Genomic DNA, 72,089 nt, shown 5'->3' on the forward strand with positions numbered 1-72,089 from the left:
CAAAAAAAAATAATTTTTTCTTATTTTTTACCAACTAAATCTCGTACCCAATAGACTATGCTTTTGAGAGAGACAGGAGTATTAGTTACTCATTCCGTCCCACATAATTTGTCCCTATTTTTTATTTTTCGTCCCACATAACTTATCCTTTCTATTTTTGGAAATATAATTATGTACTTTAATCGCATTTTAAATTTTAAATTTTATAATTTTTTTAATTTTAATTAAACTATTTACTTATCTTAATCTTAATTTATAATTATTTTTACTAAATAATTATTATTTTTACTAATACACTTTTTAATTACTTACTAATTATATTTTATCTAAATTCTCGTGTGTATAATAATACACCCATATTATATGAGACGGAGGGAGTAATTATTAAAAAGAAAAAAAAAAGAAAAAGAAAAAACGGACGTAGGGTAGGATGCTGTGACCTAAGCCCTGTCCCGCAAATTCCTAAAATAGCCCCAACATGTGGCCAAAGTGCATTAATTGTGACACACGTGTTAGGTTCTTTGCCCTTTTTGCTTCCTAATAAATACTACTAACTTCTAATTTGCATACCAATATTGGATAATTTATTTTTTATTTTTTATTTTTTTTTTGTTATAAGTCGAAATGCATGTCGATGGTTTGATTTTTATTTAAATTTTAATTTAAGTAATATTTATATGTATATATTATTTTATTAAAAAATATGTTTTTTTTTAATTATTAGAAACCATACGATTAACTAAGTTAATTGAGTTTAAAAGTCAAACTAAATACACATAGTTTAATTATTTTTTAAAAAACATTTGAAGTGTAAATCATTTATAATTGTTTATTCTAAATAAAGAAATATATATATTTCTTATATTCTATAAATTAAATTATTTTTGTTTATGTCAATTGTATATAAATATATATTAGTAAATATATTTGAATAAAAATTAAAAGTTTAAAGTGCAATATCTTAAATAGAAAATAGAGTTTTATATAATATATTTTTAAATTATATGGAGTTTGAATATAAATTAAAAAAAAAACTTATTAAAAGGATATATTTTAATAATGTCTATTAGAAAAATGAAGTTTAGTCTCAAACTTTTTATTATTATTATTATTATTATGAAATTATTGTGATCCTCTATAACAATAAATTGTTATATCTTACAAAATATTACTTGCAAATTATTATTAAAGAAAAGAAGACTAAACTAAATTTCGTTTGGTGAGATTGTTGGAAATTTTTTTTTAAAGTAAAATATAGAAAATTATGTAGAAAATAAAAAAAATAATAAATATGCATAGTGTATTATTTTTTTTGGAAAAACGTAAAAAAAAAAAAAATCAAAAAGAACAAACTAGTTTTTTATAATACTATTCCATCCCAATTTATTTGTTAGGTTATGTTTGGGTACCAATATAATTTTAATACTACTACTACTACTACTAATAATAATAATAATAATAATAATAACAACAACGGGGTGTTTGACAAATAAATTTTTGAAGAGCTTTTAGTTTATTGAACAGCTTTTAGCTGTTTGATCAGTCAAAAAGCTAATTTAGGTGTTTGGTAAATTAGCTTTTTGAAATAGTTTTTTGGACCCAAAAAGCTAATTTCTGAAAAGCTAATTTACCCAGCGTTTTGAAATAGTTTTTTCTGTAAAATTTTTTTTATTCTTTATATACCCTTAAAAATCTATTATACATTTTACACAAATAAATATATTTTGATTATTTATTAATTATATTAAAATATTTTATTATATTATAGTTTTACTTTTATAAATTTAAAATAATTATTTCTTATATAAAAATTATTTTAATTGTAAAATATATAAATTTATTAAAATCAATATAAAATAAAAAATATAAGTATTAATAATTTATTTTTTTATTAAAATTAAATTATATAAATTTTATACTAAAAATAAATTAAATTATAAATATAATAAACCAATCGATAACTAACATAATAAATATATACACGAAAAATTTATTATTTTATATTTTACATCATTTTCAATAAAAAAACTAGTTATATATTTTAATAAAAATATATTATTTTTTAAATATAACTGTAATAAAAATAAATACTTTTATAACACTTTTACAATTTTCAATAACTAATAACAAAAAATTTTAAACATTCTAAACACAAAAAAATATAATTGAATATATTAGAAATAAGAATAAAATAGAAACGTCCTCAATTGTCATTTTACGTATAAACAGCTAATATCAAACAGTTGTTTTACCAAACATTTTAATACAAACAGCTAATCAAATCAGCTAGTCAAACCGGCTAATTGAATCAGCTAACAGCTAACAGCTATCAGCTAATGATCAAACACGCCCTAAATATTATTATTATTTTTACCATTTGTCTTTACTTTTCTTTGTGATAATTTGATATTATTATTTATTATTATTATTATTATTATTATTATTTTTTACCATTTGTCTTTACTTTTGTTTGTAATAATTTGATAAATTATAGTACTACGAAAATAAAAGGAAAAAAAAAAAAACTAAGTATAAACAAAAAATAATATAAATATTTTAAAATATATAAAAATTAAATTAATAACAAATAAATAAATTGAGAAGAAAGGACTATTACTTTAGTAAAAAAAAAAAAAAAAATCCCTTTTTCTCAGTCATGTGAAACTTCAACTGCACCAAGAAAAGTATAAATAATAATAATTGCTTTGTGTGAATAACCAACCAAATATATTCAACACTTTGCCACTTTATTTGAACATCTTCTAGTACTATTTACCTTAATAAAAATAAATAGTATTCGCTTTTTCATTTATATTTATCTAATATATTTCATTATATTTTTAAAAGGAATTATATACTTTAATTTTATTTAAAAAAATTAATTTATAATTTTTTAATTTTAATATTACTAATTAGTTATCTTAATTTTAATATAAAATCAATTTTATTATACGATAATTATTTTTATTAATACATTCTAATTATTTACTAATTATACATTTTTTAAATTCTAGCGTTCACCGTAAAAGAGACGCCGTAGCCGACACAGAAAAAGTACAACAAATTTATTTATTAGAATAAAAATGTAAATTAAATAAATGCAAGATTCTCCAATATATATATTTCTTTCGTCTCATAACAAAGTATTCATTTTTTCATTTTAGTCCGTCCCATAACAAAATATTTATTTTCTTTTTTAAGTAACTGTATTATCTACCTAACATTACAAATACCCTTATAATTTACAATATATTACACAAATGTCATTACATTTATATCACATATACTAACAAGGTTATTTTAATCATTTCTAATTTATTCCTACTATATCCTAATATAATACTAATATTTTTAAAATTTACGTAAAATAAAGCAAATGAATACTTTGGAGGAAAGGGAGTATATGGAAATTAAAATCATTAATTATGATGAGATAGGTGTGGGGTGAGTATCTCTATATGGTGATTCATGTGATTCGGATATCATGTCAGTTCAAATTACACAATTTACCTTTTTACGTTATTTCTTTTCCAATGTTTTAGGTAAAAATGGATAAAATATCGTGATACTAAAATATTTTATATATTCAATTAAAAAATGTGTTTCGTTAGTTCCATATAAAGATTACCGTTTATTTTTTTGCACGTAAAATTTTTAATATTAGTATTATATTATCTTGTAGTGAAAAAAAATAATTTTATTATAGTACTGTGTAATATAAAAGTAATGCCATTTGTGTAAAATAGTATAAGTTAGAAGGGTTTTATTATTTTAGGTAGATAGTACAATTACTTAAAATAGTATAAGTTAGAAGGGTTTTATTATGTTAGGTAGGTAGTACAATTACTAAATTAAGAAATTGTAATCTTGTTTTAGAGTAGACAAAAATGAAAAATGACAAACTTTTTAATATTACGGAGAGAATATAAAGCATTGATATTTCAGTATATAAAAAATATCAATATAATATAATATTGTACCAAGCTTTTTTGGTACTATCCCAAAATACAATATATTATTTTGATATTTTGGTATTCAATATATCAGTATGTACAGATGATTCAATATATTGTATACGGTATACGGTACGATATATATATATATGTCATACTAAATTTTTGGCACAATATTAATATAAAAATTTATTATATCAATAATTTCGGTATGATATATGATATGCGGTATAAAGTTCGATACAATGGACAAACCTGCATCTAGTTTTAGGGAATAACATACAATCTCTTTTTTTCCTTACATTAATTATTTATAATAATTTTTTTTAAAAAATAATTGTTTTATATAGTAAAACAATATTGTCGTGCGTTTGTTTGGGGAATTGAATTTTGAGTTGAGATTTGAATAATAAAAATTTGAATTAGAATAATTGTATAATGTGATATAAATAGGTGTTGATGTGATGCTTTGAATAAAATTGATTTTTAGTAGTATAATATAAAAAGTAAAAAATAAAAAATAAATATTTAATTTGATATTTCTTAGGAAAAAAAATTGATGAATAGTAAATTATGAGAAAAATCCCCAAACAAATACGTTTTTAATATTAAAAATGATAAAACTATATATATTGAGGATGATCGAATCATAAAAATGAACAAAGCTATAGGAGTATAGGACTATGTTCTTCTATATATGTTCTTTTAAATAATAATAATTATACATTATGATATTTTATTTGAAAAATAAACCTGAATATAAATATTTTTCAATATAAAGAAACATATTTTATATTTTTTCAGTTTTCTTGTCTGTTAAAATTGTGTAAGTATTGTTTGTCTTTTAAGTTTATACATAATTCATTATAATAAAAAATATTTAATTATTTATAATTTTATAGTATTACTTTAATACATTATAATTATTTTGTCATTATTTTTTATTTACCTATTATTTTTTATCAACCCTTTATTATTTAATGGAAAAAAAAATAAAAAAATTAAAATTTATCCTATTACTTGACTTAAGAATTAGCATTAACGTTATGTCATACATAATAATAATAATTTTTTTTTTTTTTTTTTTTAACGTAGGAACTCGCGAAAGTATGTACTGCATAAATTTCCAATCGAACTTAATACCCTACAACTAGGTCCAACAAGACAAGTCACATTATCTTTTTAAATAACTAGGGTTGTTGATTTAATTGCTTGTCGTACTATAGTTAAATTAGTTGACAAATAAATAAGACTCTAAAAAAAGATTATTCATGAGATATTAGTGAAAGAAAAAAATTTAGTATTATTTCTTACAAATGTCAAAATAATAGATCTATACGAAGATCATAAAATTTCAATAATTCTTGAAAACCTTTCATAGCCAGAGGTCAAGCAAACATAGAGATTGTTGAAGGTGAATTGAATTTTCTATGAAAAATATGATGTTATAACCATAAGATGATAATTATGATTTTTTAATGAGATAAATGACCTTAAGCGCAGCTAAAATACTAAAAATTATATAAAAAAATTCAAACAAAGAAATACTAAAATTAGGAGAACGATCGGAGCGAACACTCTCAAAGGGAAATACAAAGAGTGAACAAAAACCAAGTGAGCAATGTAGTAAATTCAAATCAAAAAGTGAGCTCAAGAAGTTTATATATCACTTGAAATATATATTAATCGAACAAGAACAAATTTTTTCATTGATTGTATCAATTTGCTTAAAACAAATAAAGAAGCTTAACTTATTAAAATGTTAAGAATGCATAGAGGAGTCTTTTCATAGAGCATCGGCAATATAGAAGGAATAAGTCTAGTGGTTTGCATGCACAATACCAATCTAGATGACACTATAAAGCCCTACAAGTAATCCTAAAGACGACTTAATGAAAATACACAATTAAACTTTTTAATATAGATATAATCTTCTTGATAAATGACAGTAAATGGCTGATCCCGAGTTAAGTGGCTTTAAAAAACGAAATTTTGAAAAGAAAAATGAAAAAATGTGATGTATATTCATGATGCGGCGTATAATTGGTCTAAAAAACTGCATCAACTATTGAAGATTGAATGTATCTATCGATAAAAATCACTTTCTTTTATTGGATCACTGATTTTAAAATTAGCCAGACACGAGTTCTTCTGTTTCTTGGATGGATACACAAGTTACTATTAAATTCCTATCAACCCTAGGGACTTGAAAAAGACCATGTTTAAATGTCCACATGGTACGTTCACTTATCATATAATACCGTTTGAGCTTTGCAATGCCTCCAATGACCTTCTAGTGTTGTATATACCATATTAAAATATCTTTTTGACTCTTATATTAAGGTTTTTAGGGGCAATTTTCAAAATTTGGTAAAACTCTCCGATGCATTGAATTTTATCTTGTGTTCAACTGGGCAAAGTGTCATCTAATAGTAAATGAAGCAATCGTCTTTGGTCACAAAATCTCATTGAAATGAATAGAAGTAGATAAAGAAAAATGAGTGTAATTGAAATAACGCCACCCTTAGTGAATGAGAAGGTTGCACAAAGTTTTTCTAAAACATAATGAATTTCATCACATATTCATAAAAGGCTTCAACAAGAATCCAATTCCATCTATGTTCTTTTGTTTAAATATGCTAAATTTGATTTGGTCGAAGGAGTGTGATAATTCTTTCCAAAACCTCATGAAAAAACTCATCAGTTCACCTATTATTTCTCCATTGACGAAGCAAATCGTTCAAGCTTATGAATGACGCAAACAATTATGATGTGAGTGCTATCTTAGGCAAGAAAATGGAATTCAAACATAATGTAATAGATTAAGCAAGAGAGATTTTGGACCCCATACAAAAAATTTACACTACAATTGAGAATGAGCTACTAGAATTTGTCTTTACTTTTGAGAAGTTTAGACCATATTTTATCGCATTGATGACCATAGTTTACAATGAGCATGCATTGATCAAGTACCTAATGAAGAAGCAAAATTGAAAGCCCTATCTCATTTTTCGGGTGTGTTACTCTAAAAATTTGGCATTTAGATTAAGAACCGCAAGAGCAAAGAAAATTACAGAGTCAATCATCTCAATATATTGCAAAAATTGAAGGAGCCAATAATAGGTATAAATAAAATTTTACCCAGTAAAGAATTGTTCATATACAAACACCAACAACCTTGGATTTTTTGACATAGCGAATTACGGCCACAACAATTTTCAATTAGAATCCAGCTTCAAAGAGCGAAAGCGTCTATTCAATCTTTCAAAGGATTATTTTTTAGAAGATTTCTCATTGTGCAATATTAGTTCACATGAAACCGTACAAAAATGTATTATAGAGTTAGAAATTCTCTAAAATGTAAAAGAGTGCTACGGTTCCTATATAAGCGGCCACTTCATTAGGCAAAATACCACAACAATGGTATGATAATTTGGATTATATTGGTCTAGCCTACATTAGGAATTCTTCGAGAAATCATGCCCTCGATGTCAAAGATTATGAACCATATCAAAGTGAGATGAGATGCCCTATCGCAAAATCTGATAATTGACATCTTTGATATATATGAAATAAATTTCATTGGACACTTCTAAAATTATTTTATAAAATCTACATTTTAGTTGTTGCAGACTATATAAGTAAGTGAATTGAAACCATCACTATATATACCAATGATGCTAAAACAATCATTAAGTTCCTCATGCACACAATAAGAAAGATCATTTTAGATGAAGATAGGCATTGAACTCATTTTGATATAGGAGAATCCACGCATATATAATTGAATCAAAATTTTTGTCTCAAACCTAGTTATTTCGTATCGAATTGTTGTGTCATGTTAATTTTTATCAACTCTACGTTGAGTTTAAAGTACATTTGTTGTGTCATTTTAATTTTTATAAACTCTACTTGAGTCTAAAGTGCATAATATAAAGTGATATTTTGATAGATTAATATAAAAGTAATACTCTCTATGTCTCACTTCTCATGTTCACATTTCCATTTCCGTCCGTTCCATTTATTTTGTCACTTTCTTTTTTGGATAAGAATTACACACTTTAATATTATTTTAAAAATTTTAATTTATAATTTTTTTTAATTTTAATTATACTAATCAGTTATCTTAATCTTAATCTATAATTATTTTTATTATACGATAATTATTTTCACTAATACATTTTTAACTATTTACTAATTATACTCCTCTTAAATTCTCATGTCTGCAGTAAAACGGACAACATATCCGAGACAGAGAGAGTAGTAAATTAGTAATTACATGAACATTACATGAATTATAAATAAAAAGAGTTTTTCTTAGTGATATAATTTTAAATGATAAATGAGAAAATACAAATAAAATGAAATAAATATATATAAGGTTTGTTTACCCGACCAATTTTTAGTAGACATAAGAACTCATTTATATTTTTAGTAAATTTATTCATTTTTAAATATATTTAACAAATATAAATTAATTTATTAAATTTCTATACCTCTCACTCAAAAAAAATTTATTTCTATTTTTTCTCATAAATAAATAAATATTTTTATCTATATTTAAAACTTCTCGTTTTTCATAAAAATGATTTAAGTTAATAATAAATAAATAAGTATATATATATTTTATTAGTATTATGTAAAATTTTATTATCTACAAAATAATATTTATATTATATACTCCCTCCGTCCCAGATATTTTGGGCTTATTACTGTAGATACGAGAAAATTTAGGTAAAATATAATTAGTAAGTAATTAATAAGTGTATTAGTAAAAAAATTGTTATTTAGTAAAAATAATTATGGATTAAGATTAAGATAAGTAAATAATTTGATTAAAATTAAGAAAATTATAAAATTTAAAATTTAAAATGTGATTAAAATGTATAATTATATTTAAAAAAATAGAAAATATAAACAAATTATGTGGGACGTATGAAGTATATTTTATTAAAATATAATACTAAAAATATTTATTCACATGTTCTAATTTTTTTAAATCATGGACTGTATTAATTCATATTTTTAAAATACTAACAATACTATTCATATAAAAATAATAAAATAATATCGTAACTTATTATTAATAATTTACTAATCTATATTACTTAACAATCATGCCCGGAACAAAGATGTCATTTATTCCGAGAAATAGAGAATATATATACTCCCTCCGTCTCATTGAAAGGTTACCATTTTTCATTTTCGTCAATTCCAAAACAAGGTTATCATTTCCTAATTTAGTAATTGTACTATCTACCTAACATAATAAATACCATTTCAACTTACAATATATTACACAAATATCATTACTTTTATATTACACCATACTAACAGGGGTATTGTCATTTTTACTACAATCCAATATAATACTAATATTAAAAAATTTACGTGCAAAAAGCAAACACTACTCTTCCAACGGAACGGAGGGAGTACTTTATTTATTCACAAAAGTCAATAATTCAATACAAAATTTTATTTTTTACATTAGCGACAATTCTTCATACATAATATAAAAAAACACATTTATTTAAAAAAAGACAAAATAAACATATTTTTAAATAAGTGGGTCCACATAATTATTATTTTTAAAAATAGGAAAAATCCAAACGAATCGAGATCATTCAATGCTAAATGTATATAGCGTATATATGATGTTTCCATACATTTTTTATTTTATGAACATTTAAATCTATTTGAAATATGATATTTATTATTATTATCAAAGCTAGAGAATTATGTAATAAAAAGGATTGCAAAACATATATATATATATATAGATATTTTTAAATTTGTATTTTATAGTCCTTCCATCTCGGATTAAGGTAAATATTTTTTTTTTTAATGCCAAATTTAAAAAATAATAATATTCTAGTTATAATGGATAGTTAAAAATGTTGTAAAAATAATTATATATATATATGTACATATAAAAGTACTCATAAGCTGTCATTAACATGTAGAGTACTTAAGAGTATGTTTATTTAGCAATTTTTTTTTTTTCAAAATTTACTATTTGGATTTTGTATTTTTCAGAAATTCTTTTTTTTTTTTTTTTTTTTTTTTTTTTTTCACAAAATAGCATATTCCCTCCGTCCCATATCTATATATTCATTTTTTTTTGCACGTAGTTTTAAAAATATTAGTATTATATTAAAATAAAGTAGAAATAAAGATAAAACAACTAAATTAATCATATTAGTATTGTATGATATAAATATAATGACATTTGTGTAATATCTTGTAAATTAGAATGATATTTATAATGTTAGGTATGTAGTACAATTAATAGATACTTTGTTTATTTTCATATCAAATTAAAACAAATTTTTTTCCAAATTTATCAAAAGAAACACACCCTAAAATTTTGTAGTATTAAACTTTGACAAAAAAAAAAAAAAAAAAGAAAAAAATATAAAAACCTCTCAATAGTAGATAGTATGTTTCTTTTTGTCCAAAATTCAAATTTTTATTATTTGTACTCTGCATTTTTTTAAAAAAAAATACATATTTTTTTTTCCTAGAAAACATCGTATCATACATTATTTTAATACCAAATTTAAATCAAAATTTTTTTAATACCATCTAAAGAACCATAAACACATAATCCATTCGAATTAACTTAAGTGGATAATTTATAGAAGATATTTTAAATTAAATTCATAAGAAGTTTAATGCAAGAGATGTGATGGTATGCTGGACTGTCACCCAGTCCCTGGACCTCCAGATCAATGGAATGAGAACCGTAGATATCTACGAGATGCGCGTCCATCCAACGGTGAAAAAGTAAAGAGACGGAACAGGACCTGAGATCACAGGAGCTTCTAGCAATTTTCCAAATGTGACAGGGTTTTATTGAGCCGTTAGATTTTTCTCGAGATTCCCTCCAACCAATAGTATTAAATGAGGGAAATGTACTACGTTTGACAACGACTAATTTTGCCTTTTTATTTTTATTTTAATTACGAAATCATTTAATAATTGCTCTGCCCCCAATAATTCCCCTATCTACCTTTCCCTTTTCACGATTTATTAAGTCCAATAATAAAATAAAAATGGGTTTAATTCTCAAGATATATAAATTTCTAAATATGTTCAGAGGAATATTTTATTTTATACGTGGCATCTTATTTATTTATTTTCTTTATCTCGTATCGCGATTAAATGAGGCAAAATCTCGGTGGCATTTTCGTAGTTTCCTCCAACTTTATGACCAAATATTTCTAGACCTCAAAATGCGTCGTCCTTTTTAAAGATGTCCGTATCCTTCTCATTTCACAAATATATAATATTTTATTTAATATATATATTTTTTCATTTTAATGATGGTGGGGTCCACTGGACCAAACCTAATTAAATCGAACGGCTGTGGGAAAAGTAAGAAAACACTTACTCCAACAAAAAAGAGTCCCGGGACCTGAACGCCAGAAAATCCAAAACGTTTACTATCCGTGGTCCCTTACAACGAAAGGCACCGATTGAATTGGCTCTCAGGTCCCGGGAGCGTGCAAGAAAAAGTAAAATTGCGTTAAACTGTATGGGAACAGAGATGGAGCCGAAGACCAGCTGTCAGCTGAAGATTCCGAGCCGATTACTCCGGACAAGAGCGTAGCCGGCTTAGTGGGTCCCACGTTGACTGTGCACATGATAAGCCGATTTGGCATAACGATAAGCACGCTTACTTATCAATTGTCCTAAGGATAAGTGAATTCACTTATCACCTCCCAAGTCGCCCCCCTCCTTATATAAACCCTTTCTTTATTTCTCTGCAAGTAGTGTCGTAGTTCAATTTTTTTTCCCCTTCCTCTAAAGATAGGGTTGAGCAAGAGAGAGAGAAAAAATTAGAAAGAGAAAGTAGAGAGAGAGGGAGAGAGAGTAAAAGTAGAGAGAGAAAACCCCATGTGTGGTGTGTGTATATATATATATATATAGCTGTCGCAATCTCTCACCTCCATAGGCACTGAAGAAGAAAGATATATTTTTAGAGAGAGAAAGGGAAGAGAGCGAGAAAAGAGAGAGAGAGAGAAATCAAGCCCCATTTTTTTCTTCCCTTGGAGCTCGTCGCCTTCTCTGCTTCTCCTCCACCGGTCGATCTCTCGTAAGTAAATCCCTTTTGTCTTGTTTCTATCTCCTTCGTTCTCTCTCTCTCTCTCTCTCTCTCTATATATGTGTATGTATATCTGTATTCAGACGTGGTGGAGGAATATTTACTTTTAAAAGCTGTTTATAATTTTTTTTTTTTTTTTAAATTTTTTTCTTGGGATGTATGGGTTTTCTTGAGCTCTACTTTTCTTCTTCTTCTTCGACTCAGTATTAATAATTATTGCATAAAATAATTAATCCACAAATAAAAAAAAATAATACTATATAGTATTATTGACTTTTACTACTTTGTTGTTGTTGTTGTAGTATTTCTGTGGTTCTCCTCTTTTTATTGCATCTCAGATTCCTTTTAAAGCCTCTTCCATTTTCGAATTCAATTCGATTTCTGAGGGTTTTTAGAACCCTAATTTTGTCGGCACGCCGCCTCCCTGCCTTTTTCATTTGGTTCAAACTTCTCTTCCATTCTATATGTATGTAATATGTATGATCTAGGTTTGTAATTTATTTATTTATTTATTTTTTGAAAATTAGCTTTAGATTGGAGCACTCCCATGCTGTATATCTGTATGCAATATAAAGAGGTTGTAGTTATTAAATAATTATTTATTTATATCATTAAAGCTTACGTTTCTTGAAGGTTGTGTAAAGCAATAATTAAATGGAGGCACAATTTGGTAATTAAATTTAAATAGTGGTCTAATTTCTTGGGGATCTTTTATTATTCATTTCTATTAAATGCCCTTTTGCTTTGTTGTGGCAATTTTTTTTTTTTTTTTGCAGATCTGATGCTGTATTTGTATTTGGCATAGAGAGAGAGAGAGAGAGAGAGAGAGAGGATTGGCGGTATTGTAGGAATAATGTCGTCACTGAGTAGAGAATTGGTGTTCTTGATCCTACAGTTTCTTGATGAAGAAAAGTTTAAAGAGACGGTTCACAAGTAGGTTCAACCTTGTCTTTTTTGATTTGATTTTATTTATTTATGAATTAATGTTAATTTTCTTAATAATAGTAATATGCTCTGTTTTGTTCTGTTTTTTATTCTCTCTGTAATAACCTTACATTACATTGCATACTCATACATAGGCTTGAGCAAGAATCTGGATTCTTCTTCAACATGAAGTATTTTGAAGACGAAGTGCATAATGGGAATTGGGAGGAGGTCGAAAGATACCTCTCCGGCTTCACCAAAGTCGACGACAATCGCTATTCGATGAAAATATTCTTCGAGATTAGGAAGCAAAAGTATCTCGAAGCATTGGATAAGTGAGACGAGTCGTTATTATTATTAGGCAAAATTGCCCTTAACATAATCGCTTAAATTTCCTGTATTTTGAAAATTCCATGCGCTACGAAACCGTTTTTTACATTTTCTGTGATGTGGAGATGATTTTACATCTACATTTTTTGCATAGCGGAAAAAGGGTGTCATACAATTTTTAAAATAAAAAGTTATGAATAATTTTGTTATTATTATTATTCATTTCCACACATTGCAATGTACATTTTGAAAAATGGTGTGTTTGAAAAGTCTGCACTATTCTATTTACAATTTTAGAATGCCTCGAAAACATTACACAAAATCCCTTTAAAACTTCACGAGAGTTATAATCAATTTTGCCTAACGATGGCTTAGTTTTTAATTACGACATTTTTGTGATGTAATGTAATGTAATGTAATGACAATGCAATGGGCAGGCACGATCGCTCCAAGGCCGTCGACATCCTCGTAAAGGATCTCAAAGTGTTTGCATCTTTTAATGAAGAGCTTTTCAAAGAGATTACTCAGCTGCTGACATTAGAGAATTTCAGGTACCTAAAAATGTCTTAGGAACTGTTTTCCTTTTGTTAATAAAATTTGCTCATTCGACGTCATCATTTTTCAGGGAAAACGAGCAGCTATCGAAATACGGCGACGCGAAATCCGCACGAGCCATTATGTTGGTCGAGCTTAAAAAGCTAATCGAAGCAAATCCCTTGTTCCGCGACAAGCTGCAGTTCCCCAATCTTAAAAATTCGCGACTCCGTACGCTCATCAATCAAAGGTACGTACATCGTACGAATGTACATTCTCGATTCGCGCATTTATTTGTTCGAATATACGAAAACTTGATGGCGCCGTCGCCGCGTATCTACACAGCTTAAATTGGCAGCATCAGCTTTGCAAGAATCCGAGGCCGAATCCCGACATTAAAACACTTTTCGTCGATCATTCGTGCGGACAACCGAACGGGGCACGTGCGCCGTCTCCGGCGAGCAATCCCCTGCTCGGAGGGGCAGTGCCGAAACCGGGAGGATTCCCGCCGTTGGGAGCACACGTGGTTCGTTTCGATCGATTACATCTATTGACTTTGATTGCGCTGATTTGTCGCACTTATGCTCTTTTCGATTATGTGGCCAGCCGTTTCAGCCGAATTCGACGCCAGTTCCGATGCCTCTTGCCGGTTGGATGTCTAACCCTCCCGCCGGAGCTCATCCTGCCGTTTCCGGTGGGCCAATAGGTCTCGGAGCTCCACCAATGCCGGGTATGGATTTTGTGATTTTCCGTCGATGTTCTTTTACGGTCGCCTAACATTTTGTTGAAATGATTGATTTTTCGCAGCTGGTCTTAAGCATCCGAGAACTCCGCCGACAAATTCTTCCGTGGATTTCCCATCTGCCGACTCCGAACATGCTAGTAAAAGAACTCGACCGTTGGGAATTTCCGAGGAGGTACTAACAATCTTCAAGTTTCGACTTGGATTTTTTTTTATCGATATACATATTTATATATATATATATATATGCTCGATGTGTAGGTAAGCCTTCCGGTGAATGTCCTACCCGTCGCGTTTCCGGGGCACGCCCATAATCAGCTATTAGCTACGCCGGAGGACTTGCCGAAAATGGTAGCTCGGACTTTAAACCAAGGATCGTCGCCTATGAGCATGGATTTTCACCCGATCAAACAAACTCTTCTTCTCGGTTAGTAACTTCTACCGTTTACGGTTGTTTTTTGCGTTCCCAAAAATTGAAAGCGTTGCCTTTTGTGTCATGGTTTTACAGTCGGTACCAATGTGGGAGATATCGGCTTGTGGGAAGTCGGCTCCCGGGAGAGACTGGTTCAGAAAAACTTCAAGGTGTGGGAACTCAGTGCGTGCACAATGCCCCTACAGGTGCCGATTACTTCGACATCTTTTCGACGCGAATTCACGTAGATTTTTAGATTGACTCGATATTGAATCAGGCGAGCTTGGTGAAGGATCCCGGTGTCTCGGTGAATCGCGTGATCTGGAGCCCCGACGGATCTTTGTTCGGTAAATGTGGCTTCATTTAAACACAATCGAATGCCGTTACCAATGAGAAAGATCGTTTGATTTGTGTCGCTCGTTTGTCTCTTGTTCTGATTAGGTGTTGCGTATTCGAGGCATCTCGTGCAAATCTATTCATATCATGGAAATGATGATGTTCGCCAACATTTGGAGGTGCGTTTCACTAATTCAAAGATTCGATTTTTTTCGTCGAGCATAGGTAGAAAATAAATTTTTATCACCCCAACTACAGATCGATGCTCATGTCGGCGGAGTAAACGACATTGCGTTCTCGCACCCGAATAAGCAGTTGTCTGTGATAACCTGCGGCGACGACAAGCTTATCAAGGTTTGTCCTAAAGATGCAAGTTTCGATAGCGTTTTATGTTTCTACGATGAAGTCGTAAGTATTTACCGTGATTTTTTAGGTTTGGGATGCAACAACGGGTACGAAGCAATATACTTTTGAAGGGCACGAGGCTCCCGTATATTCGGTTTGTCCTCACCACAAGGAGAATATTCAGGTACCCGAACTACCGACGTCGATAAACACTAAAATTGTAATATCTCGAGCTCATTCTCCACCGTTTTCCAGTTCATTTTTTCGACGGCGTTGGATGGAAAGATCAAGGCTTGGCTTTACGACAATTTGGGATCCCGAGTCGACTACGACGCCCCGGGTCGATGGTGCACGACAATGGCATACAGCGCAGATGGCACGAGGTAGAGCGACGATGACGACATTATTTGCATTTTTCGCTACATACGACTCTCCTAATTCAGACAACATTCTCCGCAGGCTTTTCTCTTGCGGGACGAGTAAAGACGGCGAGTCCCACATCGTCGAGTGGAACGAAAGTGAAGGAGCTGTTAAGCGAACCTACGTAGGGTTCCGAAAACGGTCATATGGGGTCGTACAGTTCGACACGACTAAAAATCGGTATTTAGCTGCTGGCGACGAATTCACGGTCAAGTTTTGGGAGATGGACAGTACGCAACTCTTGACGAGCACTGATGCCGACGGAGGTCTTCCTGTGAGTGTTTCGTAGACATTACGCGCGTATATAGTTCGAGACGATGGTTCTGATTTTGATTTTTTCGAAACATTAGGCGAGCCCTCGTATCCGTTTCAACAAAGATGGGACGCTCTTGGCTGTTTCAGCCAACGAAAACGGAATCAAAGTATTAGCTAACACCGACGGGCTTCGCTTGTTACGCACGTTCGAATCTCTCACCTTCGATGCTTCGAGAGCGTCGGAAGCTGCAAAGGTATTCATTTATCGCGTAATAGTTTTAAACTTGGATTCGATTTTGATCGTTACTGAACATGGCTGAAGTTTTATATGTTTGTCGTTGTTGGCAGCCTACCGTAAATTTGATACCGTCGTCGTCGGTTGTGAGTAGTGTGGCGCTTTCGGATAGGGTGGCTCCGACGATGGTTTGTTCCGATTAATTGAGTATGTTGGCTTTATTCCTTTTTTTTCGTTCGTGGGTCGAGTAATTTGTTCGATTTTGTAGAATGGGGATTCGAGAAATCTTGTCGATGTTAAGCCTAGAGTCGCGGAAGAAGCGAATGAGAAGTCGAAGATTTGGAAGCTTACTGAAATTAGCGAGCCATCGCAGTGTCGATCGATGAAGTTACCGGAAAATATGAGAGTCACAAAGGTGCCGTTTTTAGGGTTCGTTTAATGTTAAGGTATTTATCGGTGTAACGATGTTTTCTTTATGTTGATCGACAGATATCGAGATTGATATACACGAATTCGGGCAATGCTATACTGGCGTTGGCTTCGAACGCGATCCATTTGCTGTGGAAGTGGCAGCGTAACGAGCGCAATTCGAGCGGAAAGGTAAGTTCCGTAACAATATAAGTCTTTGTGTTTGGTATTAAATTCGAATGAGTACCGTGATGTTGAAAAAAAAAAAATGTCGAATCTGTAGGCGACTGCTGGCGTTTCGCCTCAGCTGTGGCAACCGTCGAGCGGGATTTGGATGACCAACGACACAACCGACGCCAACCCGGAGGAATCCGTCTCTTGCTTTGCTTTGTCGAAGAATGACTCGTATGTAATGTCTGCGTCGGGAGGGAAGATCGCATTGTTCAATATGATGACGTTCAAGGTAAACCCGGCTGAAAAAATTATGCCTTTGTGTTCGCTTGCGCGCGCACATTTTTCCTCGACGATAATGTTAGTTTCGTATAAATTGATCCGCAGACGATGACGACTTTCATGCCTCCGCCGCCGGCAGCCACATTTTTGGCCTTCCATCCTCAGGACAACAACATAATCGCGATCGGCATGGATGATTCTTCGATTCAGATATACAATGTCCGAGTCGACGAGGTATGGCTCACTACCCATCTTCAATTATCGTCGCCTAAAGATTCGACTAGGAATTGAAAAGTAAAATTTTTGAATTAGAATAGTTGTATGATGTGCTAAACAGCTGATGTGATGATGTGATGATTTGAATGTAAAATTGATTTTCAGTATATTATAAAAAATGAAAAATAAATATTTGATACGCTTTCCATTGTAGGTCAAAAGCAAGCTTAAAGGACACTCGAAAAGAATTACGGGCCTCGCGTTTTCGCACGTGTTGAACGTGCTTGTCTCGTCGGGAGCGGATGCTCAGGTACGCGCCGTGATGGAACTTAAACTTTTATTATCGATTGAATCCGATTCTGATTCGAATTTTTTTCCCTAGCTCTGTGTATGGGGTTCGGACGGATGGGAGAAACAAAAGTCGAGATTCTTACAGCTCCCTTCGGGGAGAATTCCGGCGACACAATCAGACACACGGGTGCAGTTCCATCAGGACCAAACCCACCTTCTCGTCGTGCACGAAACCCAGCTTGCGATCTACGATGCAACGAAGCTAGAAAGCGTAAAACAGGTAAGTCGTAAAACCGAGCACATTTTTTCGATCGATATCGATCCCGACGTAACTAATTATTTACGTCGATATCTCAGTGGGTTCCCCGCGAATCGGCTGCCCCGATATCCCACGCGACGTTATCGTGCGACAGCCAGCTGGTCTACGCGAGCTTTCTTGACTCGACTGTGTGCATATTCACAGCTTCACACCTTCGCCTGCGCTGCCGGATAAATCCGTCGGCGTACCTTCCGTCAAGTGTCAGGCAAGTTTTAGTATCGTATCTTTCTCGGCGTTAATTTTTGGTTTCGATACAAAATTCGACTAAACGTTATTTTATTTTTTTTTTGGCGGGCAGCAGCAACCCGACTGCGCATCCCCTGGTGATTGCGGCTCATCCACAGGAGTCGAACCAGTTTGCGATCGGGCTGTCGGATGGTTCGGTTCATGTGTTCGAACCCCTCGAATCGGAAGGGAAATGGGGGGTGGCGCCGCCGTCAGAGAATGGGTCTGCGAGCGGCGTCGGTGTCGGTGTCGGCGGCAGTGGCGCGGCGGCGACGCCTTTGGTAGGTTCGACGTCGGATCAGCAACAACGATGAGCTCTGCATTGCATGAAGTGTTGCTTTTGTGTAATGGATATATATATATATATATTATATTATGTTTAGATTTGATTTATTTTCTTCTGGTTTTCGACTAACTTACGACTTTTAAAGAAGAATATATATATATTTGTTAGGGTGTCTTTTATTACTATCTTTGTAGAAAATTATTACGTATTCCCCTGTACATTATTATTATTATATTAGGAGGTTATGGCAGCGGTTGCCAAGCTGTAATAGTTTATTTTTTGTTTTTATCTATCCCATTTATTATTAGTTTTTATATTTGAAAAAAATTAATACACTTCAAATATAATTTTAAGTTTTAATCTAAAACCTGGTTATATTTACTTTCACCCACCTATTATCCACCCAATGTATCTCATTATCCACCCACCTCTACGACGTCTCCCTCTACCCATTCTCTCTCTCTATTTCCAAAAATCCTAATCTTCCCGCGCCGTCGCCATCACTTCGTCCAGCGTTGTTGTCCGTCCCTCTGACTCCATGTGTTCTCACGCTGTCAGAACTGTAACTATTTTTATTTCAACGTCCCTAAATCGAGCAAAATCCGATCATCAACTTCTCAAACGGTTTTCGACGAAGCCGATTTGTTGTGTTTTTCGGGGAAGCAGCTAGGAAGGGATTTTGGATTGAATATCGACTTCGGTGGCCGGTTTTGTGACCAATGCTTGCAACTGCTCATCGTCGTCAATCTTTGCCGGAAAAGGATGCGGGGTTGATGGCAGTGCTGGATTTGCTATTGATGCTGCAGATATTTAGTCTGTGTTTGGATACGTTCCTGACTCAGAGGACGAGTATGATGTGGAGGAACGCACTTACCTTTTCCGATCACCCTGACGAACATGTCCCTTATGAGGATATTGGTGAGATCTAAACCAACTTTACTCATCACTCAATGTTGTGTGTTTAATTTTGAATATATTGCAATTCATGCCATGTTTAAATGTAATGGCTTGATTTTGCTTTACTTCGACTATGATGAATAAATGTTATTGTGCCTAACTTGCATATGTGGATGTTATATCCTAATTGCTTTATATGTCCTCTGTTGACAGTTAATGAACGATCGTCATAGTTTGTCATTATTAGATTGGATTGATGTTTATTTTCTTGCCTCCGATCTTATTAAATATACTCAACGCAATCACGTTTTTCAGTTGTATACTCAATTTCTTGAGTTAAAAAAACTGTAAAAACAAACATTTGAAACATTGCATTTCATTACAGATATTACTCCTATGCCGCTACATATGTAATATATTGTGCTGTCTAAAATAAAGTTTTCAGAATATTTACAAAACAAAAACTACAACAATCTGTTTTCATAGGTTTCAAAAACGAAAATACAACAATAGTTTTTCAAACATGTTTTTCTACCTTTATTACCATAGATCACTCATAATCCTTTCAAGTCCCTCCACCTCACCTTTTTCAATTAGGTATTGAATGCATTCATGCACTAATTCCATAGGGACAGTTAGGTGATTTGGAAGATTGTCTGCTCTCAACAAGCTGTCTTTTTTCATATGTAGGATTTTGTATGAGTTGTCCTCCTTTGCCCTAAACTTGAAAATACCTTATTTAAACATTGTGGTGTCGATTCTTTGAAGCTTGCATCGACTGCGTCCAGTAGTTCATTCACATTCTTGTATAATTTTTCTGTTTGTAAGCTCTAGATTGCTCGAAACCATCTTAAGTCATTCACATTCATTTCAGGAGAATTAGACGGTTGTTGAATAAGAAAAATGTTAAAACCATCGCTAGTTGCGGCATGAACAAAGTCTGCATCATTCCTTTTTATATGTTGCTTAGCATTGTCCTGATGTATGAATATACGTGTTGTTAGATTGGCCAGCCACTTTTCTTTTATTATTGAGATAACCTGCATGTAGATAAACGCACATTCATTGCATACTTAGGCTTAGGTGCACACATAGATTGAAAAGCAACAACTAATTAGAGAAAACCATTCATTTTCTATTCTAGATAAGAGAATAGAAGATATTAATACTATGTTTCTTACATTTTATAGCTTTTAACAAGGAAAATCGAGATAACTTGATTAATCAAATAATTTTTTAGTAACATCTTTTATTACAGATTGAATAAATTTAGTTTCTAATGTGCCGGTTATTCGATTTTTACTTGACCTTCTTGTTGGGACTCGTTCTATGAATGGAAAATTTTCCATTTTCCCATCAAATAATAAAGTCCCATCTTCATCCCATATAGGTCGGGATACTGCACACATGAACATAATCCTTACGGTGAACTTTTTGTTTTTGCAACCTCTATGTGGATCATTCTCCGTGGGGGTTAAGTAGAATCGATGTGTGGCCTTTATCATTTGAAACTATTTTTTATCAATTTGTATTGTAAAAGAGGTCTTTTCAATACACCTATAAACATCAAGAGCTTGTATTGAAAAACATAACTTTTCTAGTTCGTTAGTATCTGTGAGTCAGGCCGGATTGCACTTGCATGGGATATGATTTTCCTTAATAAACTTGTGTACCGTTGATTTTGAACATTGTAGCTCATTTGCTAGATTTCTTATGGAAGACCTTTGAATCAAGGATAACTTTCTATCGCATTCATATTTGATGATTCATATCTTTCTTTAATCACACGTTTCTTTCTAAATATGCTTACAACCTCACCATTTTTTATTTGCTCTTTTGCAGTTTTTCAATGCCTTTGAACTGTCTGTAATGATCAATTGAACAATTTCGCTATTTTTGAGAACCTTTCTTTGGCCGACTCTAATCCTTCTCCGTAGGTTCCAAGTAAGTGTTGCACCATGTTGTTTGATTGTACTTAGGAGGAGTTTTTTTTAGAATTGAGGACACTGTGATTCCTACAACTAAAAAGACTTAAGTTAAATTGTGTTTATGATTTGGATTATTTGACTTAAATATATTTGGCAAAAAGTGGGATTGACTTGTATTTATTGCTGATTTATATATATATTTCTTTTTTTTTATATATAATGAATCTAATAAAATTTTTGCTGAGCATTATTCTCATATATATATATATATAAGGAAATATAAGTCCCTCAATCCTTTATATATATATAGATATATTTTCTTTTTTAATATGTAATGAATCTAATGAAATTTTTGCTGAGCAGTATTCTCATATGTAGATCAATTTAGATTGAACCAAGTATCTAAATTTTTTTGAATTATATATGTATATATTGTGAAGTGGGAGTTGACATAATCATCAATGGAAAATTTCTCATTAGAAAATCGATGGAGTAGGCCACACATTCTGGAAGGTGCAGATCGAAAATTATCTTTACTTAATGAATTTGCACAAACTTTTGGAGAAATTTTTTTGAATATATGAAATAAGATGAATGAAAAATTTTGGATAGAAAAGTCATTATTGTAATCCGTTTGTCGGTTTCGTTTAATGAGGTGTTCCATACGACAAAAGTGAAATCGACCAAAGAAGCATTGAAGATAGATATGTATAAAAAGCCATCTACAACCAATAAAGTTCATCATATGCGGTTAAAATGTTGAAGTAGTACACCTCAATGAATTTAATTTATCACATTGCAATTGACATTTGTTAATATTAAATTTGACGACAAGGTAAAATTCCTAATTTTACTATCGAGTATTTTAGAAAGTTGAAAAGATATTGTAACAAGAATGCCTCGTTAGGTAAGAAATGTTAAAATCAATGTAGATCACTGAAAAATGATAAAATTTAAATAATAATAAAAAAAAACAATAATTTAGCTAATACAACGATAGAAAACACAATACTCATTGAGAGCGCAAACACTCCATTGGAATTATAAGTTTAGGACTTTATGACTTCGAGATGAGTACAACAAAATAGTACAATAGACTTTACAATTGGAATTATAAGTTTAGGACTTTATGACTTCGAGATGAGTACGACAAAATAGTACAATAGACTTTACAATTATTCCGCTAGTGTGTAAATACAACCCGGTGAGCAGTTGTATTTATGCATAAATTGCAATCGTAATTAAATATTAACAAAGAAAATTTTGCTACAGTGTACAAATACAAACTGAAGAGCAGTTGTATTTTAGTGCATGAATTGAATTGCAATCCTGAGTATCAACAAAGTGAATTTTTCATACAATATTTTTAAAACCACCAGTGGATAATATAAAATTTTAAAACTAAAAGAGGTTTTAGTCAGAATTTCATGTTATTATCTATGCATATTTTCAAACAACTTCGATAACGAAAATGAAATAGTTTAGTGCCACAAGTGCTTCCACTTCCATCCGCATAAATATATATATATATATATATATATACACGATATTATTATTTAGAAGGTGTACATAAAGTTCTTGTTCTTGTTCAGAAACAATATATACATATATATATATGTATACACAGAAAGAAACCGAAATTTAGAGGCATGCCATAACACATTTTATATATACATTTGTTCCCAGTAAGAAAGTAAGGAAGCTTATGCAGATAGATGGATAGATAGATAGAGATGGCGGGATTCAACATTATACTAAAATCCACGTCCCATCATATACTTACTTACAGAGGTGAACTCGGCGCCGTTATGCGATTCTGCCGTCATTATGTACAGGAGGAAAGAGGAAGAGTTCGTTCACCATCCGCAGCTTCATTCAGGTCTGAAGTTCACGAGACTGGGGAGATGCGTCGCCTGAAGCTTCCTTATGTCGCTCGCGGTCACTTTGCACGACTCCAGCATCAGCGACTTTAGATTCTTTAGGGACTTCAGATGCTGTAGCCCCACGCTCGTCACCCGAGAATTCGAGATGTTCAGAGACACCAGTCGGGTAAGCCCTGCATTTGCGTGCACACGTCACACTGGATCGAATCAAAGCTTGAACGGATGATTTATAGCAAAATGTTTTGTCGAGCATTACCTGAGATCGATTCCAGACTCCTGTCCGTCAGGTGGTGATTCTGTGACAGGTTCAGCAGGTTTAAGGATGTAAGCTCTTTGATGTTCTTTACTCCCGCGTCGGTCAATCCACCGCCACAGATTTCGAGAGACCGCAGGTTCTTGAAAGCTGAAGGAAAATAAATTCGTCGTCAAGAGAATAAAGGGTAAGGTTAGGTTAGGTTAGTCGACTTACATTTCAAGAAATTGGTTCCAAAGTCGGTAATCCGAGCACCAAAGAGATCCAGGTGTCTCAGCCCGGTCAAATCTACAGAAGATGAGATTTCATTTCACGGAACAAATACTCATCGTCGTGTATTTCATCTCAAAAATGAATTAAAGAAAACAAATGAAATTACTCGTAAGAGCAGCAAGGCCGGCATCGGTGATCTGGCGAGCATCCAAATTGAGGGACTTGAGAGACGATAAGCCGGACAGCTTTCGCAAGCCTCCATCGGTAACACTTGTGAAGGAGAGATTCAAAATCTCAAGACCGAGCAGCCCTGAAATTCCACAATGGAAAAATTAAATCAAAATCAGTGGCAGCATATAACATAATATATGATTGTGGCATCCCCGTAAATTTATAGGATTAAATCTAACCAGAAATATGGCGTAATCCATTGTCCCCGACTTCAGTATCGGAAAGCTCCAAGGATTTCAGGTTAGACAAACCTGGTTACGATACAAGACGGGGGAAAATAGGTAATTAAACTCGAGATAAACATATTGTTTTAACCGATATTAATTTAACCTGCAAGATGAACCATTCCGTCATCATTAATCCCACATGAGTCCAGGTTCAAGCTCTCCAGATTCTTAAGCCCTACGGAAAGAAAATTCTCCGATACATGAACACACATACAGACACAAGTCGATGCAATTACTTCAGACCTTAACAACTGGAGAGGTCTTTATTTAATTGTGCAGTGAATATAAAGCTTACCTTTGACATGCACTAAAATGGCACTCGTGATTTCGTTGAATCCCAAATTCAGAACTTTCAGGGAATGCAACTCTGTTAAAAGAGAAACAATTACGGATTAACTTCAACTGCACAGCAAAGATCGTGCGCGCACATACCCACACACACACACACATATATATATATATATATAAGTTGTCTGCTTTTGCATAGAAACAGATGTCGAGGTCTTACGAGCAAGTTTTTCACAACCATCATCAGTCAAACGACATCTGCTAAAATTCAAATACATCAATGCGGTAAGAGCTGCAACAAAGAGAGCCAATCAAAATAGAATAAGAAATTGGATATGCAAATGATACGTAGCAAATTAAACTTATGGAAAAAGCAGAGACTTGCTATGACAAGTTTGATGATAGATTGATAAACTTGTTTCGAGCCTCGAACTTTTTTCCCGTCAGATTCCAATGTCATTAGCTTAAAAAAACAGTAAAAAAGAAATGGACAATATATACCTGTAAGTGACTCCAGGCATGCAGCTGTCACGCGGCAGCCCTCCATATTTAAAAGTGTAAGATTTCTTAAACCTATGAGACGAAATTTAAGAAACAACAAATTTATTCAACAAGAAATGAATAACCAAGAAAGATTTACATATTCAAGAAATTGGTATACAAATGGATTACCTTTAAGAAATGCAATGCCGAGATCAGTGACCCCAGTGGAAGCAATCTGCAATGACGTCAAGCTTGTAAGCCCTGCGCAAGCGACAAACATTGTGTTTGATTTCAATAAAACATGTTATGTTAGACGCCAAATGAATCATTTGCATAAACCTTTACAACGTGAAAAAGACAAACTTAAAATGGCTACAATGGCTCCATCAGGAGATTGGGGTGGGTATTGGGTAAGCACGACCTACCGGAAAGTGCCTTCATATCAGTATCAGTGATGCAGTTGCAACAATTGAGATTGAGAGAATCGAGCTTTGAAAGTCCTGCAAGGAGGGATCAAGGCGGATTGGATAAAGAAAAACAGGTCCGATATGTCAGCAAAGAGCTAGTCCAATCGAACCTTTCAGGTGATATAGACCGCCATGGATATTCGGGCATCTTTCCAAGTCCAGTTTAACCAAATTGACTAATCCGGACAAGAAACCGAGCCCTCGTGCAGTGATCAAGCAATTTCTTCTAAAGCTTAGAGTGTCTAGTTTTGACAGACCTACAACATTCGAGAAGCAACGACCAGAATTCATTACGCTTCAATGAATATACTGAAACTTGAAACGAAAAGGCCTTGTAACTAACATCTTGTGAAGAATCATCATCGACAAACATAAAAGCCTAACACTAATTTAGCAAGATTGTGGATGAAAATTCGTTGCATTCTCAAGGGTAAATCCTCACCGCTTAATTGCTCCAGACCTTTATCCGAAATCTGATCACAGTAATTAAGATTCACCGTCTGAAGATTTTCGCAGTCTCTGAGATAAGCCAGCCCCAAGTCAGTAATATCTGAAGCCGAGAGATCTACAGACAGTAGAGATTGACCCTGTGAAGATACAATATCCATCCAGCTGTCATTTACTCCCGGGTATTCTCCCATGTTAAGATCCTGCAAGAAGCGACAATATCCATCTCAAAAGGAACTCACATCAGCCCATTCGACATCCATAGCTATTATCATTCAAAGTTCAAGCATACCTGCAGAGCACAATCGCGAAAAGCTTCTAGTACCGAATCAGTTAGGCATTGAGAACTGATCAAATCATCCAAAATCTGCTGGCTTATATCTCTTGGCAGCATGGAGAAGGAAACATATTTATCCACGTCCTTCAAAACAACACCATTCCTCATCAATTCAACAGTTCTAAACTCGTAAATCGACTAAGAAAGACAGCAAGCAATCAAGACAGCGATCATCATACGTACTTCACGAATTTTATGTATACACAAATCTATAAGAGAAGGGCAACTTTGGTTTCCTTGATTGGCGTCTGTAGATGATCTAGACATGGATGCCCCCAGCCATTTGGAGCTCCCACTTTTCATGTATCTCCCTGAAACTCTTCCACTCAGACCATCCTCATTGACGAGATGGTCACGCTTCCTCGAACAAGCTCCCCCCATTCGATTCCTTTTCTCTACTTTACGTGCATCGAATTATCAACAGTGGTTGGGATACAAATGCACACTGCAAATTATGGAAGTAGGATTGAATTAAGCCATTAGAAAGATGGATAGCAGAGTAATCTTCATTCCTTCAAATTAATCACACAGATTCCTTCCAGATATTCACAAATGGAATTAATACATAAAACAGAAACTATCAAACCTAACCCTCCTAAGCCGCAGAGCGTGTTTGAGCTTAAAATAGCAAAATTAATGATAATTCTCAAAAACCCTCGAATCACACAAAAATTTCGCTCCAGAAGCTTCAATTAACGGATTTAATAAACCACACCAAAATCAACAACAGGAAGACGAACTGAGCATCGAATTTTGCCCTACACAGACATAAAGGAACAATGAAAATTGAACAGCGAAACAAGAAAATTATCAAATTAATTAAAAACACAAATTATTAGCTCACAATTTTCCGTCATCGGCGCATAATCACAATCACAACAGCGTGCTTGTGTATCGTGCAGTGTGTATGAAAAGTAGAAGAGTTGCAGAATGAGAGAGAGAGGAAGAGGATAGAGAAGAAATAGAAGCGTACAAGAAATGGATAGTCGAAGCAAGCAGGCAGGCAGGCTCCGAGCCAACAGATGGGCGCCACGTTAGGGGGCAAAGGAGGCCCGATTGCTGGTTCGGGAGGAGAATAATGGCGCGGATGATGATGGCGATAAGGAAGAAGATTGTGGGCGCCACTGAGCCCTGTCCTGCTGATATTTTTTTATTGCAATAAGCACTCCACTGCGGAGACGAATTGGGGATTTGCTCTTTTGGGGCCACTTTCTTCCGGTGGCAGATTTCTTACGCTAATGTCCCTCCGATTTGTATAATACAATTGGAAGTGGGGATTCTTTCTTTCTTTCGTCGGTAGTCGCATTGACGATGATGATGATAATCGTGGATTTGGAAGCCATTGCAATCAATCTATTCTGTGCTTCAGTGTAAAACGTACAAGTTAGAAATCCTTTACATTAGTATTTATTTATATACAGTAACAAAACCCAATTACTCGAAAAATTGATATGACCTCAAATTTCGAAAAATTTCGGACAGTGGCTAAATCAATATCTATCTTTATATATGTTATTTTCTCAATTTTTATTATAACTAGGGGTGTATTTGTTTGGGGGGCGTGGATTTTGATTTGAAATTTGAATACGAAAAATTTTGAATTTGAATAAGTTATATGACGTGATATAAATAGGTGTTCACGTACTGTTTATGTAAAATTGATTTTTTAGTATAATATAAAAAATAAAAAATAAGTATTTAATTTGATGTTTTAAAAAAAAATGGAATGAAAAGTGGATTGAAAATCCAATTCCCAAACAAACGCACCCTAAAGTATTACTTTTATGAAATAATACAGTTAATTCGCAAATATTACATTTGTAAAGAACTCATTACATCTGATAAAAATCATAAAAAATAATTATTTATTATCCAAAATTTAAAATTTAGCAATGATTTATGTAGAGAAATAAAAAATAAAATTTATTTCAAAAATCACTACCCACTTACATAATTTTAATAATATTTTTTATACATTCAATTTCTAACATTTATGTTTTTAAAAAAAAATTTATACACAATTTTTATTTAACTAGTCCTTTAACAAAATTATTGAAAATGAAAAATATTGAGATAATGTATTAATTCGAGTTTATTTCAATCATTTAAATTTTTAAATATAAGTACTATCACTAATTTGGATAATTTTAATATATCATAATATAAAAAATTATTTAATATTTTACAATTTATATAAATTAATATTTTTCAAATTAAAATATAATAAATATTTATTTATATCCCCTTGTTTCTTTAACTGTTGCGAAAAAACGGGTTAGCCCCACACAATCGGCGAAATATCGTACTCAATTAATACCGAAGAAAATTCCCAGGTAATTGGAGGAGACACGAGGCTCACTTAAAACCCAATTTTCTTAGATTTATAGTCTTTTTGATAGAATTTCCCCAGCAAAATTAAAGCACAATAAATAACTGCAAAATAACCAAACACACCAGAACAAAATAAAGAACACCAGATTTAACGAGGTTCGGCAAAATTTTGTCTACGTCCTCGGACCCCAACCAAAATTATATTATGAGAGAAGATAAAAAATACAACACAATTAGAATATAAAAAGATTGTGCTGTGGGATAATAAAACCAAAAGGAGAGCGGGTGAATTCACCCCCAACGCATTTGCGCAAACGATGTGAGATTTGGAGATGAGCCAACATTGTTGACTTTTCTACAAATCTCCACCTTTGGCGATCTCTAAATCCCATCCAAAGATCTTCTTCAAAACTCTCACGACATAAAATATGGCAGAGCCTCCAAATGCGTTTTTCATCGTCAATCTTCAAACTCTTAGAACATTTATCAAATTCAAACAATGTTCAAACTTGATACACGTTACACCTTTTGTCAACATATCTGCAGTAATCCTTGTAACCAGATTGCCTCCTTAACAGCCTCAGTGATGGCCATGTATTCTGCCTCTGTTGTTGACAGAGCAACGGTAGACTGTAAAGTCGACTTCCAACTAACTGGTGCGTTTGGAAGAGTAAACACATAACCCGTAGTTGATCGTCGTTTATCCAAATATTCTGCATAGACTAAATCACAGTACCTAACTATATGTTGGCCAGTATCATTATTTCTTTGAAACATCAATCCAAAATCTAAGGTTTTCAAGACATACCTTAGAATCCATTTCACGGTTTGCCAATGTTCTCTGCCTGGATCATGCATATATCTGCTCACGATCCCAACTGCATGTGAAATGTCAAGCCTTGTACACACCATCGCATACATCAAGCTACCAACCGCATTTGAATAAGGAACCTTTGACATGTAATCACGTTCCTCTTTCGTTTTTAGACACTGTGAAACACTAAGTTTGAAATGAGAGGCAAGTGGTGTACTCACAGGTTTGGTTTTGTCAGTCATGCCAAATCGCTCTACTACTTTCTTCAAATATTGTTTCTGGGTCAAGCACAATGTGCCTCTCTTTCTGTCTCTCGTTATTTCCATGCCGAGAATCTTCTTTGCTTCACCGAGATCTTTCATTTCGAACTCCTTGCTGAGTTGAAACTTCAATCTGCTTATCTCTCTTCTATCTTTCGAAACAATTAACATGTCATCTACATAAAGAAGAAGATAAATAAATGATCCATCAGGTAGTTTACAAAAATACACACAGTGATCGAAACTGCTCCTGGTGTACTTTTGGCTGGTCATGAATTGATCAAATCGTCTATACCACTGTCTTGGAGATTGTTTCAATCCATACAACAATTTGTTCAACTTGCATACCCAATCTTCTTTCCCAACAACATTAAATCCTTCGGGCTGAGTCATGTAGATTTCCTCCTCCAAATCACCGTGTAAGAACGCCGTCTTTACATCCATTTGAACTAGTTCTAAATCGTACTGCGCTACCAAGGCCAACAAAATACGAATAGAGGAATGTTTTACAACAGGAGAAAATACTTCATTGTAATTAATTCTTTCCTTTTGAGCATAGCCTTTGAGTATAGACCCACTTGCAACCAATTGCCTTCTTTTCCTTCGGTAGCTCAGCTAGCTTCCATGTGTGATTTGCTTCAAGGGAATGCATTTCCTCGTCCATGACTTTCTTCCACTTCTCTTTCTCAGAAAAATGTACTGCATCAAGAAAAGTTTGTGGTATACCTTCTTCAATAACATGAAGTTCATAGGCCACCATACTTTGGAATCGAGCAGGTTTCTGAATTTATCTTCTTGGCCTCCTAACTGCAATTGGTAAATCTTGTTGCTGTTGAGGTTCTTGGGTTAAAACCTCTCTTTCTCTGAGCTCTTTATTGGTACAAAAAACATCATCGTCAGTTGGTTGATCATCTTCAAGTTTAGTCATAGATGTCTGGAACTCCACCTCATTGGAAGAACATTCCACCTGTTGGGGGGTATTCTCTATCTACTGCTTCGTTACTTTCTTCAACATTTCTGATTCGTTGAAAGTAACATCCCTGCTAAAGATCATCTTTTTCATCTCCGGGCACCATAAGCGATATCCTTTTACTCCAGATGATATCCCTATGAAGATAGTTTTTCTTGTCTTTGGATCTAGCTTTGATTCTCTTACGTGATAATATGCAATAGATCCAAACACACGTAAAGAATCATAATCATTAGCAGGTTTGCCAAACCATACCCCAAAGGTGTCTTGCCTTTAAGCGCATCTGATGGTAGTCGATTGATCAGATGGCTTGCATATGTGACTGCTTCAGCGCAGAATTGTTTGCCCAAATTAGCATTGGACATCATACACCGAACTTTCTACAGCAAAGTCCGATTTATGCGCTCGGCCACTCCATTTTGTTGTGGCGTATCCCGAACTGTGAAATGTCAGGAGATTCCTTCCCTTTTGTAAATATCGAAAAAAGGGTCATTTCGATATTCTGTACCATTATCAGAGCGAAGCACTTTACTCTTCCTCCCGGTTTGATTCTCCATCGTATTCTTCCAATCGAGGAATTTGCTGAAAGCTTCGTCTTTAGTTCGCATAGGTTATACCCATATTCTCCTGAAAAAATCATCACCAAATGTTATAAAATAATGATTTCCTCCCAGAGAAGCTGTCTTGGTTGGTCCCCACACGTCTGAGTGAATGTAATCCATAATGCCTTTAGTGTTATGGATTAATGTTCCAAACTTCACTCGTATTTTCTTTCCCATAAAGTGCTCGCAAAAATCAAGTTTGCATGTCTTTGCACCCTTTAATAATCCTTGTTTTGCTAGAGTCTGCAAGGATTTTTCCCCAGCATGCCCAAGCCTCATGTGCCAAAGCTTGGTCATTTCCTCTTCTTTATCTGGTGCTGATATTGTTGCTGCTACGCCACGTACTGTGCTGCCCTAAAAGTGATACAAATTATTTTTCCTTATACCTTTCATGATGACAAGTGCTCCCGAGATCACTTTTAGAATCCCATTCTGAATGCTAATAGAATGACCTTTAGACTCCAAGACTCCCACTGATATGAGATTTTTGGCAAATTTCGGTATGTACCGAACCTTTGTCAGCACTTTAACTGTTCCATCGTGGTTCTTCAGATAGACTGAACCAACTCCAGTTATCTAGCAAGGTTGGTTGTCAGCTAGGTAGAAAACTCCGCCATCAACGTTTTCAAACTTGACAAACCACTCCTTTATGGAGCACATGTGGAATGAGCATCCTGAGTCTCGCAGCCAGTCGTCACTGCATGTCACCGATGAGGCACATGCTAATGAATAATCTGATTCATTATTATCAACAACACATGCTTCGGCTACTGTTTTCCCTTTTTTCTTTTATAGCTTGAGACAGTCTTTCTTCCAGTGTCCTTTCTCGTGGCAAAAGGCACATTTATCTTTTGCTACTCTGCCTCTTGACTGGGATCTGCTTCTTCTCGCCAGTTTGTATTTTTTGTTACGACCCCGAACAAAGTGAGTTTCACCAGTCGAACTCCTGTGTTCTAACTTATCTTTCTTCCTGATCTCGTTAGAATACAAAGCAGTAGTAACTTCCTTAAAGGAAATTGTTTTTTTCCCAGTCAGCATTCTAACAATTATATGTTCATATTCATCAGGAAGTGAAGCTAGCAGTATCAATGCCTTATCAATATCATTTATCTTCTAATCCAGATTTAACAAATCAGTAACTAGAAAATCAAATCTAGTTATGTGTTCGTTCATGGTGGTACCTGACAAATACTAGAAGCGATACAACTTCGTCTTCATGTAGAGCTTATTTTCTGTGCTCTTTTTCATGAATTTGTCCTCCAATTTTTTCTATAATTTGTGCGCCATCGTCTCTCTTATAAATGGATATTTTTGCTCTTTGGAGAGACATAGCCGGATTGTACCACACGTCAGGCGGTTAATCCTCGTCCAGTCTTTATTATCAACATCCTCTGGTTTGTTTTCTGCGAGTGCTCCATTCAGCTCTTGTTGGAACAAGATGTCCAACACCTTGCATTGCCGCATACCAAAATTATTGGTACCGTTGAATTTTTTGAAGTCGAACTTGGCATTCGTGACCATCGTTCTTGATGACGGCGTCACCAATGACTTTGAATCTGAAGTTGATTTTTTCACCGGATTTTTCCACCATTCCTGCTCCAGAGTTTGATTAACACAATAAAGGCAGCTTAACCGAGACGCTTTTCTGATGTGGAAGATCAGATTAACTGCGACCACAGAGCATACTAAGCAACCAAGGCTCTGATACCAATTGTTGCGAAAAAACGGGTTAGCCCCACACAATCGGCGAAATATCGTACTCAATTAATACCAAAGAAAATTCCCAGGTAATTGGAGGAGACACGAGGCTCACTTAAAATCCAATTTCCTTAGACCTTTTATAGTCTTTTTGACAGAATTTCCCCAGCAAAATTAAAGCACAATAAATAACCGCAAAATAACCAACACACCAGAACAAAATAAAGAACACCAAATTTAACGAGGTTCAGCAAAATTTTGCCTATGTCCTCGGAACCCAACCAAAATTATATTATGAGAAAAGATAAGAAATACAACACAATTAGAATATAAGAAGATTGTGTTGTGGGATAATAAAACCAAAGGAAGAGCGGGTGTATTTATATAAAGAATTCACCCCCAACTCATTTGCGCAAACGATGTGGGATTTGGAGATGAGCCAACATTGTTGACTTTTCTACATTAACCAATTATCCATTTTTCCATTTTTGTTCGTCACATAATAAAGTATCAATTTCTTTTCTAGTAAATGTACTATCTACCTAAGATTACAAATACCTTTCCAATTTATAATATATTACGCAAATGTCATTATCTTTATATCATACACTAATAATAAGGTTAGTTTAGTCTTTTTACCTTTATTTATATTAAATTCCAATATAATACTAATATTTCTAAAACTTCGTGCAAAAAATAAACGGATATATAGATATGGGACGGATAGAGTATATTATTAAACAATAAAAATAAACATATATTATGAATTTTATAAAATTGTAAAGATAATGTGTACATATACTAATGCTATAAAAAAAAATAATAATAATTTGAATGTTGATATGGATATGACGTGGATGAGAGAGTAAAAAAGATACTACAGTAGAGATACGGACTATAATAGATGCTATTGTTTTTTGTTCCTTTTTTCAAGTTGTCCCTCTCTTTTATTTATTTCAAAAAGTGTAACCACACTTCTATTCCTTGTAATATATATCTATATGATTGGTCATTTCTTCTCATTTAAATAAAAAATAATTAAAAATTTTCTTAATTTCTTTATGTTCATTTTTATTTCTTTCGCGTAGTGGTTAGTTGGTTTTCATAGTATTAGAGCAAGTTCTCTTCCAATAATTTCTTTTATGATATCTGAATCTTTCAACCAAGTTGCTATGTTTGCCGATTCTATCGTCCAACAAGTCAGTAATTTTCTTTTTCGTGAGGAATTTTTAGTTTTCTCCGGTGACCACCCAGGGTTAGCTTTCGTCACCATTTAGTTGAATTTCTCCAAATTGATCATTTGGAAGGTTGCAGTATATACTACCTTAAGCTGCAAATTTAAGGAAATATTTATCGATGGTACTATTACTTCACTGTTGGTGATCAATCCAGAATTCAGATACTGGCGCAAAGTTGATAATTTGGTCCTCGTGTGGCTTAAGAATTCATTTTCCCCTGAAATTGCCATATCCTTTGTTCATACTCCTTCGGCTCGTGATATGTGGTTCGAACTTGAAGATCGGTTCGGTCGTGTAAGTGGACTTCAACTCCTTATGGTTAAGAGGAAGATTGTTGATCTCTCCCAAGGTAACAATACTATTACAAAGTATATTGGTTCATTAAAATCTCTCTGGAGTGACTTTCGTACTTTACGATATTTCATCGCTTGTGATAACTCTATGTTGCAACTATTAAGAATTGAAGATGAGTTGATATTGTTGGTTCAATTGTTAATTGGGTTAAATCCTTCTCATGAGCATATCTGCAATCAAATTCTTATGATTGATCATTTACCTTTGTGAGTGTTGCTTATGGAATGTTGTGTAATGTAGAGTCACAATATGATGTTCTTCTATCTAACTCTATCACAATTGGTTTAGCTCTATCTTCCGTTGGTATATCTTCTCACCTAACCTCTTAGAAGTTATTTAAGAAGAAATCTTCTAGTGGCATATGTGCATATTGCAAAAGACTTGGATACACCAAGGAAACTTATTTCAAGCTTCATGGTGAGCCGAATTGGTATAAAGATTTCATTGATACAAAAAAGGGGGAAATTGTTGTTGTTGCAATATGTCAATACAACTTCTAAAAAATGGATTATATGTGAAGAACCTTTAGCTTTTGCCATTAAAGTTGAATTTGAAAATATGTTCAAAAGACTAATGCAAACATCCACTCTTTCTCCATACGACTATGCTGCAAGAGCTTATGGTTGCTTAGGTAACCCTTCGGTTATTAGAACATCTCTCGGTGTGTGGATCTTTGATATAAGTGCTTCCAGTCATTTGTGCTCGTCTCTTTCCTTGCTTAGTAATCCTAAGTCTACATTTTCATCCATCAATATTCATATTCCTGATGAAACTAATAAATCTCTTACTCATTCCGGATAAATTGTTCTAAATTCTTCTATTACATTACATAATGTACTTTATATTCCTAACTTTGTTCTGAACCTTGTGTCTATAGGCTAATTGACTACTGGTTTAAGTTGCCTCGCTAAATTTGAAGATTTTTGTTGTGACTTACATACCTGAGGACTAACTCAACCTCTTATATGCTAAACTTCATCATAATTTCTATATTTTTTACTTGAGATTATCATCCTAAATTTTATGTTCTACTGTCTACTTTGATCATTTATTTCATTTTCTTATTATGGCATGAGAAATTGGGTTATCTATTTTAAAATGGTATGTTCTACTTGTGCATCTTACTGTTTTTCCTTCCAAATATCTATACAATAAGAATCTACACTTTGTAATATATATATATATATATATCAAATTACATATTCTTTTATTGAAAATGCTAAATCATATACTTGTTTATATTAAAAAGAAAGTTTACATTTCAATATCTATTTAATTTAATGAAATATATATTTTGTATTCAATCGTTTGCTATTCTCAAAATTATCTTAAAAAATTTCAAAATATTTTTGTTACATATATTATCTCTGTCTCATATCTTGTGCCCACATCGTTGTTTCAATAATTTCACAGTTCATCTTATTATTTTTTTTAAAAAAAGATAATATATGTTGTAGAAAAAAAAACGTATTAATTTCGTAAATACAAATTTTTTTACAAATTACATTTAATTTAAATCAATGCGAATCATTTTATGTAACGGGTTCTTTGATTTTCTTTTCAGGTCAATTTGTTTTCCAACTCGACTTCAAATATTTCTTTGAAGACTTTTTGGGATTTGTTCTTTAATTCAACTTTTGGCAGATTTGATCTTTATTTGACTTTGTCAGCTTTGAAGGATTTTGGTCTTCGCACAGGTAAATTTCATCATTGGCTTCGGCTTTGGATATTTATTTTGATGGGTTTTAGGCTTTGATTGTTGCGGAGGTGAATTTGATGTTTCATAACACTTTTTAGTGGCATGTCATTTTGATTGTTGGATTAAATAAGGCCGAATTTGATAATTTGATGAAAAACGCGATGAACATCTTAAAGTTTTAGGATAAACTTTGGAAGATTTTCATTGATTTTGATGGATTATTTAACGGATTTTGAAATTTTGATATTTCATCTGACTTAAACATACGATGAATAACGTTAACTTTATCGATTTATCGACCAATATTGGATCATTTGTCTATATCGACGGTTTTTTATCGAAGAACGCTTTGAAAGACACAAAAAACAATATAGAGAGTTTAAAGAAACTTACCCTTACTCGAGTTTTCGAATGAACTCCGGTGTCTAATAAATTGGCCAAGACCCTTATATATATAATATGGGAGGGGTAGCCTCAGCTTCTTTTTCGGATAATGCCACGTGGAGTGTTTCGATTGGCCGACAAAAAGATTTTGTAATCCTTCCTTTTCGTCAGATGCCGTTTCCATTCTTGAAAGATTTAATTGTGCAATTTTTCTTTCTAATCAAGATCTTTATATTATTTCCTTTTTACGAAAGATATTAATTATAATATATTTTTTATACAAGATTTAGTTAATTTACTGTCAAATCTATTATGACTCTATATATGTACATAATATTTCTACGATATCTTCCACTTTAGGCGAATTTTGAATTAATGGTTGATATTTATTGTACAAAAATTAACATATATGTATAATTAAATACATATATTTATTTGATTGAAATTTTATTTTCTTCCAAAATATATAATATTTAATTGAATTTAGGCATTTATTTTAATTGCCTACACATACTTTATAATCACATTTTAAAATTTTAAATTTTAATTAGATTAATTAGTTATTTTAACCTATAATTATTTATATCATATTGTAAGTATTTTTTAATATATTATTAATTATTTCCTACTCACATCTCTCGTAAATTATTGTATTTACAGTAATCGGAATATGAAATGATAGTATTTCCAGTAATCGGAATATGGAGGGACAGTATAAACATACCTAAATTATTATATGTATGAATTTAGAGAGGGAGCCTGACTTATCGATGCCAACACAAGGAAAATAATTTTATTATTATTATTATTATGATTATTACTCCATCAGTGCCTTAATAATCTATCTATTTTTTTATAAATACTCTTTCAATTTACAATATATTACACAAATATTATTTTGAATTTATTTCTGGATCTTTCGGATTTATCGAACAAAATCTCGTATACAAAATACAACAATAAATTCGCGGAAGCAAAATTCGAATAAAACCCAAATTAATATAAACCGAAATCGAACTAAGACTTAAGGCTAAAGACATTCTGGATTATGCAAATTAAAACACAAGCAAACAGCTCAATTAATAATCACCACTCATAATAGAATTTGAAGAAAACTCCCTTTCGAGATTGATTTCTGGAATCGGAGATCTGGGCGCCGACTCACGACAGCTTCTTCCGGCGATTCGACGTACAACGGCGATAGCGACTCTCCTTCCGGTACTCCTATGGACAGCGCCGAATAGCGACTACGATCGTCTTCTCCGGGACTCCTTCCGACAGTGATGTAACCTCCGATCGGGTCTTTCTTCCATCGATCTTTCACCGGAGGTTAAGGAACATTACTTGTCGGCTTAATCCATGGTGCAAAGTGGCCCGAGGTAATCACGCCTCAAGGTTGGAGGTCGGCTCGTCAATCCAAGCCTCGACACCCACTGGAATCGACCGTCCCGAATCTCACCGGAAACTCACCGGAATCCTCTCTCGGTTTCTCTCCATCTTCATCTCGGTCTCTCGGTCTCTCGATCTCTCCCCTCTATCTCTTAACTCTTGATTTCACTCTACTCGGTTTCACCGCTCATAATTCACCCCTAAACTCGCTCTTTTATATCTATTCTAAACTAACTCACACAGTAACCAACTCACTAAGAATATAACAAAATCAACAACCTAACTAATTATATTTAGAGTAAGGTGGATTTCCGTAAATCAATTTGGATTAAAGGGTTTGGACCGATTCGATGGGTCGGACTACTGAGTGGGCTAATTAATTATTTATCGGGACTTTTTGGATTAGACCTCGAATGGCCAAAATTTTCAACAAATATCGTTACATTTATATTATACACTATTAATAGAGATTATTTTTACATTATCCTAATATAATACTAATATTTTTAAAATTTTGTGCAAAAAATAAATGAATATATAGATATGGGATGAACAGAATATTTTATTACTTTTATTTTTATTAAAATCCTATAAATTTGTTTTTTCTTTTTTATGGCACACTACAATAAATAATAAATTTTAGCCCACCCATATAGTACTAATTTTACTAAAATGGGTTTTGGTTCACTAGTATGGACATTGGAGTTTCAAAATTAAATGATAATACAGTCGATGGCTCACATTACAGTTTTTGTCTTGAAAGTTTATTTGTTTTTTTTTTTTTTTTTGAAATTAAAATTTTGATTAGAATTTTTATTTAAATGATATTTGATATAATATTTAATAAAGTAAAATAATATATATATATATATATATCATTGAAAATCATATAAACAAAATAGTGTGATGAATTGTGTTTGATTCTTTCGAAACCCAAATCAAACCTTTCGAGGTTTTGTACTTCACGTTTAAGTTATTATTATTATTATTTAGTTTTTTTTTTTTTTTTTTAAATATGAATTTGTATGTTCAGTATTTTTTATTTAATGTATTTTTTATATTATGTATGAAAAAATATGTCAATAATAGAAAATTAATATTTTGTATTTAATAGTGGTTTTTATTTGAAAATAAAATTATATTTTTAATATTAATAAAAAAATATTAAAATAAATTTGTTGAAAGAAGACACCCTGTATCAAACACTTCTTTAATAGTAATAAGAAATATTAATGTATAAACAACACACAAGTAAACAAGCTCTTATGGTGTATTTGCTTTCAATTCTCATTAAAAATATATTATTCTTTTAATAAAATATTTTTTAAAAAATAAAATTGTTAATAGCCTCTTCCATTTAATAGGTTTGTTTGTTTTGGGCATTGAATTTGAGCAATAATAATATTGCATTGATAGTAAGTATAAATAAAATATAAAAATAATTTATATTTATAGTTTTTTTTTTTTTTTTTTTTTTGACATTGATTTAAAATTTAGTGTTCAGTTGAGCTTTTATTTAAATAATATTTTAATGCGCTAATTTGTAACATCAAATAATATATTTTTATTGAAAATTTTATTATGTTAATAATGTTGATTTAGATTTAAAATAAAAAGAAAAAAACAAATCTAATATGTGATATAAATAAAAATTGATATAATATTTTGAATATAAAATAAATTTGTAGCATAATTTTAAAAAAAATAATAATTGCTTGATGCAATATTTTTTAAGATAGAAAAAAAAAAAAAAAAAAAAAACAAAAAATGAATGGTAAAAACTATGGTAAAATTCACAAAATGACACAACCACAACCCTATTGGGAATAAAATGATGCATCTATCACCACCTTCATATTTGCTACTACTTATATATGTTACGTTGGACAAAAGTTATAACTGTTCCCATCAGCCATCCAATTAAAAATAAAAATAAAAATAAAATCCGATCAAAAAAATAAAAATAAAAATAAAAAAATGGTTGTTTCGTAAAGATGACTTGGTTGAAATAAGTTGTATTTAGATATTTCATCAGATATTTTCAAAACTGCATATAAATTAATAAATAGATCAAAATGATGGAGAATAAAAGTGAAATAAAAACAGCAATAAGACCAAAAGGAAGCATAAACAAGAATATGATTTTGCACATATCTGCATTATAAGCACTCAATAAAAACACTTAAATTAGAAATCTGACAAAGAAATAATAACAAAAATAGCAATAATAAAAAAAAACACCATAAGTAAGTTCATATTGCAGTGAGCCAGGCTAAATAACAATTCATAGTCGAATTAAACGAAGAAATATCACGTGATGTTCCGAAAGAGTGCTCGATCATTGCCAAAATGTCGCATTCACCCCATAGAGATCTACTGCAAAAGATTTTTAACTTTATAATACCTCTAATTTAACTTCCGGCAGCAGTTGGCACCGACACGGGCTTTGAGTCCTCTGCCTTTTCGTGTTCTTTGTTCAGCATCTGGAGTCGTGTTATTACCAAATATGTTACAACACCAACATACAGTTTAAAAGTGTGGTGAATGCATGTGTAATCAGTGGCAAATATATATATATATATACATATAGAGAGAGAGAGAGATGGATTTGGGGCGAATCGAGTAAAATATTGATACCTTGTTGTTGATCAAATTATGGAGAGCAATCACACTCCGGATCAAGGACGACAAGTATATGACCAGCATCATGTCATTCGTTTTTACTGAGGCCACAAACCATATTAATTTAGGCGTAAAGAATGAAAAACTAAGAAAATGAACACAACTGATATCCAACAATTTACCCGCAAAAGCTTTAACTAATTCAGACACATTCAGATTCGGCAATAGGTTGAACACATCCTGCATTAGTTATACAGTACTTCAATACGAGAAACCAAATAAATAAATAAATTAACTAATTAATTAATAAGGAAGTCCATAATATGGGAGGTTCTACATAACTCATTGCTAAAATTCATCAGCAATTTAATTATCTATATGGATACAATATTATTATTATTATTATTATTTTGATCGGCTATATGTATATACTGCCACATATTGTTATTCATTTCACTAATTCTAGTGGGCCGGGAGTGATACCTGAAGATGGTAGAGAATTTCATGGTTCAAGGGAAGCTTCCCCTCAATAACCAGATCAAGATAACTTCGGATCTCTTTTAACCGTGCATCCAATCCCTTCAAAGCAGTAAGCTTTCCGGTCACCTGAAGATTTTCCATCCGTAAGAGTAAGTACATACACAAACATATGTGTGGATCAACACATTAGCTTTGACCATCAATAAACTGAAAAGGATGAAGATTAAAAGAAGAAACCTCTGTTGCAAGGGTGCTGATGGTTGTGTCTTTCACATCTCTGAGTAAGTGTTCGACACCTAAAAAATAAGCGTAAGTGTGATGGTAGTGGGCAGTTTGCACAAAATAGGATTAAATTGAACATAAAATACCTTTCTACAATCCAAAAGTTGGATATTGGAAAATTTTAATGATTTATTGATACTGAAGCAGAATAGATTCAAGACAGAGACATGAGCTAAACATACCAATTTCTTCAACTTCATGAGCGGCAATTTCCGAAGGAACATGAACAAAAACTTTCTGGCTTTTCTGAGTTGCATTCTGCAAATTCATCCAAAAACATCAACCATACTCATTCCATCACAGATATCGGCGTCAATCAGCAATGGATAATGATGACTTCTGTAATATACCTCTTTAACCTCCTCAACGGCGTAGTAAGCTTTAGTAGGTATTCCAAGCTCCTTTGGTTGAACATCAATGATAACAAGTACAGGAGTCGGAACATAACTGCAATAAAAGGAGGAACATTGGATGAAGCCATAGGCTATGCTCACAGTATAGATACTCGAATAAAAATACAAAACTCCATTCAAGCTGAAAATAGACTTGGAAGCAGTGTGTCCCCTTCAGAACATTATTTTTGTCAAAGAAGTGGATTGCATCTTTTTAAATACTTATTTTTAAAGAAAAAAAAATAAAGGTATAAGAGCTTATAACTGCAACTACCATAAGAGCTTATTGATGGAAAAGATTCGAGTTGCTAGAATAATCCATCAACCAGATCCAAATTAGAGAGTATTTTAATTTTCAAAATAGTGGTGCAAATATGATATATATACATACCATATCTACATAACAAGTATAACAATCTAATTATCTCGATATAGAGTAGATGTGAAACCCTAAACCCGTCACACAAGGGTGTTAACATTAAAAAAATCTTAGTATGAACAAAAATATGCCATCGTAGAAGCACTCCTCACTAAGATGACATTGAAATAATTTCTCCCAAAAAGCTGCAACAGTACGACACAAGGAGAAAATGTTCAAGTAAAGAGGGGAACGCAATGAAAGGAAAAGATAAAGAACACCATCACTCTATAAAAAAAAACAAACTTACTCGTTGAAAAGTCCATGAATATTTAGGTCATTCTCCCTCAGTTTTGGTCCAGTGCTATACCAACCTACAACATGCTCCTTAGCTGAAAAGTTTGTACATATTAATTAGTACAAACTCATGAAACTATGTAATCAGAACACTGTTGAATAATTACTTACCATTTATTCTTCTAAACATGGAAAACATTGACTCGTGATAGTTATGGTCAAGAAACCATATGCTCGGGTCCCGGTCATCTTCTTCAAAAGGCACTGTTTACCAAAAGCAGTGCATCAACAAAAAACAGTGGAAACACATAGTTTGCAGAACAATGACAGTTGCATGAATCAACTAAGAGGCATTGTTACACAATGAAAGAATAATAAAACAGAATTTATTAGATCAAAACATGTTTTCTCAAGAAAGTTTTCACCAAAAAGCATGAATTTTTGATATAAACAAGTCTATCCAATCACAGCCCTATTATAAATCATCAAGCTAATTGCATGAATATAAGGATCTTTGGCACAACAAAGAAATTGAGAATTCATACAGCTTTGATCCTAAGCTTATTTAACTCCAAATTACTTCAGCAGTAGTCTCATGCAATTTATACTCTCCCTACAGCTGCTTCCAAGTCCAAATCCATATGAATATAAGCACTCAAATTACTAATTTCAATAAGCACACTTTATTCTAACCCTAGTAAATTCGTCACTCCCCACATCTACTTCCATGTCAAAATCGATATGAATATAAACACTCAAATTACCAATTTCAATAAGCATACTTTGTTCTAACCCTAATAAATTCGTCAAAGTTCTCAGGCCAAGATTCCACCAAGATTGAATCGGATATATAAAAATGCAACGAGCACAATTTAAAACCTACCCTAAATTTCAACCAAATCAAAACCACATAAAAAGGAAACTAAGAAACCAACCGGCATAGCTGTTGGTAACATCAACGGTGCCTTTAAAGGAAGTTCCGAGCAGAACTCCGACGACGCGCTTCCTGGTGTCACGCGCCACCCGATTATAGTGGTCGACGATGCTCAGCAACACTAGTGGATGCACCACAACCTTCTCGATCGGCTTCGACGATATCTGCTGCGATTTTATCACATCCATTTCCTCAAATCGCCTACTCCCTCTTCGTCTTCGCCGGTTTGAGCTTGATTTCTTGGGCGGAAAGATATGCGATTCTTCCCCACCTTCGTCAGATGGGCATAAACATCGCCCTTTGAATTCGATCTCAATTCCTAACTGAGGGATCTATATTTGGGCCGAAATTTTTAATTGACCCATTACTAATATTTAGGCCCAATAAGATGTAAATTATTTGATTATTTATATCTAGATATCTGAGGTTTTGGATAAATTTGGATTTGTGTTTGGTTTTTATTTGAATTTTGATTTTTTTTTTGGATTTGAATTTGGTTGTAGTTTGAGGAGTTTTGATGTGTATTGATTCGATGGTTATGAATATAATAATATAAATGTATATTAATTTGTATAATTTAATTATAAATTTATATTATATCTATATATATATTTTAAAATTTTTATTTATTTGTATTATAAAAAAATTTTATTTTCTATAAAATGACATATATATTATATATATTTTATTAAATTATAATTATTATAATTTTTTTTATATTTATACTTAAAAAAATAAAAAATAAAAATGACATACTCTGTCCGTCTGTGAGTCTGTCCCCAAACCCCTTCCGGTCCAAAACTTTGCACGGTGATCCTGCCCAAAAAAATCCTTCATAATATTAATTTTATATTAGGGGTGTGCAAACACTGTTTCCACGGTAATTTCGTCTAAACCGGACCGGCTCTTCAAAATGCAACATATGCTGCATGTTGCAACAAAAGTTTTTTTTTTTTTTTTTTTTTTTTAAGGGGTTGTTTGGTTGATGGATTTTTTCTTTTTTAAGGGGTTGTTTGGTTCATGGATTTTTTTGGTGGGATTGAGATTTCACAGTAGGATTTATATGTGATGAGATTTATTATATTTAGGATTTGGAATCACATATTATGTTTGGTTGGTAAAATGTGGTGGGATTTATATTTTGTGGATTTTGATTTTTTATATTCTAAATGACATAATTGTCCTCTTATAAATTTTATTTATTTTGACAAATTAAACCTCTAATTCATTATTAATATAAATTGAAAGTATATCAATAATTTTATAGATGACAATAGATTCGCTTAAACTTGAGACCTGACCGAGCCCGACCTATTTATTTGAAGTTGAGTCAAATTATTTGAGTATTAGGCCTGGATCCGGGTCATGATCAGGGTAATATAATAATAATATATTAACCATACATATGAAAAAATAATTTCGAATAATATAATTATATTAAAAATATTTTTTGAGTTTAACATACTCATTATTTTATTATAATATTTTTCTAATAAAATACATAAAATTTTAATATACAATAGATCTGGTACATATGTAATTTTAAATTAAAATTTAAGAATTGTAAAAAAAAATGGATTTTTCGGATCCATCAAGTTTTACCGGGTATAGTCTTGGTCGGATGTAGTATAATCGGATCCAATTTGAATCTCGGATTTAACAATATATATTTGGGATGAATATCAGTTCCGACTGAATCCGACTTATGGTCGTCCCTATAATTTTATAATTCAAATAAAATTTATAATAAATAATAATTTAAACAATGAATTTATTAATTTATTTAAAAAATATTGTACAATAAAAAATAATATAAATTTAATTAAATATATAATTCAAAGAATAATTAATTTTAAAATTATTTAATTTTTTATATAAATATAATACTATTATTTTTTTAATAAGAGGATATAAATGTAAAAATTAAAATTTCAAGAATGAGATTTAAAAGTAACAGAGGTATCCCCATTACAAAAAAAAAAAAAAAACATCCCTTATTCGTAGGATTTTAGACCCTTTTTTCAAATCCCATCATTTTAAATTCCACATTTTTTTTAACCAAACATGAATTTCATGGGATTTTAAAATTTAAATCTCATGGAATCCCATTAAATCTTTGAACCAAACAGCCCCTAATATAATCTTTTTTTCCAAATATTATATTTATTTAATATTTATAATAGTTATTGTTTAATAGTAAAATATATACCATATATATGTCATTTGAATAAATTTTTTTTATAATACAAATAAATTAAAATTTAAAAATATATATCATATATAATATAAATTCATAATAAAATCGTAGCATTTTTTTCAAACCACCTTAAAGAATCGCACCCTCTGCGATATTATATATCTGCCAAAATTATTTATATTGTTTTCTTTTTGTAAGTTTTTACCATATGTGTTTTACTATTAAAAATTCTTTTTTCTCTTCAAAAATTTCAAATTCAATTTTTCTTTTTTACATTATACTTAAAAATTTATTTTATATTCAAAATATCACGTCAATATCTATTTATATCACATCTAACAAATATGCAAATTCAATTTGTTTGGAGTTTGGATTTTGAGTTGGGATTTGAATAGTAAAAATTTTGAATTTGAATAGTTGTATGATATGATATAGATAAGTGTTGATGTGATGTTTTGAATGTAAAATTAATTTTTAATATAATATAAAAAATAAAAAATAAATGTTTGATTTGATGTTTTTGAGGAAAAAAAAGAAATGAATAGTGTATTTAAAATCCAATCTCCCAAACAAACACACCCTAAAAGATTTTTTTTGTTACTTTTTTTAATCAAACAACAAAAAAATTAAGGGACTCAAGCAAAATTTATGAGTGTGATATTGTGTTAGATGTTTGTGAAATAATTATTTCACTTAAAAATTTAAATTGTTAAAAATAAAATATATAAAAAAATTATACATGTGTTCGTCAGAGGGTGCTTGATCTGGCGGACACGTTTTTTTCGACATCTCACGTAGATATTTTCAGCGTCGGAAGATTAAATGTACGAAAACTTTTCACTTTTGATACTATTTTAAAACAGTCTCTAGTTACGTGTTTCAGTTACGAATAAAAAAAATAGTTTACCTTTATTTTTTTATAATGTTATAAAAAACATATTTTCAGTTTTTATTTTTTAAAATATATCAATTTAAAAAAATAAAAATTAAAAAAAATCTACATATCCATTAGGTGGCATTTACCTAGCGTATCACGTATGCTCTAACGTACCATGGGTGCCACGCGGACATCTTCAGTACCGAATGACCAAATGTGTACAAAATTTCTACTTACAAAATAGATCACTTCAAAAGAAGTTGCCTTGCAAAAATGACAAATGAGGCCAATTTTGGGGCTAAAAAAACAAATAGTTTATTCTATTTTTTTCTATATCTAATTCAATATTTAAATTTTTTTAAAATAAATTATATTCAATTTTAATCAATTTATCAATAAAAATATTAACGTGTATTTATTTATGGGTTTTAGTTTTTTGGTTTGAATTTTTTAATAGTAAAAAATTGAATTCGAATAGTTATTTGATGTAATATAAATAGAGGTTGTTTTGATGTTTTGAATATAAAATAAATTTATAATATAATATCAAAAATGAAAAGTAATTGATAGATATAATATTTTTGGAGACAAAAAAAAATAATAGTACTAAAACCTTATAATAAAACCCACAAAAGACACAACCCTAATTTCTTTAACTAGCTTTTTAATTAAACTGTCAGAAACAAAAATGATTCGGGCAACATATAAGTTTATTGCAACATTCAAATTTCAAAATGCTACTAATTTTATAAATTTGAATAATTTTAATATTTCTAATAAGTAATATAAATTATACAATACTATCACAATTTATATAAATTATTCAATTTGTCATCTAAATTTATAGTTTTTTTTTTTTCATCTAAAAATATAATTTCCTTTGTTAAGTAAAAAATACCATTGTATTATTTTTTTTACTAATTTTTCTTTTATATATTTTTTATCTATTTTTTCTTAAAATTAACATAATTTTATACAAGAAAGAGAATAAAATTTTAAATTAAAATATTATATAAAAAATATTATTTATTTATTATTCTATCCGTCATGAATAAACTGTCAATATTACTATAAATACAAAAATAGAATAAAATATAATTAGGGTGCGTTTGTTTGGGGATTGAATTATAAATACATTATTCTATCATTTTTTTTTTCAAAAAAATCAAATCAAACATCTATTTTTCATTTTTTATATTATACTAAAACATAATTTTACATTCAAAATATTACATCAATACTTATTTATATCACATGATACAACTATTTAAATTCAAAATTTTCACTATTCAAATCTCAACTCAAAATCCAAACCCCCAAACAAACACACCCTTAAATAATTATTATATTACTAAAAATTATTATATATAAAAATAATTAAATAATTTAATTAAAATATATAATTATATTTTAAAACAATAAATAACAAATTATTTATAACGAATCAAAAAAAAAAAATAAAAATAGACACTTATGTTAAAAAAACTAGTAGACAACAAAAATATACAAAACTAAATAATTATTATTATTTTTATAAAATATTAAAAGTATTGGGCTAAAGGTGATATTCTATAACATTATTACAAGAGTTAATTTAAATGTGGATATAAATACGAAATTGATGAGAAATGATAAAAAGAAATGATAATGTAGACACACCGAATACGCTATGCTCTTAAGGTTAATTTTACAGGTCTAATTATATCCATGGAAAATATCTTTTAGAAGAAAATTCTGGAAACCCTTCTCCAACCCCACCATAAGTCCTATCGAATCGAAGTAGCAGCCACCCAAAACAATGGCGTCAATGGAAATGGCCACTGCCTTCGCTGGATTGGCCAGAGTCCAATCTTTTCCGGCTTCCTCTATGCGGACAAGCCTTTTCTTCTGCAGAAACACACCCAAAGTTGCTGCTCAAGCTCGCAGGTTTTTTACCAGTGTTCATTCGAGTTCGGCCAGTTCGAGAGTGGTGTGTCCACCGAGACAGACAAGGAAGTGTTTTTCACGGAGGTTTACCGTCGCTGGCGCGGCGACATCGGAGCCGAGAACTGAGGATTCCGATGTTTTGACTAAAATTCCTCCTGATAATCGAATCCCAGCCACGATTATTACTGGTTTCTTGGGTTCTGGAAAGGTATGTGTTCGGTTTGTCTTTTTCGAGTAATGCCTATGCAACTGATTGTGATTTTTATTTCCCCTAATTTTTAGGGTTAGATTGTCGCTCTGTCAATTTCGTCGTTAATCTTTGTATCTTCAGTTTAATTAAAAATGTTATAGAAATTTATATAATAATGATGATGTTGCTCTGGATGATTAATAAGAAATCGCCATGGATGCATGTTGATATCGATTCTAAGCTTTTTAAGAGATGTTAAGATCACCACAAAGCAAATTTAATGTTCTAATTGTATTTGTTTACTTGACAGACAACCTTACTAAACCACATATTGACAGCTGATCATGGGAAACGAATTGCAGTTATTGAAAATGAGGTATGGGTGTGCTTAAATGCTGTGAATTTCCTGTTATTCCTTTAAGCCCACTGAAACGTCGCCCAATTTATGCTCTACACCTGATTAATTTGGTTATTGGCTGTGATTAATTTGACAGTACGGTGAAGTTGACATTGACGGGTCTTTAGTTGCTGCAAAGGCTGCTGGAGCTGAGGACATTGTTATGCTCAACAATGGGTGCCTCTGTTGCACTGTGAGGGGTGATCTTGTGAGGATGATTGCTGAGCTTGTTAGCCGGAAGAAAGGGAAATTCGACCATATTGTCATCGAGACAACAGGTAAAATTGATAACCTCATAGAACTTTTGGATCAAAACTGTGGCCTACGCACCATATTCGATCCATTTACAAGATGTACTGGCTAATGTCATTTTTTTCATTTGGCTGTGTGACAAGTAATTTTTGAAATAATATTTTCTTATTGCTGTGTCTATTTTTCATCTTCTCAGGGCTAGCAAATCCTGCCCCGATCATCCAGACATTTTATGCCGAGGATCAGATCTTCAATGAGGTTAAGCTTGACGGAGTGGTGACGCTTGTTGATTCCAAGCATGTTGGGTTGCACCTTGATGAAGTTAAGCCTGAAGGTGTAGTCAACGAGGCTGTAGAACAGATTGCTTATGCTGATCGTATAATAGTGAACAAGGTAGGATTCCAATTTATAGAATATGGGCTTGTCGAAAGCTGCAGTGTATACCCTTTTGTGTCTGTAAAAGTGTGAGTATACTAATTACATGATGTTTTAATGGCAGACTGATCTTGTAAAGGAACCAGATGTTGCTTCTGTGATTGAACGGATAAGGGTAGATATCTTGAAACTCGACATTATAATAGTTTCGCATTTCCACTTTTCTCCTAACTGATCATCATGCTTTTTTGTTTTTTTGGCGTGCAAATACAGGGCATCAATCGGATGGCACAGCTCAAGCGAACGCAGTATGGGAAAGTTGATTTAGATTATGTTCTTGGTATTGGAGGCTTTGACTTGGAAAGGTTCATCCTATTTCTATCTCTAATTCGAGCATATCTTTTTTCCATAGCTGTTCCTTCATTGCATTAAATTACTTCTGATTCTTATTTCAATATGCGACACCTAGTTGTTGTGTTTAGACACTGATTCTCTACCCTTTCGATGATATGATCAAGATTTTCCGTAAATTAACAATATGCCATATTCTTAGTCACATATATAAATATATGTATATATAGATTACTGTACAAATTTCCGACTTTTCTCAAGTTATTCAAATACATTGCAGAATTGATAGTGCTGTTGAAACTAAGCATTCCGAGGATGATCACCATCATCACAGCCATGACCATCACCACGATCACGACCATGACCATCACCATGATCACGAACACAACCATGGTAAAACTCCTGGATAATATATATATATATATACCTTACACAAGTTTGGCAAATGGGCTGAAGCGCCGACATATAATTAAACAATTGGTCTAATTCTAAGATCTATGCTGCAGAGCACCACGATCACCATTCCCATGATCACACTCATGACCCCGGTGTTTCCTCAGTCAGCATAGTGTGTGAAGGCACTTTGGACCTCGAAAAGGTTAGAATTTATTACTATTATTATTATTTTAAAATGAAAAATAGGCGTTGAATGTGATGCTTTTGGACGAGAAAATCAAATTCATTATAGATTGTATAGTTAGTTGGTAAACAATATATACTACCGAGCAGGCGAACATGTGGCTAGGAAATCTCTTGATAGAAAGAAGCGAGGACATATACCGAATGAAAGGGCTGCTATCTGTAGACGGGATGAACGAGAGGTTTGTGTTTCAGGGAGTACACGACATATTCCAAGGGTCCCCCGACAGGGCGTGGGGGGCGGATGAAGCCCGGGTGAACAAGATCGTGTTCATTGGTAAGAACCTTGATGGGAAAGAAATAGAAAAGGGGTTTAAAGCTTGCCTGTTGTAGTTGTAGTCGTAGTTGTATTTGATGCTGCAGTTTTGATGATATGATTTTGTGACCTAATTCTCAACACTTAACTTTATGGGGATATTTGGAGCATTGCAAATAATTCTTCTTTCACTATTCGGTAAGGATGGTTTGGTACCGGAAGTTTTTGGTATGTTAAAAAAATATTTCTTCCGTCATAATTTAAAGTATTTTTTATTTTATTTTATTCTTTATTTTGTAATTAAGAGAAATAGACAAACGAAAATAATAAAATGGAAGATGGTTTGATATTATTATCGTTACAAGTACAATAAAATGAATGTTTTGGTTGAAATTAGTTGTATTTTGGTAATTATATATAGGTTATTTTTAATATAATAAAAAAATGATATTTTTGAATCATACAAATGAAAATGATATATTGAATTGGGACGAAGGAAAGTGTATCAGTTTCAAATTATGCATATGGTATCATAATACTCCCTTGTCCGTTTATAAAATATACATATTTTTATTTTTATTTTAAATTGTCTAATTATAAAATAAATATTTTTTAAAAAATACAGTATCATATATTTTTTTTATAAATATTTTATTTAACCATCACATCATTATTTTTTTTTTAGAAAAGAAAACCAAAATTATTTTAAAATTATTTTTAACTATCCACTATAATTAAAATATTATTATTTTTTAAATACAATTTTGAAAATATATTTTCTTTGTGGGTGTTTACGTAAAATAAAGAAAATTCATTGGATATAAATCATAGTTACATTCTTAGTACTCCATCTGTCATACAAATGTATGTCCATTGGTCCGGACCCAATTTTTAATAAAAATAGGTAATAATAATAATTATTTTTTCATTTTAGAGTAAAAAAATACAAAAATATAATAAATTTTTACTTAAAAAAATAAGAATATTATTTTTTATGACAACCTAAAAAAAAATTGTGCATAGAAGAATATTAACTTATAATAATATATCTTCGAGTAAAAATCAATTTTGGTCCCATTCAAAAAAAATTATCAATTTTAGTCATACTCAAATGAAAATTTATCAATTTTAGTCCCAAACTGGTTGACTGAATCTGAACATGGCCGTGTTGGATGACTTAGAAGGTGACTGGGTGTTCCAGGCAGCCAACACGGCCGTGTTGATTACCCTGCACTTATGAACACGGCCGTGTTCCTGCCCGTGTTCTGAACACAGCCATATTCCTACTCATATTCTCAACAGATCCATGTTCCCGCCCATGTTCTCAAGACAGCCATGTTCCTGCCCATGTTCTCAACGCAACCATGTTCTAGGCCATGGTCCTGCCCATGTTCTCAACACAGCCATGTTCACGACCATGTTTTCAATATAATCATATTGTAGGTCATATTTATTATTTTTTTCACTTTTTGGTTAAAATTATTGATATATATATTTATAATTTAACAAAAATATTTTTTACAATTATTTTATAATATAAAAAATAATCAATTTTTAATATTTTTAAAATATATAAAAATAATAATATTTTAAAATAATACTCCATCCGTCCCACGTTGGATATCTGGGTCACTGTAGACACGAGAATTTAGGATAAGTATAATTAGTAAATAATTAAGAATGTATTAGTAAAAATAATTATCATATAATATAAATAATTATAAATTAAAATTAAACTAACTCATTAGTTTAATTAAAATTAAAATTAAATTAAAAAATAGTGTGTAATTACTTATAATACTAATATTCAAAAATTTACGTGAAAAAAGTAAACGGCAATCTTGCACCGGGACGAAAGGAGTATATTTTTTTCTTTGATCATATCACTAAATTTTTAAATTATCATATTTATTACTACACACCTAAATTCACGTGTCTAAATAAATGTTATAATTTGAGAAAAAGAAAATATATTATATCAAATATACTGTATAAAATATGTATACAAAAGGTCGGGTTTGTTTGATTATTTTAATCCATCAGTTTCACTATAATTTATTCTTCTTCTTAAAAAAGAACACATTATATAACTATTTTTTTTTATATATATATATATATAAAATAATTGTTTATTGGGATTTAGATTGAAAAATTTTGATTTAATTTTTGTATTTAAATCATATATAATTTAATATTTTATATATAAAAAAAATGTATCATATATTTATGAGCATCCAATAAGAGAAAGATGGTTGTGACCACGAGCCGCTTGGCTACCCAAATAGCCACACTACTTCTTAAACACACACTCCATAAATGGAAACCTTTAGGGTAATAAATATCGAATGCATTATTTCTTGTTTGCCTACTTTCAAAGATCATCTCGATCCCTCTTAACTCTATATATAGAAAGCCCGAATCAGCTTGAAAAAAACATAAAGACGAACAAAATAAAAGATGACGAGGGCTCGACACATTTTGCACGTTTTGTTGTTAGGACTTACGATAGTTGGAGTGGCGACCGGAGAGCCACTTTTTACGGCCATGTATGTATTCGGGGATTCGGCAAGTGATCCAGGAAATAATAATGACTTTGTAGATACTACGGCGAAAGCCAATTTCCCGCCCTACGGCATTGATTTTGAAAACGGGTCTACGGGAAGATTTTGCAACGGAAAAATCTTAGTAGACTTTCTTGGTACTAATATCGAACTCTTTTTTTTTTTTTTTTTTGCATGTAGAGTTGATTTTTCTTTAGTGTACATTTTATCGATATATATTATTATTATTATTATTATTATTGTTATTCAAATTTGAATAGTTTAGCATATAGAATTTAGGGTTTTTAATTAGGGTATTCGCAATAATTAGAAATTTTGATTTAGAGTTTTTTTTATTTTTCATTTGATTTAGGTTTAAGATGTATTTGGTACAGATAAATGAAATCAGTAAAATAGAAATAATCGAATTTCTTTTGTTTGGTTGAACTAGAAAATTGAGAGTTGAAAAATAAATCATTTCCTAGTTATATACACAGAAATGCAGATAATTGTATATTGATGCAGTATTTTTTTTTATTTTTTTATTTTGTATTATTTAATTTTTATATTTTTTAAATTAAATTATTTAAATTTTATAAAACATTATATTTAATTTATTATTCAAATAGTTAATTTTTTACTATTTTTTTTTTAAAATTACGCTAGAATTTGATATTACAAAACATCATATCTAATTTATTATTTTAAAAAATCACCAATTTTTTTTCAAATAGTTATATTTTTTAACTGAATTCTTTATTTTACCAAATAAAAACTCTCATTCTCTACTGAATTCATTTTCTCTACTGATTTATTTTCTCTGCAAGTCATGTACCAAATATTCGTTTAGGGTTTAGGGTTTAGGATCCGGGCACTCGATAACTAGCTCACTTTTGTTTATCTATTTGATTTAGCTCAAACATTGGGACTTTCTATACTTCCTTCCTACAAGGATACAATCGATGCGACCGACGACAATTTTCTATCGGGAGTAAATTATGCTTCGGCCGGGGCAGGAATTCTACCGGAGTCGGGACGAGCTTTGGTAATGCTCCCTTGACATGGATACATTGTCTTCAAACACGAGTTTTGCATGACAATATTCTTTTTGTGTCAACAAATTACATATGATGTGTATTCGAGTAGGGTCGGGTGACACCTTTTTCACAACAAATCAACAACTTTGGGAACACGGTGGATCAATTGAGTAACCGAATGCAAGACAACGAGCTGAGCGAGTACTTGGCGAAGGCCGTGGCATTTGTCGAAATCGGGACCAACGATTACCTCAACAACTATATTCAACCTATGTTTTACGCAAGTAGCCGTGTTTATAGTCCTCAGCAGTTCGCGGATCTTCTCATGCAGCGCTACGCCGGGAATATATTGGTAATTGAAGCGATTACGAGCAATCTATAGGAATGTTTCGAAAAAGTTCAATCTTTTTTTTCTTTTTTGGCTATTCGAGGTTTTTTTCTTCATGTGTTTTTCATCGATGTCTTATTCTTGAACTTATTGTTTCCGTATAATATAGAATCTTCGTAGTTTAGGGCTAAGGAAGTTCTTCTTGACGAATATTCCACCGGTCGGTTGCTCCCCTATTGTACGAACAATCATTGGTGGCGCTCCCGGCCAATGCCAATCGACCTCGAATAACTTGGTGCAAACTTTCAACAAAGAACTAAAATCTCTTGTCGATCAACTTAACTCGGACTACCCCGACTCCACATTCTCCTACGGCGATTCTTATCAATTGTTCTCCAACCTACGCGAAAATGCTAACGCTTTAGGTACCGATCAATTCTCTTTTTATTTTCATGAGGAATTCAATCGAGCTTAAATTTCTTATATCTCGCTCTCTCTCAAAAAACACATGGACAATTAGGGTGTTTTTATTTGACCAGTCACTACAAAATAGTTGAAATTTAGCTATAAATAATTTTGTAGCAAAAAGTAATGATTTCATAGTAAAAAAGTTTTTGCGACAAAATGAGTTTCGTCGCCTATACTGCATTGATAAAGGTTTTTTGCGATAAATTTGACTTTCTTGACGAAAGATAAGTTTTTCTCAATGAAATTTAAGAAAAGAAATATAGTTATGAAAATACAATTTCATAGCTAAAGCTCTTTTGCTATGAAAATAAAACTCATCACAAAATAATTTTAGCAACAAAACATGCATAACTCTTTTAGTCAAATAGTTTTAGCTATGAAATACTATAATTTTGTAGCTAAAAATCTTTTCCTATGAAAATAGGATTTTTCTCGCAAAAATATTTTAGAGACGAAATTAATTTTGTAGTACATAATTTATTTTTAGCAACAAAATTATTTTTTGTTGATGGATGATAGGTTTTAACTACAAAAATATTTCGTTGTTAAAAATATTATAGCTAATTAGAGATTTTTTTTTTTTTTTTTTTTTTTTTGTAACGAGTGGTTTGGATATCTGACATTTTGATAGAAAAAATAGTTCATGTTTATAAGAAATTACGAGAGTTGCATAGTAAAAAAAACCTGAAACCTAACTCTGGGATACTTATACGCTTGACTCATAACTAAAGAAACTATACATAATTTCGAACTTGAACTTGGCAAGAAACTCGAATAATTAATTAGATACTTGTTCAAGTTTGAAAAGAAAATATTCAAATCGATCGATGGAATAATTAACAAGTGTAGTTGTGGTTCTTCGTAGGATTTTTGGTGAAGGATGAGAGTTGTTGCAAGACGGGAAGCCTTCGAGGCGGCAAAGTTTTGTGTTCTCCGGAGTCGAAGCCGTGCGAAAATCGCGGCGAATATTTGTTTTGGGATGAAGCTCATGTCACAGAAGCTGCTAATGGAGTTCTTGTTGCTGAAATTTACAACAACTCTGCCTATAGCTTCCCTCTCACAATACAACAAATGGCAAATATATGAGATTTGATTGATAGAATACCTAAGTTATTATAATTTCATCCATCATTTTCATGCTTAGCTTTCTCTTTAATTAAATTCATGAAGCTGTTTTGTGTTATCCATTTCTAATGTTGTAATAATAATATATAGATCGAGTTGAGTGATGATATCTTTGTTTATATATATACTAGAACACGCTCTTGCGCGGTATACCGCGCGACTATTCTATAATGTAATGTAGTGAAACATTATTTATTTGAAATATAAACTGTAAAACAAAAATACAATCGAATTATTTGCGCTCAGGTCGGTTGGTCCTCGGTCGGTTGGTCTGGTCGGTTGGTCAGGTGGGTTGGTTAGCTGTCGGATAGGCAGGTCGGAAGGTCCTCGATCGGTTGGTCTGGTCGGTTGGTCCTCGGTCGGTTGGTTAGCGGTGGGATAGACAGGTCGGAAGGTCCTCGGTTGGTTGGTCTGGTCGGATGGTTGGCGGTCGGACAGACAGGTCTGATGGTCTCGGACAGACAGGTCTGATGGTCTGCGGTCGGATGAAGTAGGTCGGCTGGTCTGCGGTCGGATAGGCAAGTCAGCTGGTCCGCAGGCGGATAGATTGAGATAAGAAGGGTGACCCTGCATCTCTAGTTTTGAAATGTCAAAAATAGCAAAGATATTTCAACTTTGATAATTGTTACGCACAAATAATAATAATAATAATAATAAAAATAAGGATAGCAGGATCTTAAAGGAAGTTAGATACAAAGTCGGGTGGAAATGGAGAAAAATTTGCGCTCAGGTTGGTTGGTCGAATGGTCAGATGGGTTGGTTAGCGGTCGGATAGGCAGGTCGGAAAGTCCTCGGTCGGTTGGTCTGGTCGGTCGGTTAGCGGTGGGATAGGCAGGTCGGAAGGTCCTCGGTCGGATTGTTAGCGGTCGGACAGACAGGTCTGATGATCTGCGGTCGGATAAAGTAGGTCGGCTGGTCTGCGGTCGGATAAAGTAGGTCGGCTGGTCTGCGGTCGGATAAAGTAGGTCGGCTAGTCTGCGGTCGGATAGGCAAGTCAGCTGGTCCGCAGACGGATAGATTGAGATAAGAAGAGTGACCTTGCATCTCTTTATGAGTTTTGAAATGTCAAAAATAGCAAGGATATTTTAACTCTGATAATTGTTACGCACAAATAATAATAATAATAATAATAAAAATAAGGATAGCAGGATCGAAGTTAGACATGAAGTCGGGTGAAAAAGGAGAAAAATTTGTGCTTAAGTCGGTTGGTCAGGTGGGTTGGTCGGATGGTCAGGTGGGTTGGTTAGCGGTCGGATAGGCAGGTCGGAAGGTCCTCGGTCGGATGATCAGGTCGGTTGGTTAGCGGTGGGATAGGCAGGTCGGAAGGTCCTTGGTCGGTTGGTCCTCGGTCGGATGGTTAGCGGTCGGACAGACATGTCTCATGGTCTCCGGTCGGATAAAGTAGGTCGGCTGGTCTACGATCGGATAGGCAAGTCAGCTGGTCCGCAGGCGGATAGACTGAGATAAGAAGGTGACCCTGCATCTCTTTATGAGTTTTGAAATGTCAAAAATAGCAAGGATATTTCAACTTTGATAATTGTTACGCACAAAAAATAATAATAATAAAAATAAAAATAAGGATAGCAGGATCTTAAAGGAAGTTAGACACGAAGTCGGGTGGAAAAGGAGAAAAATTTGCGTTCAGGTCGGAAGGTCCTCGGTCGGTTGGTCCTCGGTCGGATGATCAGGTCGGTTGGTTAGCGGTCGGATAGGCAGGTCAGAAGGTCCTCGGTCGGTTGGTATGGTCGGCTGGTCCTCGGTAGGATGGTTAGCGGTCGGACAGACAGGTCTGATGGTGGTCTGCAGTCGGATAGGCAAGTCAGCTGGTCCGCAGGCGGGTAGACTGAGATAAGAAGGGTGACCCTGCATCTCTTTATGAGTTTTGAAATGTCAAAAATAGCAATGATATTTCAACTTTGATAATTGTTACGCACAAATAATAATAATAATAATAATAATAATAATAATAATAATAATAATAATAATAATAATAATAATAAGGATAGTAGGATCTTAAAGGAAGTTAGACACGAAATCGGGTGGAAAAGGAGAAAAATTTGCGCTCAGGTCGGTTGGTCAGGTCGGTTGGTCGGATGGTCAGGTAGGTTGGTTAGCGGTCGGATAGGCAGGTTGGAAGGTCCTCGGTCGGTTGGTCTGGTCGGTTGGTCCTCGGTCGGATGATCAGGTCGGTTGGTTAGCGGTCGGATAGGCAAGTCGGAAGGTCCTCGGTCGGTTGATCTGGTCGGTTGGTCCTCGGTCGGATGGTTAGCGTTCGGACAGACAGGTTTGATGGTTAGAAGGTCGGACAGACATTTCTGATGGTCTGCGGTCGGATAAAGTAGGTCGGCTGGTCTGCGGTCGCAAAGGCAAGTCAGCTGGTCCGCAGACGGATAGACAGGTCGCTTGGTGGGTGCGGCCAAGGAGTCTTTTGGTCTACCGATTGGTCTCTGGATTGGTTGGGTGGGCTATTTAAGTTCTGGAACTGGTGGAGGCGTTTGGCGAGGCGGTTGATGTAACTGACCTGACGACGTTCCAAAACGTTTCGTCTTGGGCGGTTGACGACGGTTCCAAAACGTCCTTTCAAGCCAGTACAAAGGTAGATTAAGGGCTAAATTGTCATTTTTGAAATGAGGGGCAAGATAGATTTTTCAAGTGGCAGATCCGTACAAACTCGTATTTATAAGATATAATATATATATATATATTATTTTAGTTTTTTTTTGTTTTTGATATTATTTTTTATTTCAAATGTTACACGGATTTATGACATAACTTCAAAAATTTATTCTTTTTTGGAACATAGCATTTAACATTTGTTTTATCTATTAAATTTTGAAATACATACAAGGACAAAGATATAATTTCAAGAAATAGTCATTGAACCATAAAAAAATTGATTATTGATTAATAAGGACAGAGAAATATATTGGTAGTTACTGCAAGCATTCCATTAAGCTGTATTATTATTCAACAGTGGTGGATTTTTTATTTATTTATTTATTTTTTCTTTTTAAATTCTTTTAGTTTTATTATTTAAAATAATATTCCATCCGTTCTACTTTTTTTTTCGTCCACTATTTTTATTTCAGTTTGTTTCATTTTATTTGTCATTTTATTTTTAGAAAATATATATGTTTGTTGCATTCCATTAAAATTTAATATGTACTTGCTACTTTGTTTTTTGGTGAAATATTTTATATATTACTCTCTTCGTCCTCCTTTAAGGATTACATCTACTTTTTTTTGTGTCATTGTATTTAACATTAAAAATATTTTTATGTTTGTATAATTTTTTGTACAAATATCTTTATATTAGTATTACAAGACACTAATGAAAGTATTTTTGCAATTTTTTTCTTAATTTGTATTACATTTTAATATAATAATTAATATTCAAACATCAACATATAAAAAATAAATAAGACCATTAGAGCCGGATAAAAATAGTACATTATTATTATTATTTAATAAAAAAACACAACTGCAAGAAATAATGTGAAGCAACATTGATGAGAAGATTATATATATTGCTGAAATGTAGAATTAGATGTATATACCATCAATGCGAATATAAATGCCAGATGCAAATTAATCATATTTAATTGCATGTCAATTTACATATTCCGGTAAACTGTTTTTTCTAGTAGGTAACTGGATCCTTTATCATTTTAGTCTCGTAAATGAAGTATGTCGTAAATTAGTCTCATAAGTGAATTTTTTTTATTGTTTTAGTCATCCGGTGCCCAAGACGGCCGCGTGGCTCGCCGGAGACCGCGTGTCTGCCAACTCAATGACACCTGGCGGACAAATGAATTTAAATTTTTTTTAAATTTTTTTTAAATGGATATGAGACATTATTGTGTCCACGAAATTTTTTAAAATATCTTTTGTATATTGTGCCCTTTTTTCCTTCCTTTGAATTTTAAAAATATCTTAAAAAATAGTACTCTTTCCGTCTCAAACAAAGTGTAACATTTATTTTTTGCACGAATTTTTAGTTGAGTAGTATTAAGTATAATAATTTAGAAATTAGGTGATGTGATGAAGAGAAAAATATATATTTTATTTTTTTATTTGGATGATATGAGAGGGATAAAGTGTGGGGTAGAGATTAGGTATAATTAATTATTTCCTATTTTAGAAATATTGTAAAGTGTTTGAGACATATCAAAAATGAAATGTTGCACGGTGTTTGGGACGGAGAGAGTACAATTTTTTTTTTTTTTTTCAGATTGGGCCATTTGAGATTCTTAAGGAAGCCCGCTATCCCTTTGTGCAGCCCATTCGTTTTTATTCTTGTTTTCACTAGTACTCCCTTCGTCCCAAACACCGTGCAACATTTGTGGTTTGACATGAGAATTTAGGTGGGGAGTATTAAGTATGGTAATTTGAGATAATTTAGATATTAAGTGATGTGATTGGAGAGATAAATGGTTATTTGTTTTTTTATTTGAGTGATGTGATAGGGATAAAGTGAAGTATATATTAATATATGTATAAAAATATTATTAATTATTTTTAAATTTGGAAATGTTACAGTGAGTTTGGACAAACAAAATAGGAAATGTTGCATGGTGTTTGAGATTGAGGGAGTACTAAATAAATAAAATTATATATTTATTACTATTCTCGTAGTTTAAATTTTTGTAAAATATTATAGTAATTTACTAAACTACTAAGGGCTTGTTTACTTGTGTGTATTTATTTACTCGTTTTCCTATTATTTGAGGTAAAATATTAATTGATTGTAAAATTTTCAATAAAAAATAAATTTTAAATATTTGTCTTGAACGATAACAAATTTATAGAGAAAAACATAAGTAAATAGAATTGGTTTTATTTTTTGGAGTTTGGTTTTTATTTTTTTACCATGCAATTATCACATTTTTTTTTATAAAAATATAATATTACAATAAAATTACTATTAAAAAATTAAATTCTAAAAAATACTATACATGTGTGTTTTGCATTTTTTTTTTAGTTTGATTTTTTTTAGATGACAAAAACCCGACTAAATAATGTGTGACATGTTATGCAATTTTGATGTTTCTTTTGCAATTTGTGCTTTTAATGTTTATCTTTCTTCTTCTTCTTAAGTTTTTGAATATTATGTTTAAATATAAAATAAATGTTTAGTTTGATGTTTTTACGGCAAAAAATCTACATAATGCAGAAAATATGAGTGTTACGTTGTTTATTTTATAATTTTATAAGAATGTATTTTTTATATTAAATATGAAAAATTAGTAATATTTAATATTAAATTGTTAATTTTTTATAAATAAATAAAATATATTATCTATTTTGTTCAAATATAGTATTTTTGTAATAAGAAAAAAAATTATTATTATTATTATTATTATTATTATTATTATGTGAGAATCGACTACTACTGTTATTTTTTAATTGTGCTATGGAGTAAAGCAAGTCACATCACATGAATCATGTAAAGCAATTTAACATTTTAACTATAAATTCTGAAATATATATATAATTATGATTATGAAAATTATATATTACTTATTTTCATAATTTGTTTTGCAATTATTTTTTAAAAGATTAAAAATTGATTATTTTTTATATTATGAAATAATTATAAAAAATATTTGTGTTGAATTACAAATATATATTAAATAATTTTAACAAAAAAATATAAATGATATAAATATGACATACAATATGATTATATTGAAAACAAGATCGTGAACATAGTCTAGAATATGGTTGTATTAAGAAAATATAGTGAACATGACCTAGAACGTAGCTGTGTGTTCAGAATACGGGCAGAAATACAACCGTGTTTAGAATATGGCCGTGAACAAGGGCATGAACACGGTCATATTCAATGCAGAGTAATCAACACAGCCGTGTTGACTGTTTGGGGCGCTCAGTCACCCTTCTGAGTAATCCAACACAGTCGTATCCAAGCCCACACGGCCGTATTAAGTCTCAGTCAACCATTATAGTACTAAAATTGATAATTTTTTATTTGAGTGAGATAACAAATGATAAAGAAATTTAATATGATCAAAATTAATAATTATGATATTGAATATGATAAAAAAATAATTTTTGCTCTATATACTTCAACTCTTATGTTAATCAACAATCTAACATGGATATTAGTGTTTTTTTCATAATAAAAAAATAAATAATAATAACATATATATTTTTTAAAAATTAATCTATTATACGTATTTATTATTTTTATATTATTTACAAAAAATTTTATACTTCACATAAAAAAAAAAAAATTATTCAAATAATTTCATAAAACAAACACAAAACATTTGGAATCATATTATCTATTTATTTGTTTAGTAACTATATTTTTATATGATTTAAAAAGATTCTTACAATTTATATATTATTGCAAAATAGTAGTATTATTATTTATTTAATTTATTATCTACATGTTAAATATTAAAATTTAAAAAATCATCCGAATAGAGGGAGTATATGTTTGTAATTTAATAAAAAATATTCAATAGACAATTATCATGTAATTTACTATCATGGTTCTTAAAAGAATTTAGACGTTTAGTATACAATAAAGATCTCATTTATATGTTAATATAAAAATAAATATATATTTATATTAAAAGTGTGGAACAACATTTAGAAAATAAATTTGGCTAAATGAGTTTTAAGAACTAATCATGATCATGCTTACTTTGCATTTAATTTTGTACATGCTTTTTTTTTTTTTTTGGTTTAAATAGTGGATTATATGTGATATTTTGTGAAAATAAATTAATGAATTTTCATAGAAAATTACAAACGTTAGATACTACAAAAATTGGAAATTTTCAAAGTAAATTGTGTCGTGACTGTGTTTATCGAATACTATGCTTTGTATTTTATTTTTATTTAAAATCATGATTGAATATTATATTATATGAAATAAAATAATATATTTATATAAAAATTACGCAAAATAGCCTAAAACCCTCCATGTAGTTTTTCGAATTTGTTGAAAACTCTCTATGATTTTAAAATTTCATAAAATCTACTCATGGTTTCTAAAATATTGCATACTCGCCCCTTCTTTCAAAATTAGACTAACGACGTTAATATTTTAATTGTCTTGACCGTTATATGCTTGCTATATTTTTTACTTAACGAATTTGACCCGTCATTGTTTGACCAAATTATTTCTTCTCTCATACCACATAAATATATACATACATACATACATTTTGACTTTTCTTTTCATTAGGTCTGGCGAAAATTAACCCGACCTGATAATTCGATCCGAATCTGACCTGAAATAGTTGGGTTTTGGTTGAGATTTTTGACCCAATTAATAATTGGGTCAAACCCGTTTAACCCATTGTTGATGTAATTTTTCAACAAAAATAAAGTAAAATTCAAAGATATAGAAAATATCCTTAAACTTGATTAATTAGTGCCTGAGATTAGGAATCTCTAAACACTGTATGGTACAGAAAATAAACTGGAAAATAAAAGACTGAAATTTAAAGGGGTGATCCCCAAATCTGACTTTGCTTTGTTGAAGTTGATTGAAGATGCCTTGCCAAATGATGATCCAAATCCTTAAATATTCTTTGGGAAACTGTACTGAAAACCGTCGCCCGAACGGTTACAACATCTCCTTTCCAACCGTCTTCCAACCCTTCTCCTGCTGACACGTGTCCTCAGCGGACCAAAGTTGTCACTATATTTCACTCTTTGAGCCGACCACAGACCTTCCGCCCTTTTGGCCCGACTGCCACTCTACAACCGTATTGGTCCGACTGCCAATTGTCCCGACTTGCAAACCAATCTGACTTGTTTAGTTCAGCTACAGACCTCCCGACTAAAAGACCATCCGACTTGTTGGTCCCGCCGCAGAGTTCCGACCTGAAGACCTCCCGACCTGCGGACTTCCCGTCCTGATGACTTTCCGTCTTGATGACCTCCCGACCTGAGGACTTCCCGTCCTGATGACCTTCCATCTGGAGGACCTCCCGACCTGAGGACCTTCCGACCTGAGGTCTTTCTACCCTGAGGACTTTCCGTCTTGATGACCTTCCATCTGGAGGACCTCCCGACCTGAGGACCTTCCGACCTGAGGTCTTTCTACCCTGAGGACTTTCCGTCTTGATGACCTCCCGACCTGAGGACCCCCCGACCTGTATTTTCCTTAGAAATAAACTCATTTTCCTTGAATTCCCCACAGTGTCCTTCAGCTAGTTCAATCAAATCTATTGCCAAGCCCATTTTCCTTTCACCTTGGGCTTTTTAACCTAATTCTAAATTTCATACGTAACAACTTGCCCGCCGCCAAGGGACTTTCAAACGCCCTCTATCAATCGTCGTTTGGAAGTTCATAAATTACAATCCTCTTGAAAAACTCCCTTAGCAACTGCACCAGTTACTGCAACACTCCTGATTAACTTCCCTTCCTTTAATACGAGCCTTTGTAAATCACAATATCAAACACTCTAACCATGGCGAATCAATACATTCCTGCCCTTCCATTCGACGGAACTCTCCCAGAGGGTCCGTTTTCAGCCTCGAAAGTACTAACTCCAACCATCCGGCCATACTGCACTACTCCTGAAGACTCAAATCGGATGAGGGAAGTTTTGGAATCCCGAAATTCCTTGGCCGTCAACAACCCTACTTACCAAGCAGTTCGCATTCGAGACAGCATCAAAACCCATCTCACAGACCCAAAAGATCCGTATCGCTCTTGGTATCGACGGGTAGCAGAACACTTCCAGACCCAATGGCGATCTCAAAAAATCGACCAAGCGATTCTATTGTCCACCATGCCGATCAATTTGCACGAGAAGGTGCTCCTAGCCATGTCGGCCTTCTGGAATGCGGAAAATGGGACTTTTCTCTTACCGTCGGGCCCCTTTGGTCCGACTCTCATGGATGTGGCGATGATCGCTCATCTCCCAGTCGTGGGTGAAGACCCTGTGATGGGAGCCCTAGATGGGCAGGAGCCACCAGAAGACCATCCAGGGTGGTCTTTACAAGGCGTGAAGGAATGGGGCTGGACAAAGTTCGCGACCGACCAGCAAGGGGCTCCAGGGACCCCCGTAACCGACCAGGAGCATACTGCCTTTATTCTTTTTTGGCTTTGTAGGTACGTCATTGTTTCCCCTTCTAAATGCGTTCTTTCTTCTCATCTCGACCTGGCCATTCATATCGCGTCAGGTCGGTTCTTTTCTCTTGCCACTCTGTTTTTAGCCAATCTGTTTGAAGGACTCACTAGAGTTAGCCTTCGTTTAACAGATAATGATAATAGAAAATTAGACACTGCCGCATCGGGTCCTTTTTGGTTTTTAGAACTTTGGTTCCGTCTTTACTTCCCCAACGCGTTCACCTTAGGATCTCCGCCCACTATGCCAAAATCCGAAAAATATTTGGGATTGGCCCTCAACCGACTCTGCTTAGGACGTAATAAACTTCAATCCTCCGACCCAATAATAACCACAATTTTGACAGATACCCGCAATAACTCTCGATTTTATATGTATAAAAAATATGCGGGTTATGCTCCCGACCACTTTTGGCCCTTTCCGGCACCAAATCCTCTTCCGACTCCTGAGCCTTGTCCTCATCCCACTTATCCTTTTGCCTGGGACGTTGCCCTCAAACCCAGGTCTCTTTTTAGCAGTAAAAAACTTGATAAAAAAGGGCAAAAAACTTTTTGCACCTTTAATTACGAACCTCAATTCATGGCGCGCCAGTTCGGCTGCTGCCAAGGTATCCCTGGACCCGTCGCTTGTCCTCATATAATTTTTCAAAGTCCTGACCGACGAGTCCTACCTAATTCAATCCCTTCTTATATCTCCCAGCTCACCACGTATATAGTTTCCAATTCTTATATTCCTTTCCGCTCCAACCCTGAGACTGTAGATACATTCAATGAATGGTGGTCGGTTGTATGGCCCCTGATTTCCCCTGATGAGGATCGGTTGCTGAACGTACTCCTTCCCCCCCAAGGATTGGTTCTAGGGGCGGCTAGACATACTAGCACTCAGCAACAAACAGCCGCCCCGGGAATCGGATCTAGCGTCCCAATGCGGAAAAGGAAAACTTCCCAGTTGCAAACACCTCCGACCTCTGGGGCCGACCAGCAAGCTCCGGCGGACCCTGGAACTACTAGGACGTCAGCAAGGACCCGACCCCGAATAGGTAATTTTTCTGAAAACCATGAACCATTTCACTGTATCTTAACTTTGATTTCACTCATTTCATTCACCAGAACCGACCTTGGTAGCACCGACCACACAAATGACGCCAGCCCCAACCGACCAATCAATCGCCCCTTTGGTCCAGTCTCAGCCACTTCCTCTCCAAACGAGCATTCGGGCGGAGAACCCGACAAGGAGGCAAACTCTTCCTCCCGTGCCGAGGAGCGGTCGGACCAGGCACCCGACCAGGAGGCAATCTTTACCAGCACTGCCTATAGAACCAGTAAGTCCTCTCATCTGTAATACTTAGGATTCTAATGATCAACCTTGGTGTATTTAACAACAACATTTCCATACTTTTTACAGACACCTTCGCCAATCACATCAGCAGCAGGGGTCTCTTCAGACAGCGAGGGGACTACTTCTCAGATGGGTCGACCACCATACATGGCATCAGACTCATCCATCTCGAAAGAAGAACCAGCTGCCCTTGCCGAAGCTGACCCTCAAGACAACATCCCTACTGTTGCTGATCCCGAAATAGTCCAATCGGATGCGGCCGTGCTGGAAGCCGAAGGTACCTCAGCTGCGGCTATCCCAGCCGCTCCTGAGGTACCGGCTGCAATGGTCCAAGATGCAGCCGCCCAACCAGCAGCCGCCCAGCCAGCAGTGGCCCTACTTCCAGCAATCGAGTGGCAGGCAGAAGAGCCACCTGCGGCAGCTCAATCTCCAGAAATAGAAGAACTTTCTTCGTCCGATTCGGAGACTTCTGTGAATTTGGTAAGATTAAAACAATTCATGCCATAATATTTTTTCCTAAAACACTAACTGTTTTATATACTACTTTCCATAGGGACCCAGGTCAGCACCTCAACGACCACTCGCAGCAGCCGACGAGTCGGCTGCTATCATACCAGCTGTCCGCCCTACTCGACCGACCTTATTGTTGCCCCCTTCAATTACAGCAGTTCGCCCAGAGGTAACATATACCTTATTCAATCGTTCCTAAATAATTTTGCACCTCCTTTGGAAAACTTATTGAAACTGTAAAACTTACAGGAGCCTTCTGACTTAGCTATCCTATCGACTGTTCCGGTTCCAGCGGAAGCCCAAACTATATTCACCGAGGCCATTAACCATCCCCTTTCAGAATTAAGATCCGACTTCTTGGACAAACTCATTCAGACGGTTGGTGGCCTTCTTTTTTACACTCCGACGGAATCGCCAGTCGTCCCCATTCTGCATCGGCTGATGGAGAGACTTACTGAGCTCAAGACTGAAGTGCTAGTTATCGGACTCCTGTCAGCCGAAACGCCCCAGCCTGCTTTTGATCAAACGACACTGGAGAATTCTTTGGCTAAGACCCGAGAATCCCTTCAGCAAACTACTGGAAGGTTGGGCGGTCTCCTTAACACGAAGGCTCTAGTTGACGAATCCATTCAGAAAAAGGAGGCAGAATTGCAGGAGCTAAGGAAGGAACAGTCCATCCTGGATAATCAAATTGCCAATGAGCAGCGTCTGCTTGAGAGATATACAAAGAACGAGGCCGAATTGGATCAAGAGCTGAAAACCCAAGCTCGATCTCAATTCATCAGAAGATATCAGACGGCTGCTAATACCAGAAGGCTATCCAGGGATGAAATCAAATGGACAAATATAAAAACTGCCCTTGGGGCACTTTTGTAATACTTCCCCCTCTGAAACAGAATTTGACTTAGCAATATATTTTTCCTTCTTTTCTCAAAACAAGGATCACCACCCAATTTCCAACTTTTAAGGAACCGAAACAAACTCCTCCTTTAAAAGAACAATGTTTCTCACATATTAAGAAACACACCAAATTCCAAGGCATATTCTGAAAATCAAAACACTTGAAGTGTTAACCAACATGGCGAACGACCGACCTCATGTTCCATCCAGCAACTGGGAAGGTGTTCTTCAACCCTTCTTTGTAGGTAATCACCCTGTTGGAGGCCATGCAGAAGACTTGTTACATATACTCAAGCAACTAGACTTCAAATTCCGATTCTCCCAACGAGGTAGAAGAACCATTAATCGCGTCATCCGTCTAATGGAAAAAATCATTGAGGGGTATGAAACTCTTCGTGACATCCTTAGCCGCATTCCTGACCTCCATCATCACATGGAATTGATTGAAAATCACGCAGCAACCATACTTCCAGACCTTGGTTGGGATAATATATTTTCCAATCAAAGAAAAGTCTTTTCAAGATTGCGTACCATTGTTGACCGTGAATATCAAGCCATAACAGATATGCAAGCCCGTACCAATCAAGATTTAGACGAAATGCAAAGCCAATGGGAGAGGTACCGACCAGATTTGGAAGATCTTATTGAAGAAGAACCAGAACTAATATCCGCTCATTGGGATGAAAATTCTGATTCAGAGGCAGAACATCTATCACCAATACATGATGACTAACAGAAATGAACCTTAAAATAGGTTCGAACCCCATAAATGGGTTCTGAATAACATTTTGTTTCATGCAGTTTTGTTATCTGAAAAGGCAGGATAATACCTCTTCAGATATTTAGCATTAATACAATCATGTACTCTCTTACCTTCATGATTTACAATAATGAAAGCGCCATTCCCAATATCTTTTTGAATAATGTATGGTCCTTCCCAATTCGGTGACCACTTTCCCAATTGGTCAGTTTTCTTATATGTAGGAAGAATGGTCTTCCAGACTAAGTCTCCCTTTTGGAATGTCCTGTAAAAAACTTTCTTTCCGTAATTCCTTGCTCTGATTTCACTCTGTTTCACACTTTGACCTATTGCACGAAGTCGGTTAACATCCAAATCCTCCAACTGTTGCAACATAAGCTGTTGGTATTCTTTTGTAAGATCACCATTAGTAAATTCCGTTCGGCCAGACGATACTCGGATTTCGGCTGCTAAAACAGCATCTTGGCCAAAAGTGAGTTGGTACGGTGAGAACCCTGTGGCCGTATTTCTGGTATTCCTGTGTGCCCATAAAGCCCGAGACAATAACAAATGCCACTTTCTTGGGTTCCCTTCAACCATCTTCTTTATAATCCCAATAATGATCTTATTTGCTGCTTCCGCTTGTCCATTGGCTTGGGGATAATAAGGTGACGAATGGTGTAATCGGACACCAAATTCTGCCAAGAAACTAGAGAACTTTTCCCCTGTGAAAACCAGGCCCTGGTCGGTTGTTATAGACTGAGGAATACCATATCTGTAAATAATTTGATTCAAAACGAAGTCTATCACTTCTTTCTGATCCACATTTTTCAAAGCAACTGCTTCTACCCATTTGGTAAAGTAGTCAGTCGCGACCAATATGAAACAATGGTGTTTCGATGAAGCAGGATGTATCTTACCAATGATATCCATAGCCCATGATTTAAAAGGCCATGGTTTTACCAAAGATTGCAATTCTGTTACTGGCAGATGGTTTAAATTTCCATGTCTCTGACATTCCTGGCATCCTTTGGCAAATTGTATGCAATCTTCAAAAATCTTTGGCCAGAAAAAACCTAACCGATGAATGGCCCATCTCATATTCAGACCTGCCCGATAAGCTCCACATATCCCACTATGTACTTCTGTCATTACCTCTAGAGCTTCTTTAGACCCCAAACATTTTAGAAGTAGACCTTCAAAAGATCTCTTATACAAAATTCCATTTATCAATTGAAAACGTAAAGCCTTCAATCGTATCGCAATTGAAACATTCGCACCTGGATTTTGTAGGTACATGATAAGTTCTGTTCTCCAATCGGTCGCTGTTTCACTGGTATCTTTGTGTCCGACTGTAACTACACCGTCGGGCTCCTGTCCGACAGTAACTACGCAGTCGGGCCCCTGTCCAACAGAAACTACGCAGTCGGGCTCCTGTCCGACAGAAACTACGCAGTCGGGCCCCTGTCCAACAGAAACTACGCAGTCGGGCTCCTGTCCGACAGAAACTACGCAGTCGGGCTCCTGTCCGACAGAAACTACGCAGTCGGGCCCCTGTCCGACAGTCTCTTGTCCGACCATTCGATCACATATTTGGTCTGTCTTTCCTTCTATGTCCGACTTGACCTCCGAACACATATCCTCCAGAATTCCTTTACAGGCCCTTTGAGCCAACTCATCAGCACGTTGGTTTTCTTTCCTTGGAACGAACTCAATTATTACTTCTGAGATTTTTGTCAGTAACCGACCCACAATATCCCTGTATCTGCGAAGATGAGGGTAATTGCAAACATATTGATTGTTTACCTGGTTGATTACTAGTTGAGAATCTCCTCTTATGATTACCGACTGGACCTTCCTGGCTATTAAAGCCTCCAAACCCAAAATTAAAGCTTCATATTCTGCCGAATTATGGGTCATGGCTTCCAATCGTAGTTGTAAGTTGATCTTTTGACCGTCAGGTCCTTGTAAAAAGACCCCTGCTCCTGATTTGTTTCCTGAGGTGGAACCATCAAAGAACATCAACCATGTTCTGGTACTTATATAAGGCACACACCCGACCTGCAGATTATCCATATATGATGAACAACTGAGTGGTCGGACACTATCATAAAAAGAACATCCGACTTGTGAGAATTCTGCTAAGAAGTCGGCCACTGCTTGTCCCTTGATTGCCTTCAAAGGGGAATGTTGGAGATCAAAAGGAGCCAATTTGATGGCCCACTTCATGAGTCTACCCTTCATAGTAGGTCTCTGTAAAATCAATTTGATGAGATCCACCTTTGATATGACCTCAACTCTTCTGGGCAGCAAATAATGCTCGAGTTTAGTGCAAGCGAAGACCAATGAATAACACATTTTTTCTGGCATAGTGTAATTCAGTTCTGGTCCTGTAAGGGTTTTACTGAGATAGTAAATTGCCCTTTCCTTCCCGTCATCACCATCTTGTGCCAATAAACAGCTAACCACTTCATATGTATTTGCCAAATAAAGTTTGAGCGGCCGACCTTGTTTAGGAGGCATTAAGACTGGAGGGTGAACCAATGCCTGCTTGATAGCATCTAAAGCCGTCTGTTGATCTGGACCCCATTCAAAAGCATTTTTTCCAGCTTTTAACAATTTAGTAATTGGTCTGACCTTGCCAGCAGCATTAGAGATGAAACGCCTCAAATAATTCACCTTACCCAAAAGACTTTGGATTTCTTTAACCGTCTTGGGTGGCCGACTGTCAAGAATGGCCTTAGCCTTATTAGCATCGATTTCAATTCCTCTCTCATGAACTAAAAATCCTAAAAAGCTCCCAGCTGATATTCCAAAAGCACACTTGGTTGGATTCATCTTCAACTTGTACTTCTTCATTCTTCCGAATGCCTCTTCAAGATTTCTCAAATGTTCATTAAAACTGGAGGATTTAACAATAACATCGTCAATATAAACTTCCATAGATTTGCCAATTAAATCATGAAAGATTGAATTCAT

The 72,089-nt window shown here is 33.3% G+C and overlaps 5 protein-coding genes across 9 annotated transcripts; 3 read left to right on the forward strand and 2 right to left on the reverse strand.

Moving 5' to 3' along the window:
- Window positions 1-11,741: 11,741 nt before the first annotated feature.
- LOC127254153 (topless-related protein 1-like) lies at window positions 11,742-18,973 on the forward strand. Of its 3 annotated transcripts, none has more exons than XM_051279070.1 (26): window positions 11,742-12,051; window positions 12,837-12,993; window positions 13,140-13,319; window positions 13,752-13,865; window positions 13,940-14,098; window positions 14,194-14,374; window positions 14,455-14,578; window positions 14,656-14,765; window positions 14,852-15,017; window positions 15,099-15,208; window positions 15,280-15,349; window positions 15,444-15,517; window positions 15,597-15,692; window positions 15,772-15,867; window positions 15,939-16,066; window positions 16,143-16,377; window positions 16,454-16,612; window positions 16,707-16,781; window positions 16,862-17,008; window positions 17,083-17,193; window positions 17,285-17,464; window positions 17,560-17,688; window positions 17,885-17,980; window positions 18,053-18,241; window positions 18,319-18,485; window positions 18,579-18,973. In XM_051279070.1, exons 2-26 carry the CDS (start codon window positions 12,914-12,916, stop codon window positions 18,817-18,819), a joined length of 3,417 nt encoding a protein of 1,138 aa, XP_051135027.1. In that variant the 5' UTR covers window positions 11,742-12,051; window positions 12,837-12,913; the 3' UTR covers window positions 18,820-18,973. The 3 variants fall into 3 exon arrangements, with proteins under 3 accessions (XP_051135027.1, XP_051135029.1, XP_051135028.1); XM_051279072.1 differs by having other exon boundaries at window positions 18,582-18,973; XM_051279071.1 differs by having other exon boundaries at window positions 12,866-12,993.
- A 4,273-nt stretch (window positions 18,974-23,246) lies between these two features.
- On the reverse strand, window positions 23,247-27,436 carry LOC127254569 (uncharacterized). 3 transcript variants are annotated; one of them, XM_051279737.1, is made up of 17 exons: window positions 27,290-27,395; window positions 27,037-27,203; window positions 26,629-26,890; window positions 26,401-26,529; window positions 26,104-26,311; window positions 25,772-25,918; window positions 25,620-25,694; window positions 25,384-25,455; window positions 25,213-25,284; window positions 24,932-25,003; window positions 24,719-24,790; window positions 24,527-24,598; window positions 24,376-24,447; window positions 24,132-24,275; window positions 23,969-24,040; window positions 23,756-23,902; window positions 23,247-23,672 (listed from the first exon to the last, which is right to left on the reverse strand). In XM_051279737.1, exons 3-17 carry the CDS (start codon window positions 26,824-26,826, stop codon window positions 23,488-23,490), a joined length of 1,737 nt encoding a protein of 578 aa, XP_051135694.1. In that variant the 5' UTR covers window positions 26,827-26,890; window positions 27,037-27,203; window positions 27,290-27,395; the 3' UTR covers window positions 23,247-23,487. The 3 variants fall into 3 exon arrangements, with proteins under 3 accessions (XP_051135694.1, XP_051135693.1, XP_051135692.1); XM_051279736.1 differs by having other exon boundaries at window positions 27,032-27,203; XM_051279735.1 differs by lacking the exon at window positions 27,037-27,203 and having other exon boundaries at window positions 27,290-27,436.
- Window positions 27,437-40,293: 12,857 nt separating this feature from the next.
- On the reverse strand, window positions 40,294-43,850 carry LOC127254931 (26S proteasome non-ATPase regulatory subunit 7 homolog A-like). Its single transcript, XM_051280284.1, has 10 exons — window positions 43,551-43,850; window positions 42,787-42,879; window positions 42,629-42,710; window positions 41,919-42,015; window positions 41,751-41,826; window positions 41,524-41,582; window positions 41,290-41,412; window positions 40,989-41,046; window positions 40,822-40,907; window positions 40,294-40,667 (listed from the first exon to the last, which is right to left on the reverse strand). The coding sequence occupies exons 1-10, from the start codon at window positions 43,735-43,737 to the stop codon at window positions 40,596-40,598; spliced, it is 933 nt and encodes a 310-aa protein (XP_051136241.1). The 5' UTR covers window positions 43,738-43,850; the 3' UTR covers window positions 40,294-40,595.
- Window positions 43,851-48,315: 4,465 nt separating this feature from the next.
- On the forward strand, window positions 48,316-51,200 carry LOC127254919 (uncharacterized). Its single transcript, XM_051280269.1, has 9 exons — window positions 48,316-48,757; window positions 49,050-49,115; window positions 49,234-49,414; window positions 49,585-49,781; window positions 49,888-49,938; window positions 50,037-50,128; window positions 50,395-50,507; window positions 50,621-50,712; window positions 50,844-51,200. The coding sequence occupies exons 1-9, from the start codon at window positions 48,422-48,424 to the stop codon at window positions 51,084-51,086; spliced, it is 1,371 nt and encodes a 456-aa protein (XP_051136226.1). The 5' UTR covers window positions 48,316-48,421; the 3' UTR covers window positions 51,087-51,200.
- A 2,265-nt stretch (window positions 51,201-53,465) lies between these two features.
- On the forward strand, window positions 53,466-56,611 carry LOC127254820 (GDSL esterase/lipase At1g71691-like). Its single transcript, XM_051280123.1, has 5 exons — window positions 53,466-53,707; window positions 54,464-54,594; window positions 54,696-54,938; window positions 55,084-55,339; window positions 56,248-56,611. The coding sequence occupies exons 1-5, from the start codon at window positions 53,467-53,469 to the stop codon at window positions 56,466-56,468; spliced, it is 1,092 nt and encodes a 363-aa protein (XP_051136080.1). The 5' UTR covers window position 53,466; the 3' UTR covers window positions 56,469-56,611.
- Window positions 56,612-72,089: the final 15,478 nt, after the last annotated feature.

This window comes from Andrographis paniculata, unplaced genomic scaffold (assembly GCF_009805555.1).
Source record: "Andrographis paniculata isolate CXL003 unplaced genomic scaffold, ASM980555v1 Contig52END, whole genome shotgun sequence".
NCBI classification, from domain to species: domain Eukaryota; kingdom Viridiplantae; phylum Streptophyta; class Magnoliopsida; order Lamiales; family Acanthaceae; genus Andrographis; species Andrographis paniculata.

Excerpts from the sequence above, each read along its gene's own strand:
- LOC127254153 (XM_051279070.1), top strand. The coding sequence starts at position 12,914 with ATGTCGTCACTGAGTAGAGAATTGGTGTTCTTGATCCTACAGTTTCTT. Across the intron at positions 15,693-15,771 it reads GCGACGACAAGCTTATCAAG|GTTTGGGATGCAACAACGGG; the intron begins GTTTGTCCTAAA and ends GTGATTTTTTAG. Across the intron at positions 16,067-16,142 it reads TACAGCGCAGATGGCACGAG|GCTTTTCTCTTGCGGGACGA; the intron begins GTAGAGCGACGA and ends CATTCTCCGCAG.
- LOC127254569 (XM_051279735.1), bottom strand. The coding sequence starts at position 26,826 with ATGGGGGGAGCTTGTTCGAGGAAGCGTGACCATCTCGTCAATGAGGAT. Across the intron at positions 25,695-25,771 it reads CGGTCTATATCACCTGAAAG|GACTTTCAAAGCTCGATTCT; the intron begins GTTCGATTGGAC and ends CCCTCCTTGCAG. Across the intron at positions 25,004-25,212 it reads ATGCCTGGAGTCACTTACAG|CTCTTACCGCATTGATGTAT; the intron begins GTATATATTGTC and ends TCTTTGTTGCAG.
- LOC127254931 (XM_051280284.1), bottom strand. The coding sequence starts at position 43,737 with ATGGATGTGATAAAATCGCAGCAGATATCGTCGAAGCCGATCGAGAAG. Across the intron at positions 41,413-41,523 it reads TCAGCACCCTTGCAACAGAG|GTGACCGGAAAGCTTACTGC; the intron begins GTTTCTTCTTTT and ends GAAAATCTTCAG. Across the intron at positions 41,047-41,289 it reads AAATTCTCTACCATCTTCAG|GATGTGTTCAACCTATTGCC; the intron begins GTATCACTCCCG and ends TAACTAATGCAG.
- LOC127254919 (XM_051280269.1), top strand. The coding sequence starts at position 48,422 with ATGGCGTCAATGGAAATGGCCACTGCCTTCGCTGGATTGGCCAGAGTC. Across the intron at positions 50,129-50,394 it reads GGAGGCTTTGACTTGGAAAG|AATTGATAGTGCTGTTGAAA; the intron begins GTTCATCCTATT and ends AATACATTGCAG. Across the intron at positions 50,713-50,843 it reads GCACTTTGGACCTCGAAAAG|GCGAACATGTGGCTAGGAAA; the intron begins GTTAGAATTTAT and ends ACTACCGAGCAG.
- LOC127254820 (XM_051280123.1), top strand. The coding sequence starts at position 53,467 with ATGACGAGGGCTCGACACATTTTGCACGTTTTGTTGTTAGGACTTACG. Across the intron at positions 54,595-54,695 it reads CGGAGTCGGGACGAGCTTTG|GGTCGGGTGACACCTTTTTC; the intron begins GTAATGCTCCCT and ends GTATTCGAGTAG. Across the intron at positions 54,939-55,083 it reads GCTACGCCGGGAATATATTG|AATCTTCGTAGTTTAGGGCT; the intron begins GTAATTGAAGCG and ends CGTATAATATAG.